General features: G+C 40.2%; 2 protein-coding genes and 1 long non-coding RNA gene across 9 annotated transcripts; 1 reads left to right on the top strand and 2 right to left on the bottom strand.

The window, feature by feature from the left end:
- Positions 1-21,415: 21,415 nt before the first annotated feature.
- LOC120788155 (leucine-rich repeat-containing protein 49) lies at positions 21,416-59,086 on the bottom strand. 7 transcript variants are annotated; one of them, XM_040123822.1, is made up of 19 exons: positions 58,947-59,086; positions 57,969-58,097; positions 57,692-57,757; positions 57,520-57,589; positions 57,109-57,348; positions 56,840-56,942; positions 56,127-56,330; positions 55,131-55,197; positions 50,611-50,754; positions 45,846-45,907; positions 43,273-43,420; positions 40,892-40,975; positions 39,481-39,656; positions 38,091-38,186; positions 31,810-32,044; positions 29,896-30,081; positions 29,094-29,203; positions 24,699-24,852; positions 21,416-22,260 (listed from the first exon to the last, which is right to left on the bottom strand). In XM_040123822.1, exons 2-19 carry the CDS (start codon positions 58,056-58,058, stop codon positions 22,045-22,047), a joined length of 2,451 nt encoding a protein of 816 aa, XP_039979756.1. In that variant the 5' UTR covers positions 58,059-58,097; positions 58,947-59,086; the 3' UTR covers positions 21,416-22,044. The 7 variants fall into 7 exon arrangements, with proteins under 7 accessions (XP_039979756.1, XP_039979677.1, XP_039980022.1 ...); XM_040123743.1 differs by having other exon boundaries at positions 58,959-59,086; XM_040124088.1 differs by having other exon boundaries at positions 39,481-39,653; positions 58,959-59,086.
- Positions 59,087-59,255: 169 nt separating this feature from the next.
- On the bottom strand, positions 59,256-63,606 carry LOC120792315. Its single transcript, XR_005707788.1, has 3 exons — positions 63,501-63,606; positions 61,845-61,884; positions 59,256-60,841 (listed from the first exon to the last, which is right to left on the bottom strand). It is a non-coding gene; the product is annotated as an uncharacterized LOC120792315 (long non-coding RNA).
- A 3-nt stretch (positions 63,607-63,609) lies between these two features.
- larp6a (La ribonucleoprotein 6, translational regulator a) lies at positions 63,610-69,444 on the top strand. The gene is made up of 3 exons (XM_040131409.1): positions 63,610-64,542; positions 66,353-66,551; positions 67,423-69,444. Exons 1-3 carry the CDS (start codon positions 63,722-63,724, stop codon positions 68,518-68,520), a joined length of 2,118 nt encoding a protein of 705 aa, XP_039987343.1. The 5' UTR covers positions 63,610-63,721; the 3' UTR covers positions 68,521-69,444.
- The last annotated feature ends 2,645 nt before the right edge of the window (positions 69,445-72,089 follow it).

Here is a 72,089-nt window from a genome sequence, read left to right as displayed (position 1 = left end):
GTGCCGCCTAAAAAGTATTATATTAGAGTAATTGAAATTTTGATCTGGTGATGGTGCCAGATGAAAAGTTAAGGAATCAACATCTGAGAGGACCATGAAAGTCTGTGGAAAATTTAATGGAAAGCCATCCAATAGGCTAGTTGTTGAAATATTTCAGTCTTAAAGTGGTGGGCCAACTGACCGATCTGCAATGCCATCCCTAAAGCAACAGGATGCTCTTGACTGACCACTACAACCTCCAAGGTGGGGGTCACACGACCATTGGGAGTAGGCAAGCTAGAATGACCACAAGCACACTAATCTGCAAACTGACCACTATTGGCTGTGTGAGCTGTTATTATAATGGAATCTAACAGACCACAGCGTGTGTGACAATGTTGTTTTATGAGTTTTTTATGTGAAGAAATGGTACAGTAAGCCCTTTTCAGTAGGAATTGTTTATTGAAAATTATTTGTTGTCTAATAATTAGTAGCATTAAGCTGAGCTCATCTGGTGTTTCTCTAGACACTGTGAACAGAGCTGGTAGAATGCTTTCAGTGAGCAACAGACCCATACATTAAAGAACCTGAGCTAAAACACTAAAATAAAAATAAAAAGGTAACGCATTTTGCAGGGATCCTAATTTGGTTTTCAAAATCTGATAAACTTGTGGTTACGTTTGCATGATTATTCATAATGGATAAAATGTCATGTTTGGGAGCAAGGTTAGCTTGCTCAAAGTGTTCTTTTTGTTTCTCATGATCATCGTTTTTATATTAATCATAATGATATCAAGTTTGTATTGTTCAGAATACAATTTCTCATAACTAAATAAAAGTGAAAGAAAAAGAAATGTGTCAGATTGATTAACAATCTCTACTGCATTTTCCCTTTGATTTGTTGAGTTTTACTAATTTGTCATGGACTGCGCTATTATGTTCTTCTTCACAGTTTACTTTCTTATGAAAAACAAGTAGACACGCTAACAGGACTTCCAAAATCTAGGCCATTGATGTCTTCAGCTATCCCCGTCAGTCACATGACCCTCACGTTGCAGTTGGAGGTCCTTCAAGAGTCTCCCCTAAAGCCATGCTGCTAGCATGGCTAAAAAAAGCCATACATTTAGAAGAGCTAAAAATCTATGATGTGTAAGTCAAAATCCCCAGACTGATATTACAAGCACTAATTGTAAAGACAGCATTTTTCTTCGGCAATTACACATCATATCTGTTACTGTAAGTCCAATAACTGAAGACAAGCTCTGCTGACCATCCATAACCATCTGCAGTGGGTAATGATGAGGAACACCCTATGAGGCTTTAGCTGGGGCTTGTCGTGAAAGAGATGGGATTGAGGTATCTCCACCAGTCTGTGCCAGGCTGGCTGTATATCGGAGCACTCATCCCCCTTTTAACCAGTCTACCTGTCCACCACACTGGGGAATGCATAAAACAGATGCAGCTGTCAGAGGAGAGACGTGAGGAGTGGCCTAGGCTGTTGTTTGATGAGTTTTGGCCTGAGCCGCGCTCAGGGTGCTGGGAAATATGCCAGTCAGAGAGGAACACTGTGGCTGGGACCTCAACACTGCACTGGGTCAGACATAAAGCCTCATTCTATCTGTCAACAATATGTCAAAACCAATGCTGAAATCCGTCAGGTCAATGTTGCACCGGTTATCAACAAGCATCAATGCTAATAGAATTTAAAAATGTTACAGGCTCATGCAAAATTTGGCACATTTATCGTCCAATTAAATAGAGATTTTAACTTCAGCTTTCATGACTGGATTTCCTGTTATTTCATCATCGTCTCCAACCTAACTGTGCAGAGCAGTAGGAAGTAGTGCAAACCAAGTACTGGGTCTATAATAGTAGGCAGGCAAGACAGATTTTTTACCCTCAGCTGGGCCCACCACCGCCAGCAGAGAAGTGTGTGGTCATTGATCGCCCTTTAAAAATACACACACCCTTCTCAAATGCACTTCCTTGGTATAAAGGGAGAGACGTCGCAGCAGAATGGAATTCCCACCATAAAGGGATCTTTCTTTCACTGTTCATCTGAAAGGAGTAACCACATTCAAGGGAGATTCAGTGCCTCAGAGCTGGCTTTTTCAATATGCTCATGTAAAAATGTGAATCATCAGAGATGTCAAGTGTTTCTACTTTACAAAGACAAAAACGTTATCTTAAAGAAACTGATCAAAGGATACCAATTCGACATAGTCCTATAATTTTACTAAAATGACGTAGAGCTTTACTTCTTAGTTTATATGCAACATATGACTTAATGGAATGAAAAATAATTAAAGAGATAACTGCAAATAACATTATCTACAAAAACATTTACTGTTCAGGGAAAAACTTGTGGAAAAGCTTATGTCATATTATAGTTAGGTGTTGGCACTGCAGTTGTTTGAACTGTAGTATTTACGGCATATCAATCCTTTTAAGTGGCAGATTAGCTATTTTATACAATATGTTTTATATCATACAGTGGACAAAATGATTAGTGCAAAAATCGATTGGTAATGAAGGGAGTTGTCTGGGATTCCATTTAACGTTTCAGTATCTTACCCGAATATTATGCTAATGTACAGAGACAGAGAGCAAGAAAGTAACATACATTTCTAACATGGCTTTGAAGATACTGCAATGGTTCTGTCCAACAGTGAAATCCTTCCTACAGACCCCTGAGAGAAACAATTTTTCTTTTTCTTTCATGTCCAATCCCATTATTTCATCAGCTGTCTGCTGAGCCCCCCAATCAAGAGTGCAGTGCTACTCAGCATTTTCAAAAGCGTTCTCCTTGGAGCCATCTGAAACAGGACAAATCATGAACGAGAGCAAAGCCCCAGCAGCAAATACAAAGAGAGCTGAGTGTCCTTAAGAGTGAGCAACTGCTTGGCTTGCCTAAAATCTCTTACATTCAGGATGTAGACTGTCTGTGAGTAAGCACAAGCACTAAATAGAATGAAAAAACATTGGCAGGCCATTGAAATGTGTGTGGGCACACTGAACACCAACATGGACAAAACAACAGACTAACCATGAAATCTGCCACTAGCTCTTACTGTGATATTCAATTGTTTTGGGCACATTACACATGTTGATGGACTCTGATGGACGTGGGTGTAGGCCACAGGCCAATAAACATGTTATGTTCTGTTCAAACTGCTAACAACCACATCACCAAACCCTTGCTCTATCCAATCTCAAAGTGTTCAGGACAGGCACTAAGGTATCAATATAACAGAAAATTTATGGTAGCCAACAATCCATGCACTGAGAGTGGATATGAGTGTGCAATCACACTAGTGTGTTACTTCAGACAAAAGCTGAAGCACTGCAAACTACCAGGTATGAACCTTAATAGACGTTGCTTCGCCTCATTAGTTTCAGTTGTAAAACTTGATAGACATAAGTCTTTCTAACAGGCGGATCTGTGGGAGTCACTGCATTAGATTCAGAAATATGAGATGGAGGCTTAGAGAGGCACCAGGGGCCAAAGGTCAAATGGACATAGCTAGGTTGTTATTCATGCTGCTTAAAAGGTGTCAGGGAGAAGTATCGGTGACCACACAAACTGTGGGCTGTGAGGTAGAAGATAGTGTTTCCTCTGTAATCAGCAGCCATGGGTCACCACAGCAAGTACATGACCTCTATGGTTTGGTTTGTATGGAAAGTTAAAATAACAGCATAATTGAGCCACATTTCTCACTAACTGAAAAGTACAGTCGAGATGTTTTGAATTCATTTTTCATTATCAAGATCATTATCAGTATCTAAAAATCTGTTCATTGCTGCAACCTTCAGTAGAGAACCGCAAAGGGACCAATACGAAAGCCAAATCTAAAATTACCTCCAGACACTACTGTAAAGTAAAATAACTCATGAAGGAAATACTGAAGAGCTGTGAACTGCTATGTTATGTTAATGTAATGCCAGTTCAAACTCTTGACATTCTCCCTTTCTCTTTCTGACTTTTCCACTCTGTCAGTCTCCAAAAGTGGCTAATACAGAAGTTAAACCATAAAAATAAACAATGGTAATATAGAACACAGCAAAATCTAGTAGTATGCGATGTGAAGGTGGGCACATACATAATATTTATGAGATTAATAAATGTATGTTCCATTTGATTAAGGGTTATGATTGCATCTTCACACTATAAGTTTGCCTGCAGACACACACTCACACACACTCATACAAACAATACACATTGCACAGAGCTGCTCAGTTTATACAAACACAGCACTAGAGGTTTACTTTCTATAGAGTGAGTCTACTTAACAGAAAATAGAGGCAACAATCTCTAATTCTACAGTATAGAACTCGACAAAACAAGGACCTAAAATACTTGTAACACTATTTGGCATGTTGCAATCAAGATTTAAAACTTAAAATATACTCAGTATCTTATTAGGTATATGAGATCCTGTGTATATAATGGCTGTAATTTTGCACAACCAAGTGCATCAATCACTGTCCAAAGAAAAACACACTAAGTTGTCACTTTTGCAAATGATGACTGCTTTGAATGTTTCATTTTGAGGCAGGATATATACAAATACGTATCCATACAAATTGCAGACTTTCAAAATAATGATTTTTTTCCTTCCAGAAAAATGTAAACAGTGACTTGCGTGAGGTTCTTGAAGACATTTCAAGAAGGCTTCTTCTTCAATTCTAAGTCACTGAAGAAGAAGCCTTTCGGATGAGAGGTGAAATGTCCTCAAGAACCTCAAGCAAGTCCAGTTGCCTTCGTATAGCACTTAGAAATGTGCCGCAGGTTCATCTTCTTGCGGCTTTCAGTCTCCCTGCCTTGCCCAGCTCCTTGTTCATCTGCCAGTCAAGCGGGTATTCCTGCTCCCTCCGCCTGCGCCGCAGCACAAACAACTCTGGCTCAAATACCATAAAACTTCACCAAACCATATCCTCAATAAAACTGTTTTTGAGCTGCTGAAATCCTCTCATTGGAGTTCTGCTTTTGGGTCCAAACTACGCCAAACACAACAGGTCGGCTCCTGGGCAGAGCTAGAAGCCACCAAGGCCATATCAAAACAGGCTGCTTATTCCACATGGAGCTTGACTTCTGCAGCAGCACCAAAAACTAAAGCTTAAAGCCACTGAGTCTGAATGTTAATTATACACATTTAAATAGCTGCATTTTTTGGTTTCCTTTGAGTTAAATAATTTTACTGTAGTCAATATTATTATGTCCCACTGTATAGTCTATAGTTATCTTATTGTCTTATTGACAACAAATCCGATTAAAAGACCCCCCCAAAAAATTGATCTTACTAACAAGTACTACAGCCATGCTAGTGGGTCGGTGACATTTGTACTTAGGTACAGCAGTTCTTAAAACTAAGTACTATCATTAGCATGCTAACTTTTGCTAAATAGCAATTAAGACAAAGTACAGCTGAGGGTAATGAAAATGTCAGTAGTCTTTCTGTTATTTTTCATAAACATGCAGCATGAATAACAACCTAGCTCTGTCCATTTTGACCTCATGGTGGCACTGGAGAACAAGTTAGGGGATCACCAAAGTCAGTATGATTGATTCTCTAGCTACCACAAATGTCTGTACAAAATTTAATGCAAATCTATCCTATAGCTGTTAAGATATACTAGTCAAAACCAAAGTGGTGGACCAACAGACCAACAACGCCATCAACAGTGACATGGCGTTTGCATGGCTAAAAATATGTTGCACCTTTTATGAAGTTAGAATGTGAAAATCTAATGTTACTGATTTTATTTAGAATTTAGAATTTATTGAATTCAAAGGTTTTGCTAAATTTTGATCTATCACTTATTATAGTATTTTGACAAGTTATGAAGTATCATGTTAGGTCAAGCAAAGTGCACCAAACCAGCTGACCGTCAGCTGATCCAAACAGGCACCAATGATGACTGACACTTCAAACAATCTGTTTGAGCTGCCAACTTCTCATTCTTCCCTGTGGTTCCTTCCTGCTCCATGCTGCTGCGGTTGCTGCTGATGAATAGCTGTGCTGCTTACTCCCTCTACCACCCCAGCCCCCCTCTGTTATGGTCTTTTTCATCAATATACTAGCAATGACATTTCGTGCCATCTGCATTATGTATATTCCATATGTCATAGCATGTATCTGGTGTGTCCTCTTTCCATCGAAGGGAAGAGCAGAGTCTGCAGCGCAGACCTCAAAAGTTTATCAATTTCCATAATCATGTTTAATTTCAAAGATGATCAGAGCAGTTCTCATTTAAATTAAATTATCCAGATGTTTTTACATTATCTCTTGGCTTTAAGATTGGGTGATCTCCAGTTCAAATGACTCAACCAGCTGAGAAAATCTTAGTTGGGTAAGAGATGAGAAAAAAAACCTCCCTTTCCTGAAAAACTGCTGATGAGTTTGAATCCTAAAATAATCAGTCAGCAAAGTCTAGGGAAGGAAAATAAATTATAAACTTTTTGTGTAACTGCTTGATTTAGATTCATAAATCACATTTTACTTTCCATTATTTGTAATAATTCAACCGTAACCACGTGAAGGATCATCGTGTCAAGTGTGTTAACGGTGGAAATGTGATCAAGGCCAAAATGAGAGATCAGAGGGTTTTCTATCTTGATTAAATCTTAATGTTGCCAAGATTGTTGCTGGATTACAGTGCATGGGAAATACATGAGGTTAACACAGCAAGGTCAGCATGACCAAGAGGAAATCACCTCCTTCTTCAACATATTTCTCTGAGTTAAACCCTGATCAAAAGAATGTTAAAGTGAATCCAGCACACTGGATACATAGCCAGCCATAAGCAGGCCCACACAGCGACTTATGTCTCTCCAATTCTGTGCTCACAGGTGTGTTTTCATGATGTGTATCAAATATGGGGTCAGAAGTACAAATATGTCCTACACTGAGATCCCAGATCTCCTGCTTTGGCCCAAGGGGGGTAAAAACTTCCTCCTGACCTTCACTTCACTCCTCCACATCACACAGGAAGAGCTCTCTCTTATGCTGTGCTGCCCTCTGCTGCACACAGCCATCACTATTTCAGACCTTCTTCCTGATTTGTATAAAATATAGTCAGACTAGAGATGAACTCTCCAATTCTTATAAACCTTTTTTATTAACCAAGTGATCAGTCAGTTAAATGTGTACTGAGTCTGGGTTCAGATTAAACCTTCAGAATGGGTTCTTCTTAGGGTATGGTCTTGGGTTACTTGGTTGATCAGAGATATAGAGACATACCAAATAGAAAAGTGACTCATTGTCAAACACGGAACTTATTACAAGATTGCAGCATGGAATATCCAAATATAATATTTTTACCACCTGCTCATTCATGATGCAAATTTGGTTGAAAGCAATGAGACACGTTTGAGTTGGACATTAAGTCTCTATCCATCCCTCACGTCCTTTTATTAATTGCACTTTGGTCAGTAGATATTAAAATGTGAAGGACAAAGGATTCCAAAAACAATGGCTACTGATAAAACTAATCTTGAGGAAGCTCATGCTAGCATTTTCTGCAAAAACCTGACTACATTATCCTGAGGTATACAGCTTCACAAACATCATGGATCTTACAAATGAGGACAGTCGTAGGATAAAGGAAGCGAAGAAGCTGCCTTGTGACTGACACATTGCTTGATCAAAGATTGTAGATTAAAAGGTCCTTGGCACCTAATAGCCTAAATGAAGCTGTGTAGTGGCCAAAGGTAAAAAAGTATGACTGAGCTAATCAAGTTCTCACTGTAAATACATACAATTGCATTAAGATGAAGCATGATGATAAAGAAAACAAAACCCTTTTCTGGATAATTTTCTTCCTGAAATAAAAAAAGGCCTACCGTACACTTTCCCGCCACACAAAGAGAGGTATCATTCTGTCCACATGGCGTCCCATCAATCACCCTGTCTGACTGCCGCACATAGAACCTGAACCCTATGGCCCGGCAGTTGAGTTCACAATGCTGATCCCCAGGAACTAAGAGGAGATTTATGAGATTGTTATATCCAACCAGACACACTTGGACAACATGTTAGTTTCATTGCACGTAGTGACAAAACATAGAGACAACAATACTGCATAAAAGACAATCAAAGACATATGATGGACAGCACATAATACAAATGAAACATCTTTACATGTAGTGTCTAAATGTCTCCATACATTAATCCTGTGTCTCAATACAGGTTACTTAACAGATTTCAAATTAAAATCCAATATTTAATAGCTATGTAAAATATGAAATAGTTGAATTTGTAAAGCAAAGTGATCACAAATTCAAAGGACTGTAGAACAACCTGTTTGTAGCAGAAAAATATTCATGTACAGGCCCTTAAATACTTTTTTTCCAAAAGATTAGAGGTCATGCAAGCTGCAAAGTGCCACTAAATTACAATGGTGCTAAAACAACTAGTACGAAGGTCTGCTTGCATCATACCCACAAGCTCTATTTTGGCAGATTCAAATTATAAATTTAATTTCAGTCAGTCAAAGCACTAGAACAACATTGGATTTCACTAAAAAGTAACAATATGTTTGGTTGCTTTGTGACTTGACTAAATTTACAGTGAATGGCAACATAGCAATAGTTTAGGTATAATGTGTGTTTAAATGCCCTAAAGTAGTAAATGGAGTTTACAAGTTCACAATCATTTTGAAATTGAATACACTGAATACAATTTCATAATGTCCCATTAGCAAAGCAATAAACACTAGCACAAAAGTTGGATGAGACGAACAATAAGATGTATCCTCAAAATACTAAGATTTGTTTGAGTCCCCGTTTTTTGCAGTGAAAGGATCCTGATCCCTGTTCTTTCCATTTTGTTCAGGTGCTTTATCAATTAAATATAGTGTAATCTCATAAGCTAGCTGTTTCTTAGACAGATGTACAGGAGTATGTTTAAACACTGTTCAAGATGGGTGTCAAATGATGTAGTCTCATACGTTTACCTGGGGTTATTTAATCTGCTTTACCCATCAGTCAAGCTGCAGCACAAAGACAAGATCTCAAAATACACATCTTTTTGACAGGATATTAATTTGGAGACTGTTATTTCCATTAGTGTTCTCAGAGAAATGACATTTCAGGAGGTGTTTTGACTGTTGCCTGGATACTTCAGGTGAGTAAGGTCAGAATTTGTATGAATGAACATTTATCTGTGAGGCTACAGACAGGTGACAAAATACAAGCCTTACATTACAGCACACCTTAGTTCATGTAGGTCATAGGTCAGGGAGCTGAAAATGTAACAGACTGTGAAAATGTTATTAACAAATGTGTACGACCTTTAGAATGACAGACTACTTTTTAGGTTAGCATCCTGACTATCTCAGAAATTTGAGCAGGACCAATCACACTAAACATTTTCTGTCACGTGTTAAAACACATTTTATAGACAGACTGTATGTTTTCAGTTACTTATTTAGACTGTTATTGGGTTCTCTTTCTTTTGACCTTTTAAACTCATCTTTGAGTTGGCTTTGTTTTTTTTCTCCGTTGATGGTAATGCTGGTCTGTTGGTTGGTCGGTGACCCCAACACTCTTTGTTTGGTGTTTATTAGCAAATGTTAGCATGCTAACATGCTAAACTAAGATGGTAAATATTACCTGCTAAGCATTAGCATGTTATCATTTTCATTGTGAACTGAAGAAGCTTTTCGGATGAAATGTCTTCAAGAACTTCAACCAAGGCCAGTTGCCTTCACATAGCACTTACAGAACATTGTGAGTGTGCTAGCTTAAAGTACTGCTCTGCCTAAGTACAGCTTCACACACCACATGGCTGTAGATTCTTAGCCATTTTATTTTTTATGTATACCATTACTGTACCACTATTTACCATAATTTAGAGTTTATAATATAAAATTTTATTTCGTTATTACAACTTATTTCTTTGCTTTGCTTTTGTTCATTTATTTGGATCCCCATTACTGTTAGCTGTCACCAGCACAACAGCTAAATGTAGTTCTCAGGGTTCACAGGAAAAAAAAAAAAAAATTACAGCAATTTACATGTGCGCATACTGTACATTATGTACATACAACCTACCCCCATTGAAAGGTTCCCACTCGTACAGTCTGCCCATGAAAGGTTGGTTATTGTAAGAAGAACAGTGAACAGCCCTGATGTGTCTGCTGGATGGAGGACAGGCCTGAGGATGGATCACACACACACAGACACACACATACACACACACACACACACACACACACACACACACACACACACACATACACACACATACACACACACACACACACACACACACACACACACACACACACACACACACACACACACACACAAACACATTTATTTTCCTTGAAGATATGAAGATAAAGAGTGCAACAGGTAACTCCTTCTGTAAGCTCACATTTCTCATTGTCATGCTCCGCATTGCATGACTGCTGGAGTCAACCTTTTCTTTTAACTGTTTAACCCTCCACTTGCAGCTCATTCTTTCTTGCCAAAGGTAGTTAGAGTCCAGTATTTATGAGGGCTCGCCAGTGAAACCCAATCTCCCTCATGTCTCTTTATATCCCTTTATATCTCCTTTGTCTAAACAAGCCCCTGATCTGCTTTACTTTGCTTGAATATCTGTGTCATCGCACACCAGAGACAATATACAGAACCAGACACTGTTTAAATTTATTTTAAAGCACAGGATGGATTCCATACCGTAAAGCTCATCAGAACACTTGTGCATTACAGCTGGGGTTTAACTGGTAAGTCAATTGCTTTGCCAATATTTTTTTTTTTAACCGAAGCTGCCAGTAGAAAATATTAAGTGTAAGCTTATAGCTTTATATTCTAACAAATATTTAAATCCAAAATCATGTAGAAAATCTTAAGTATTTCCAGTTGAGTTTGATAATGAAGGGACATGTCACTTTGTGCAACAGTGAACCATTGATGTGCTTTGTATAGTTTTTGGATAACAATGGAGCCTTATGCTATTTGGGATTAAACTTTATCTGGCTTTGGCCACACACACACACACACACACACACACACACACACACACACACACACACACACACACACACACACACACACAGACAGTACTTGTTAGTAAGATCAATTTTTTTGGGGGGGGTCTTTTAATTGGATTTATTGTCAATAAGATAACTATAGACTATAAAGCAGAATATAGGAAAATACAATGACCTCACATACCTATAAACTAATATTTTAGCAATGTAGCAAAAGTTATGGATCTTATTCGGTTCATTTATAGTTCTGATTTAAATGAGACCCGATTAAATCACTAATGATGTGTCCCAGGGCACAGAAAATTGAATCTCAAACTCAGTTGATGGAGACGTAGTCACCACATATCATCAGTACATAAGGAATGGGAATCATCACAATTTTAGCCTAGCCAAGCAAAGTTTGAGACTGTAGTCACTTCAAGAAGCTGTAAAATAGATGAGTGACACTTCTCTCTACATGAACCCTTCCTACATGTATGCCACTCTCTTACAATACTTGATAATAAGTGTTCAAACTAGTTTGAAGAGGTGGGGACTCACATTATTGTGTCTATGTTCCCTTACTGGTCTGAATATATCTGATCGATCTGAAATCAATTCTTGAGTTGTCATTTCCAGGTTTAAATCTCGCAGCAAATACTGAATTTGCAAGATGTAGTCTCACTGGGCAAGATCAAGATAACTGTGGCAGGAAGGAATTATCTACAAACTTTTCCTTCTTCTAACACTTCTTACATTGTTGTGTAAGTGTAAAAGTACCTTTTTTTTTCAATACTAGTTCACATTTTCCTCATCAGACCTTAAGCAATAAATCTAAACCACTACTGTATAAAACCTGTATGTGCTTTTTTTTCCCACCAATTGATCAACAAAAAATGATAAAGGAAACAAGACACTGGAGTGATAAACCTAATCAATTATTTGATTGGACTCCATAAAAATCCTGTAAATGCCCATCACTAGCCAACATACTGATGATAAGAAAACGTTGCGTACATTACTGTTGCAGATCCTGTAGTGGACATGCTCCCCTGTACAGAAAGAAGTAGGTAAAGGGTTATAGGGTCTCTCCTGGCTCTTCTGGGGCCTAGAGGTCTGGCTGCCTGATTTTAGCTCCTGCTCCACCAACTGGTTGGCTGAACCAGGCTGGTAGAGGGGGACCCAGACTTGGTTATTTTTGGGCTGCTGTGCCCTGGGCTGCATGTAGGGTCTGCTGTAGCGATGGAGGTTGTAAGAGGGGTCCAGGTTGGGTGACCTCTGGCCACCATGGCCTCTAGCGGTGAGGTGGTGGGCAACAGACGAAAGAGAGCGTCTCTGTCTGTGGGGGCGAGGCGTCCCAGAACCCTGACCTGTGTCCATCTGCAAAGGAGCAACGTAAGGAGCTCTCCCGTAGCCATACCTCCCTGGGATGATGTGACTGACCCTCCTGAAGACACAAATGTGAGGAAATCCATAACTAAACATGTGACAGTGTACTAATTATCACCTCCATATCTTGACCAACACATGTCCTTGCTGACAAGAACAGAACTGAATCCAGTTATCTTTCATCTGTTTGACTATGGAAAATATTGTCTACTTACCCTCTCAAAACCAACCACAAACTGTACAGCGGAAGACATCCAGTATATTTAGATCAGTTTCTTCTTCTGTTAGGGATGTTTTAGCTAAATGTCCTCTTTGACTGAGGAAACTATCAAGAAGCTTCATCCTAACTAGAACTTTTGGGTACCGGGATCCCAGTAGCAGAATTTTGGGAGCTTTTGTCCTTATTTGGCTCCTTAGATTCCAACTCAAACAACCCCCCATTAGTCAGCTGTCAGTACTGTTTGTTTAAAGGCAAGCACAACAGGAAGGAGGTCACAAAGCTGCCAAGCACAAGCCGAGCCTTTGACTCCATCCATAAAAGACAAGCTTTCAACTGGAGGGCAGTCAGATGGCCCACAGTGATGGCTTCAAAATGTCACTTTTAGATCAGGCTGTTCAGCATGCAGCACAGCCATACAGGCTCTTTAGTGACTTATAGATCTAAACAAGAGCTGCAATACTGAAAAAATGCAGAATGTTCTCCACTGAACATCACAATAGTGAAATGAATTCCAATAGACTTTTTCTGGACAATATTTGAAAATAATTCTTCAGTGCTTAAAAATGTAACTCTGAGGTTAAATAAAGTGTTTTTCCCAGATAATAACTACAAATTAGTTTATAGCTATTTGCAGGGCATCTTGTGTAGGGAGCTACAGATGGGCCATAAATTACAAGAGAAATTAACATGAAGTGGCAGTCAAGTGTTGGGCCACCACAAGCTGTCAGAAAATCCCAGGTCAGGATCAGACTACATATTTTTGCCGTTTGAGATGGTGAATGTGTCAGATTAGTCATAAATTCGTGCCGTGACTTGGTCAATAAACATGGCAGACCACATGTTGGACTTTGACCAATCAGAGTTTGCCATCTCTAATGACTTGTGTGATGAACATAGGTGAGCTGGTAAGGTGACAGGGACCAACTTCACTGTACCACCTGAAAGCCCCAACAACAAATGTTTATGTACTGTATGTAATCAAGGTTTTATGAATGAAAGTGAACCTGGAACCATTCAACATAATTCAGAAGTCGGTCTTTTTTATTCTCAGTCAGGAGAAAGAGGATAAGTTTGTCGGTGAGCAGCTTACACAAGGCTGTGTCACAGGTGTGACAACTGTGGTATGATGCTCCTGACCAGAGGGCTAAATGGTTACACTGAAATGAAACAAAATATTTCTCTTCTTTCACTTTGCACCTCCATTCCTTGTTTTTCTCCATTCATTTATTCAGGTTTTTTCTTTTGTTATTAATCTGTTTGGAAAGTTTGGAAAATTAAGTTGTAAGTACAGTGACTTTAACTCGTTTGTTTTGTAGCCAAAACCAAACCCATCACCATGAGTGATACCAGTACCATTCTTTCCAGAGATCACCACTATTGCTTCTGTTGGAAGGCCTGCCTGTGTCGTGGCGCAGAGGAACTGTTGGTTGCAAGACTGAGATGACATGGCCTAGTTGCTGGGGATGACCTCGAAGTCTTCTTGAGGGGTATTGGGATGGAGTGTAAACAGGCAGGCAGGGCCTGCTCTGCTCTTGTACCCCTCTTCCACAGGTCCGGGAGCAGGTTGACCAGGACCCCCAAGCGCCCCAGGAGCCCTGAATTTCTCCATGCTCTGACAGGAACTCCTGTTGGGGCTCTACCCTCTGAGGAACCTGTATGAAGACAAAACAACCACAATTACTGACACCACATGTGCAAAGAAACAGGACAGTGACACAAGATGTGGATGCCAAGGATTGATGGAAAGCCTCCATCAATTGGACTTTAATCTGCCAAGATCATGGCCTTGTATAAAAGCTCAAGTCAGTGACATCCTCTCATCAACATGACTGTCCTGCTCCTCCACCTCCCATGAATATTCATGAAACAGACCTCTGTTCAAGGGTATAAAGCCCTGATTTGGTTGATTAGTGGGTGTCTGGTAGGGACCTATCCCCTATTGGCTACCTGCATTTCTCAATGTTGACTTTATCCCTCTGCTCAACTCTGCCAGGGACGTATTACCAGCGATCACTGCACTCTCTGTTTGAGGAACCAGCCAGCAGGACTCCTGTGGCAAGCCAGCTTTATCCGTGGAGACGCGTGGAAATCCTGCTCTTTAAGGACCACTTTGTCTCTATTCACAGCAACCTCTCTGGGCAAATACATGGCCATAGTAAAAGCTCAGCTGCCTTTGACTTTTAGCGGATGGAAAGAGAATACAGAAGCAGTAGGGAGAGCTGGCAGGAAGCTCTTCTGCTGTCAATCAGCCTGTGCAGCTATTCAGAGACCTCAGATGTCCCTCCACCTCCTATACCCTAACTCAGCCTTTGAAACTTAATGCCACTGTCATCTCCGGTGTCAGCCATAGGTCACACAGCTGGACTCCTGGTGGAAACACATGGAGCCAACTCGCACTGACCCCCTACAAACTGACTAGATAGTTGATCTGTCAGTCAGCTTCATACACTTCGTGCACCAACTAGTGACATCCATGTAGTTCCTGTGCCTCCAGAGTTCAAGAGGTGGTTTGCTGACATCACCCCTCTCTGTTTCGCTGCAATCAACAGAATTCTTTACTCTCTCTCTAACAGCTTAGCACCCTGGTCGTGTTCCCCCTGGGAATACTATAACTGTGTACGCAAACTGGGAAAAAAGAAGGTGGAATGAAAGTCTATAACCCGAGTTGGCATTTTTCTATGCTAACAAGACACGATCATACATGCCATCTTTGGAGACAAGGGTTCCACTCGCCTCTGCCAATCATGCAATTAGATCGATAGATAAAACAAAACGAAATGTTCCTGAAAATGTATGAGGGGGCTCTACTGTCATGAGAGTGAGAGTGTCAAATAGATCACACATGCCTGAACACATTTTTATTTTTTTCCAGTAGCACCACCTGCTTCACAACTGCTGCTCACCTTCCTGTGGTCTGTTGTGTGTTGGCAGTCAAGGGGGTCTGACCAAATCAACAGCAGCACCACAGAAACTCTACAGTCAAAACACAGAAATAATTACTGGTGATATTAGTACTGAAATGAAATTTACTGAAATGACTTCATTGGTATATCATTAAGATTATTCTGATGCTATTAAAATATTGCTGTTGTTGAATTGGTACATTTATAGATAGTCAGAGAATGAGCTAGTCACACAAAAAATAGGAACATAGTCATTCATCTGCATTTAAACACAAATGAATGGACAAACTATTAAAGAAATATTTTATCCATAATTAAAACAATCACACTGACATTACCTGACAATCCAGACACGGGAACCCTGCATAGCTCCTGGATTCTTAGATATGGACACTTAAGTGTAAAGAGAGAACTTTACATTAGCATAGACCTAAGTAGTACTGACATTTTCAACACAACTGCTGTCTGTGTGGCCACATTCCAGAGGGAATAGAGATTAAAAACCAATCTTTACTCTTTCTAATCACTATCCATCTGCAGAATACAGTAGATTCCACTCATCATTTAAGTCTCTTTGGATGACAAATACTGAATAGTGTTAAAAATGTAAATTGCATTACTTAACTTTACGTTTAGATATGCTTATGTGCTACAGATGTCCATGGAATATCAAACTTTTTTCAATTTTCAAAACTTTTTCCAGTGTTTTTCAAACACTATTTTCATTTGCCACTACATCACTCTGCCTGGTAGTCTCTCAAGACGCTGACTCAGACAAAAAAATAAATAAAGGACTTCTACCCCCTTGACCATGTGAGTTGACCTTTCTGACCTCTGGCTCCTAATGAGGGACCCCCACCCCTGAAAAGCTGCCACCCCCGTTACAGCAGGTCTGAAGTCCAGTTAGAGAAGGACTTTCGCCCCTCACCCCAGACCATATATCTCAGCGTTACTTTGCACTTTGTCTACATTAAGTTCATTGAACAAGACAGGATGGTCGTAAAGTGCTGCAGACTTTTCAGTGTCCAAACCAGGAGAAAAAACAATACACACTACACGGTAAACGCAACACTCTCAATAAATTTCATACTCGATAACTTAATGTATAAATGTATTATTATTATTATTAGTAGTAGTAGTACAGGAAAGGAATCAAGAAATAACAGCCCTCATATGATATGCCGACGGACCTTTATGTTACTGTTGCGGGTATGGTGAAGTATTTGCTGTACTTTCTAACCAGTGTATCCTACACTAGAGCGTTCACAGATCCCTTTCCACGCGCAGGTATCCTCATGGTCGAAACATTAGTCCAAATGGAAATGCAGGGTTTCCGTCCAGAGACTAAGCCATGTAAGTCAGTAAATCCGTGGTCAGAGTTGTGAGTTAAATCCTGGGGCAGTAGAAACTCCGGACCCTGGTCATCATAGTGAGTCCAGCGATTCTGCTTTTACGCACAAAGACGCAGAGTGACACAAAGCTGGAAACGGACACGGCAGATAGAAAACAACCTCTTTTGCGCCCCCTGCCGCAACTATTATTGTGTGTGTGTGTGTGTGTGTGTGTGTGTGTGTGTGTGTGTGTGTGTGTGTGTGTACGTGTGTGCGCGCCCCCCTCCTTTCCCCCCTCCATGAGTGCCGCGAAGAGATATTCTTGTGTGTGGAAGACAGAGAGTGAGAGCGCAACAGTTTTTCAAATGCTCAGTCCCGGCTTCTCTCTGATACTCCCCTCTCACAGAGAGGTGTCCAAGTTAGAGCCACTGACAGGTAAATGGTCTCATTTATCAACTGCAGCAAAGCCAAAGCTGAAAGCTCCACCCAACAGCTCTGATGGTGGACACTAAAGGGACATATAAGTAGCTTTTTAGCATTTCACAGCCCAGAAATTTGGTTCAGTCATTCATACATTCAGTGTCGAGGGAGTGCATGTCACCCCCACTCAGCCATGACTTAGCACCACAGAATTGGATAAACTAAAAGCCTTTTAATCTTAAGGTAAAATTGGATACGTTTTTTATAAAATTATCCTAAATTATAAGGTGGTCTTCACATTTTGCACAAATCTGTGTATACAGCCTATTGGAGTGAGGTGTAGTTATATTTTGTTCCAGGGTGAAAGATGACTCCAAGAGTGAGCTGAGACTCATTTTTTTCAGTATTCATAAACTGAAAGACTTGGTGTATTGTTCTCTTTAGCCTCTTTGTTTAATTTGAAAGAACAAAACAGCACTATGCATGGTTCAGTGGTTTACACCATACTATATGACATACAGTATATAGCTCATTACAGCCATTGTTTATAAACCTGCTGTCTTGACAATGGCTTCATTATTTAGCCAACATAATCTGTCAACATTGTGAAATGTATCAGTGTATCAACATGTCTACAAAGGTGTCAATGTATCACTCCATGCACACACACACACACACACACACACACACACACAATATATTTATATATGTATATATATGTATATATATACACACACACACACACACATACACACACACACCTATACACACACACACACATATACACACACACACACACACACACACACACAAGCAAATCCTACCTGGCCTAGTTCTCAGAACGCAACTGCAATAATTCTGTGAATGACTCACTGAATCAGCCTTACTCATCCTCCACTCCATCACCACACACACACACACACACACACACACACACACACACACACACACACACACACACACACACACACACACACACACACACACACACACACATATATACATATACATATACACGCACACATACATATATACACACATATACATATATAGGAGTGCGCCTTTAACCCTAGTGTTTTCAAACCCTTCACAGGCAAATAATCCTCCAATTAAAGCATTGTTAATGAACTACAGTTCCGGATGATCCTTTGAAGGCGGCTCCAGCCAAAATTTGGAGAGGGGAGTCACTGTTGTCTGACACTGTACAAAAATGTCACTTCAGCAGTATAAAATATTCTACATTGTTGTGGCACTTTTACTTTGGCATCTGTAAAAAAATATGAGAATGGGTTAATATAACTTTAATTGTTAGCAGTGAAGGCTTATTTGATTCAAAACATACTTGCACTGCTGTCTAAGATAATGTATCTGAGTCACAATCATTCCTTTATTTGGTTGATTTATTAACAACGACAGTACTTTACTTACTGACGTAATCTAATTTTATTTTATCTTAAAGTAAAAACCAGGTTTTAAACAAAGGGAAACTCCAGTTTCAGATTTTTAATTTTTGCAGTGCATAACTCACAATAAACAATGCATTTGGTTCATTCCAGGAGAAACTAATAGTTGGTCCTGTGAGGTGGAACGAATTGGCAGCCATGTCTCCAGACTACACAAAAGTCTATCAGAGGGTCAAGCACATCAACACGGCAGCCTCCAAACCAGTGTTTAGCTTTATTGCTTGTCATTCCTCCAAACACAAATTGTGAAGATAATATTGTATGGCCACAGAGTCTTGGTTAGTCAGTGTTAGTGCAATAATGCTGCTCTCTCGCTATTACGCTAACCTCCTCTCTGTGGACATAGAGGAGGTTAGCATTACTCTGTTACTTACAGCTGAATGACAAAAGTTCATGTGCCTGCTTCAAATTATAGTTCCTTCACAGTCTTGCAAACATACTACACTATTTTGCTTTTCATTACCTGAGCTTTTCTTAGCTGATCTTTGTGCACTGGGAGCTGAGGCCTACAGTGATGTTGTTATGACAGGATCAAGAACACTGCTTTCATTTATCACATGCGACATCCATCAGCGGCCCAAGAGTTCAGTTACCAACTTAGATAACAGATGTTTTTCACAGAAGATGATAACTGAGAGTCACAAAAAAAAACCTGCCTTGAAAAAAAACAGTTCTGTAGAATGTTATACTTTATGTGACTGAGTTTTTGGAAGTATATATTTAAATATTTAAATATTGATGAATTTAAAGTTGAAATGATCGCTGCAACCCACAAAACGTAAGTTTTGAATGGAACAAACTGTTAATTTGGCTGTCCTTAGAGAGTGAAACCAGTGGTTTATTCAAATCAGAAGCGTTTTGCCCCCTTATTTTGGTCATCAACTCATAAATGGCAATCTCTATTATTGATTTTGCTGTCTCTTGTATGAAAAGCTGACATTTGGCTTGAGGGTAGCACTGGAGGGTAGATCACAGACAGTCAAAATTATGTTGTTCTGGACAATTATGTTGGGTGGATAAATAAATGAGGACACCTGACATTGCCATCATAATCCTTTAACCCCATCTCTAGCAAAACAAAATTGTGCTTTGATAAGCAGGACTGGTTCTCATGTACTTACATTCATCAAGGTCTAGAGCACTGCCTTCACTCTGCCAAAAGTGGGAAAAAATGTTTATCATGAATGCCAGTGTACTGCTGTATAAAAAGACAAAACAAATACTATTCTTAATATGAGCAATAGAGTGATTTGGATTATTACTCACCAAGACATATGGACTTCATGTTAAAGTGTTTAGCCATGTTAACTGTGTGGGCCTCAGTAACTACTACACTGTCTGGACTTTTAAACTGCTTTCCAGCAATGAGACATTGTTCTCACTCTCTTTCTCTGCATCTGCATGCTGTCACTAGTCATGGAGTTCAGTCAGTCCTTTGGGACTAGACCTCTCTCAAAATGATGACAGCCGTAGTGCTACAAAACAACAAAATGTGTTGTTTATCAGAGTTGCTCAAAATAAACTAGCTGTAACTTTTTGATAGCAGACATTTGCACTGAGTGGTTTCATGTCAAAGCAGAATACAAAGCATTCATATTGAATGTTTGTATGAGAATTTCACCCCAAAAAATTTGCCCCAAAAAGTAAAACATTATGCAGTCATCCTTCCCGTACAGCATGTTTAGGTATTAGTCTTTGTCTTCTAATTCAGATTGACCAATCCAATGAAGATATATTGTATTTTTCTATTTAGCAGGAGCAAAAAACCTAAATTGGTGGTAGGAGGATGTGGAAAATCTGGGCCAACACGTTTACAGAAGATTAAATAGTAAGTTCTAATGCAAGCCACTTATGTCACTTTTCAAAGCATGAAAAAATATATAAAGTACTGAACTAAAGAAACCTTTCACATGACCATCCAAAAGTCTGGTTTGGATTAAACACTTGAGACAGTGTACCATCGAGATCATTAAGATAAACATGGACATTCACTGATAAATGGCAGGAAAATCCTTTGAGAGATATTGGTCACTAATGCCATTAAGAACCAGGAGACTATGACGCAAAACTGAGAAGAGACAAACTCATTGAACATACAACCCAATGTTCTTGTCTTCTTCAAATCAAATACCCTTGAGCAAGGCATTGATCTCCAGTGGAGCAGATGAAATTTGACAGCAGTACTTGTCAACTCCTTTTCTGTGTGTAAGTGGAGCCATTTAACACTTGATCCCCCTGCAGTTACTCCTCCAGGTCAGTGCTGTGTTCTCCTCCTGCCATGCATGATTAAATAAGAGTTAAAAAATTCTTTGCAGGATGGTTTGAACGAGGAGAGTAGGACCAGGTGGTGAAGAACTAGTGCAGCCATTACGCCTTCGGGGACATTCCAGTCTGAGCTCACACCACCCAGAGGACCCTTCATGGTTTCTGGACCTCCTAGAACACATGCACACAGCCTCTGCCTCATGAGAGACCAGTGGTCTGTGAAGTGTTGATAATGCTGTCCTTCAAACTGCCTAAGAAAGGAACCACAAGAGATGAATTTGAGTATTAACATATTTAACAATTTAAACATGGACTCAAGTTGGAGAGATAAGGTGATCCTTGGACCTGGAGCAAAACAGCTGATCTGGACTGATTTGATTCCTGATTTCTTCACACCTGTAAAGACATTTCTAAGAAAAAACAACCATGTAAACCTTCTTTTGATACAGAATCTTTTAATACTAACTACAATACAGAAAATAAGTGGTAAACAAAGAAAAGTCATTGTCCTTGTTTGTGCCCTTCCATTTATGTCAGGCAGCAGAAAGTGTGAGATTGATGCATGAAACAAGATTTAAGACACAGAAAAATCATTCTAGTCTCTAGAGAAGAGACAACGGTCATTTTCAGCTGATGACGGTAATGGTGAACAGTGTTCATTCAGAAGGCTTTTTAAGTGCAGAGGATGCTCCGAAGGGAGCACAATGCACTGTGAGTTTATAAGTCCCTTTAACTTTCTTCAAGTATGTTACAGCTCCAAGCACTGAAGAATCAGACAGTGTGTTTACAGTGAAAATCTACATTCAATCAAGACGCCTTTGTCATGACAGTTTCTTGAGACTTTCTATATTGACACTTTCTTTAAAAGTTTACATCCATCTTAGGAAAGAGTTTCCCAGACACTGGGGAAATTCACCCTTAAGTTTCCAAAGATTTTAATAACCGATAAAGTCAATAAGTGATGATGTTTTATAGATGGTGTTTGAGACTGAGCAGTGGAAGCCCCTGGGAAAACTATGTCCACATGTGTACATATGTGGTGGTGGTGGTGGTGGTGGTGGTGGTGGTGGGGGGGTCTAAGAGTGAACCTTTGGTCCTCACTTGTTCTCAGAGAGCTTTGCGAGGCTGGCTTGGCGGAAGGCCGCTCGGTCCCTCATCTCCAACACACAGTCTCTCACCATCTCCGCAAACATTGACGGCCAAAGCTTGTGAAGAGCCTCGCCCTTCAGATTCGTGTCAGATGCCCTTTCAACCAACTCTTGGAGGTACTGCTCTATCATGGCAGCGCGCTCCGACGACTCCACAGTGCCCTCCTGGAGGGAAAAGAAAGGAATATCATTCATGTTGATTTGGTTTGACAGTTATAATTATATTAAGGTGAAGAGCAGTGGTAGGAAAATCACAGAAAGCAAGAATAAAGCTTGCTCAATACATTTTTTGGCTACATTTTCAACCAGTGTGGATCTAGATCATTTGATTTATGGAGAGTGTTGTCAAAGAATGCACTCATCAGATGTATTGTAATTTAAATGTAGCTATCACATTGCACAGTATTAAACATGTTTAATATAGTTGCTGAGAAGGATATTGATTTCTTAGAATGTCAACAAACACATCTGTCAGTGCTGTTAAAGAGAAGATGTACCATTTTTTTCCAAGATCTTTTTATTTGCATTTAAAGTGATACAAAATACAATAAATCACTGATACAGTCGCATACACCCCATATAAAAACTCAGAGTATTGTACCGCAGTGCCTCACCCTTGGTGGATGGAGGTTAGGGAATAAAATCAGATTGCAACTCCATTAGTGCTGCTGATGGCTTTCCATCAAAAACTAGAATAGCACTCAGTTGAGCTCATAGCTCTTCCGAGGCCAAACAATCCTACACGTCTGTCTAGGTCTTACTATTAAAAAATGAACAGAAGTAGTCTAATAACGTAAAAGGAAGTTGTTACATAAGATCAATTATTTATTTGTGATAAAACCTTCCACCAGATCCAGATTCTTATCTGGATCTGCACCAAATTGTACGAAGTCATAGATGTCAACACCATAAATGTGTCTGATTTTTTACATCAATATCCATACACTATTTACTGAGAAATTGAGAAAAAAGTGGGGAAATGCCCTATCTCGCAATGTTAAGGAAAGTAATAAAAAATTCCTGGATCTGTCCCTTTACCCTGATCCACACCGAAATGTAATGGGTTTTACCCTGGCCCATGCCCCATCCCTCCACCAAGTTTGGTGCAAATCAGTTCTGTCCTTTTTGTGTAATCCTGCTGACAAATAAGCAAAAAAGAACCAGCAGATATGGGTGAAAACATAACCTCCTTAGCGAAGGTAAAAAGGCCATGGTAGCTAAAATGCTGCGATACACTCATTTAAATTCTTCGTATGTTTTTTTTTTTTTAAATAGAGTTAAGCTTCACAGCCGCTGAGTCGGCCATTATCCCAAATCCTGTTTATTTATTGTTGCGGAACTGAATAGTGAGTAAAGATTTAAGTAATATTTGTAGCCGGAGTGTAGGTCATGTCAGCTGTATTCGGTTGAAGAAAGTGGTTTTGAGATACAAATGAGATACAGTTTCTGGCAATATTGGGTGTGTGGTTTGTATTTGTAGCTTGATTTTCAGGAAATTCATTGGCTAGTTTTGATGTTCTGTTATTCAATCAGCCAATCATATGGTTGCAGTGCAATGTATAAAATCATGCAGATACAGGTCAGGAGATTCTGTATATGTTCACATCAAACATCAGAATGGGAAAAAATGTGATCTCAGTGACTTTAACTATGGCATGATTGTTGGTGCCAGACAGGCTGGTTTGAGTGTTTCTGAAACTGCTGATCTCCTCGTATTTTCATGCACAACTGTCTTGTAGGGAAGGGTCAGAAATTAGCATCATCAGCATGAATCCATGGACCCAACGTGCCTTGTGTCAACAGTCCAGGCTGCTGCTGGTGGTGTAATGGTGTGGGGAATGTTTTCTTGGCACACTTTTGGCCCCTTAATACCAATCAATCATTGTTTGAATGCCACAGATTGTCTGAGTATTGTTGCTTACAATGTGCATTCCTTTATGGCCACAGTTTACCACCATCTAATGGCTACTTCTAACATGATAATGCACCATGTCACAAAGCAAAAGTTGTCTTAAACTGGTTTCGTGAACATGACAATGAGTTCAGTGTACTTCAGTGGCCTCCCCATTCACCAGATCTGAATCCAATAGAACACCATTTAGATGAGGTAGAATGGTAAATTTGCAGCATAAATGTGCAGCTGACAAATCTGCAGAAATTATGCAATGCAATCACATCAACATGGATCCGATTCTCAGAGGAATGTTTTCAACATCTTGTGGAATCTATGCCATGAAGAACTGAGGCTGTTTAGAGAGCAAAGGGAGGCCCTACCCAGTATGAGTAAGGTGTTCCTAATAAAGTACTCGGTGAGTGTATGGAGTGTTGACATAGTTCATTTTGCAAAACATCTGTGATGAAAAGGTACCCACATGGTAACTCCTGTGAATCAAGTCTTCCTTCCTGCTGTTTTCAAGAAGTCATATAGGTTGAAGTATTGTCGAATTTACTCTACAACTCGGCTAGGCCTTGTTGTCTGTTTGTAGACGAATGGTTTGATGTGGCAGTCAAACTAGTAACTTCAATCTTTTTCAAGAGTTGTTGCAGTTTCTCACACCACTGGGGTGTTGTGAAAAATCTACTGTGAATAAAACAGGACTGACCTCAGGGCTCTCTGCGCTGCAGTCTCTGCTTGGATAGTTGAACAGCGCTCTGCTAAGGCCTTCTCCCAGGAGCTTTCCGTTGTCTCGCAGCTCCTCTGGACTCAGCCCTGCCCGCCGGCCACGCCCCTCCAACAGGAATTGCAGCTGACGCTTCCTTCAGGGTGAAGAGACAGAAGAGAGAAGAGTGAGTCAGACACGGGCTGAAGAGACACACAGAGACCTGTGGAGAAACAATGGCAGCAAGTGAGTGACACCAAGATTATAAAGGTGTGTTTTTGTGTCCATTAAATAAATTTCCATAAATGTTAGTGTTTTAATTGCATTCTTATCACTCAGCAGCAGGATGTGTACACTTATAAAAGCAGTAGAGGACTATAAAAGTGATGTTGGCTACATCAAATGTTGCTGTTTATCAGTATGAAATCTCATGTGATACACTACTGCACCAACATGTTCCACAGGCCAGTGCCAGGATGCTGAAATATTCTTTCCAGAGGAGGCTGCAGGCAAAAACTTTCCATATAGGATAAGATAGTTTGTAAAGTGTGTGTGTGCATGTGTGTGTGTTAATCACACTGACAAGGTGAAACACGCTTAAGGAAGGTAGACCTGTGCGTGTGTGTGTGGGCGTGTGTGTGTGTTTTGTGTAGATACAATTTATGTTTGTGCATGTTTTATACTGTCAGGGAGAAAAAGTGAATAGTTGTGTATCCACCAAACAAATTCTCTTTGTTAAACTTAATTGAGCATGAGAACCCCTTGAGAGAACAATAGTTACAGCCGCATGGAAAAGCCTGGGCACCTCTGGTCAAAATTTCTGTTACTGTGAATAGTTAAGTGAGTAAAAGATGAACTGATTCTCAAAAGGCATAACGTTAAAGATAACCCATTCTTTTCAACATTTTAAGCCATATTAGTTTATTAGTTTTGTTTTGTACAAGTTTAGAGTAAAAAAAAAAGGAAAGTAGCACCATACAAACATCTGACTTGGTAAAAGTCAGATAACTTTTGCGAAAGTCTCAAACCTTAAGTAGCTTGTTAGGGCTATGGCTTGTTCACAGTCATTGTTAGGTACAGGTCAGTTGATGCGTATTCAAAGCTTTATAAATACTGTGACTCCTTAAACCTTCCCCAACATTCTGCTTTGTGTCCCCACAAAGCAGGAGAAAGCTACAAGAAGATAGCAAAGTGTTTTCAGGTCCGGCAATTAACAGGAACGGTGGAGGTCAAGTATAGGTCTGGAGGACAACTTTCAGAGAGAACTGCTCGTAGCATTGCTGGAAAGGCAAATCAAAACCCCCATTTGACTGCAAGAGGCCTTTGGGCATATTTAGGAGACCCTGGAGTGGTGGTGCACTGTTCTACTGTGCAAGGATGCTTGCACGAGTATGACCTTCCTGTAAGAGTAACCAGAAGAAAACCTTTGCTGTGTCCTCACAACAAAATTCAGCGTCAGAAGTTTTCAAAGGAACATCAAAAAAAGCCTGATGCATTTTGGAAACAAGTCCTATGGACTGATGAAGTTCAAATAGAATTTTTTGGCCACAATAAGTAAAGGTATGTTTGGAGAAAAAAGGCTGGAATTTCATGAAAAGCACACCTCTTCAACTGTTAAGCACAGCGGTGGATGGAAATTGCTTGGGGCTTGTGTTGCAGCCAGTGGCATGGGGAACATTTCACTGGTAGTGGGAAGAATGGATTCAATTAAATACCAGCAAATTCTAGGAGCAAATATCTGTAAAAAAGCTGAAGCTGAAAAGTGGATTGCTTATACAACAGGATAATGATCATAAACACATCGCAAAATCCACAATGAACCATCTCAAGAATCAGAATCTCACAGAACTTGAAGCCTTTTGCAAAGAAGAACGGTTGAAAATCAGCCAAACAAAAACTGAAATACTCTTAGCTGCTACAAAAAGTGTTTACAAGCTGTGATACTTGCCAAAGGGGGTGTTACTAAGTATTGACCATGCAGGGTGACCAAACTTTTGGGCCCTTTTCCTTTTTTTGTTATTTTGAAACTGTAAAAAATGGAACTAAAAAAGTAATATTGTTTATAGTTTTAAAGAAATGTGTCATCTTCAACTTTATGCCTTTTGGAAATCAATTAATCTTTTACTTGCTTAGCTATTCACAGTAACAGAAATTTTGACCAGGGGTGCCCACACTTTTTCATGCAACTGTATGATCAGATTGTTACATAGTCAAACTCAGTCAAATGGTTCTTGTGCAAACAATATGCAATGTCTGATGAAAACCATGTAACATTACTTGTAGAACTTATTCGTCCCCTTTGGATTTGAGCCAAAAGTTACCATGATATTTTAGTTGCTGACTGAGCTTTAAAAAAAACAAAGTGCCAATGAAGTCTATATTAAACAATGAATGAAAGAAGAAGATTTACAAACTACAGCACCCAATCAGTGCAACCTTATCTTGTGATGTATTCTAGGATATGCTTCATGCTGGTAGCAAGTACTGTATACCTTTGCTATAGAGGGGAGACAGGGCAAACAAGGGTATGAGGGAGAATATTACTGTGCTTCATAAAATTTAAAACCAAATTTGTATTTGTTTGGTGGTAACATTTTTGTCACCTAGCCATTTTGGGGACTACCACATTGATTAAAAGGAAGACAACATCCAGAAGCAAAAGTTTTGCACTGACACATTAACGAGATAGCATTAACTCAGCAATATTATTAAGGAAGTGATGACTAAAAATAAACCTGGTAAGCAGAAAAAAGCAGTGGGACCATAAGACTTGCCCTTCAAACATTTGTTCTGGAAAACCTGACCAAATTATCAATTTTTACAGAAGCATGTGTCCATAGCAATCTGTAATAAAAATCCTACAGCTAAGGATTACATGCAACATAAACAGTATCATATCTGGGTCAAATAGAATTTTTTTTATCAACATTTTATCCTACTTTGATTGCCAATGTGTGAGATTTATAGCATCAGGGCAATTCAATTAGTGTTCTTTAAGCTGCAAGACAAAAAGTAGTCTACTATATTGATATTTCAAAGAATTTGGTGTAATGAGACCATGAATTCCAAAAAGAAATAGTTAAAGGTTAAATTGATTTTTGACAAGTATGCACATTTAAATAAGCAAATGTAAAGGCATACTGTAACATGCAGTTGTAGGTTCCCAGTGAAAATAGATCCTCAATGTTATGCCCTTCCTCTACACACTGACCTGACTGATGTTGCAACAATGTTGCATGCCATACCCACAATCAACTGAGCAACACAAGAGCATACAATGAACATGCATGAACTTTTTCTGAACATGGAACATGTTATTGTTATCATTTGTGCAGATAAATTGAAACCAGAAAATACACTTTACAGTATAGATAAAAAAGTATACAGCAGGAATGTTTTGAGAAATAAGATTTTAAATCTAATAGTTTTTAGTTTAACAAATGGATATAATTGAATTTAGGGGTAGTGATTCTGCATGCAGATAACAGTGATTAAGATTTTAGCACTAATATGAAAATAATCTTCAGCCTCGGGCATTTGTGTATTATCTAGCCATAACAGGGTACGTATGAAGCAGCGTGAGATGCAGCCAAGAGCCAGTTGTCCTATAGTTTACTAGTTCATTCTCAACATGATTCTGAGAAGGTAACTGAGGACACTGAGGCAGCTTAAATTCATTACTAGGATCACACACTGCTGTACTGTTCAGCAGTAAGTTATTAGATGGTTTTATGAATTTTGTTTATATTTAATGGAACATGCATTTCCTTTTTTCAGCACCAGTGAAATCCACACTTACACCTGCACACTACTGTCATTATGTCCATCAAAATGTAAAGTATCTAGGGTGCTGCATGTAATACAGTTCTCTTAACCAGTCAGATGATTCAGTCTGAAAATTTTCTAGTCTTTATAGGCAAACTTATGAGGAGCAGTAAAATGTATGCAGCTTCAAAAGTATGTCTTTGTCTAAAAATTTTTCTTGTGCGTGACAAATTCAGCAGATTTTTGCTTTGCAGGGATGTTTTTCATTGACCCAGAGTGACAGACCTCAAGAGATTTTGGCTGGGGAGAGAGAGGAATGTTTGTGTGTAAGTGCCAACTACCCACCCTTAGCTTGAGACACATAGTCTAATTCTCCTGGCTCGTCTGTGCCAGGCTCTGTCTCGCTGTCTCACACATACACAAACACACAATGTATACAAGCTAAACGCTACATACAGGCATGCGCATACATGTACAGTAACACACACACTCACAAGCTTTAACTCACACACACACATTTAAGAATCTACACATTATTGACATTTTTAGAGCAAACATACACAGTCCAGGACACACTCATTAAAATGTACTTAATGTTATGTTGTGGTTCAGTGTCAGAGATCAACTTCTCACCTCGACTCCTCCAGCAGCAGCAGGAGCCGGCAACGTGGAGTTTCGGTGGCTGCTATATGACCCAAAGTTCCAAACACACGCACTGCAGCGATCACATCATTCATGGTCACCTGAGATTGACACACAAACATGGACTTACATACACGCAGCAAAAGATACCTGATTGATTGGCTTCTTCATTTGTATCTCTACACCCTGAAAACACAAAACTAAGAGTTACACCTTTGTCAAAAGTTACAGCCTCAGCAAAAAAGTACAACTCTGTGCTCTGCCATATTTTATCTGAGTACATTTAACAGATTCTGATTGGGATAAGACTTAAAATCTACAGAAGTGTAGAAATGACAATTTTCCATTTTATGGAGAGTTTTGTAGCTTACCCTTGCCTTAATTTTATATGTGTGTGTGTGTGTGTGTGTGTGTGTGTGTGTGTGTGTGTGTGTGTGTGTGTGTGTGTGTGTGTTTGTGCATATATATATACACACACACACACACACACACACACACACACACACACACACATATATATTTTTTTTTTGACATTTATTTAATTTTTTTAAATTTAACTGTCTGCCAGAAAACAAATGAGCATATTTCTCAAAAAGTCAAACTACTCCTTTAACTTTGAAATTTGCTCATTTACAATATTTTGCTTCTAAAGTGGCATATTACTTCCTTGTACATAAGACATAATATATTTAACCCCCTTATAATTAAGAGGGAAATTTTTTATTGGTTACTACATTTGATTCTTAAAAGAGCAAGAGGACATAACTGCATTAAAAATTGATTTGGTCCTCACCTCCTGGCCATTGATTCTCTGCAGGTTGAAGTGGTGTAGGCGATAGATGGCAAAGGAACGCCACAGAGCCAGACTGACCACCGGGTTGCCCTCTGGGTGGATGGTTAGCTGGTCCAGGCGCCTCACCTGAGCCAGAGCTGCCAGCTGCGGCAGACGGCTAATGTTGGTTTCCATGAAGATCAAGTGCTGTAGAAAAAGTAATGAGTCAATTTCAGAGAGGTAGAACAACAGTACATAGCTATATTTCTTTTTTATGCCTGTAGCTTCTTGGGTTGATCATGGTAAAGACTGCCAGAGTCAATCATGTATGCTGCTGAAAAACTGTCAGGTGCTTTGGATATATACATACATGTCCAAAGTTATTCATTCATGAAATTTAAATAAAGAATATGAAGAATTTATTTTTAACTTGCCTTACACAATAAAAGCCAGACCAGTAAAAAAAAAAAACTTTAGGTTAAATTCAGAGACAATCTATGAATTTCTAAACCTTTCTGTCTTTCTTTTTCTTTGTGCAGAAGTAACAAGAGTACCCTCGTAGCATACATACACCGATCAGCCACAATGGCACTTGTCAAGGAGTGGAATATATTAGGCAAAAAGTGAACAGTCAGTTCTTAAACTTGATGTGTTAGTAGCAGGAAAAATGGGCGAACATAAGGATCTCAACGACTTTGGGCCAAACTGTGATGGGTAGACTACTGGGTCAGAGCATCTCCAAAGTGGAAAGTCTTGTGGGGTGTTCCCAGTATGCAGAGGTCAGTACCTACCAAAAGTGTTCCAAGGTAGGACAACCGCTGAACCGATGACAGGGTCACGGGTGCCCAAGGTTCATTGATGCGCGTAGGGAACAAAGGCTGGCACGTACTTTGACACGTACCACCTACCTAAACATTGTCGCAGACCAAGTACAACCCTTCATGGCAATGGTAGTCTCTGATGGCAGTGGCCTCTTTGAGCAGGTTAATACACCCTGCCGCACTGCAAAAATTGTTCAGGAATGGTTTGAGGAACATGACAAAGAGTTCAAGGTGTTGTCTCGGCATCCAAATTCCCCAGATCTCAATCCGATTGAGCATCTGTGGGATGTGATGGAAAAACAAGTCAAATCCATGGAGGCCCAACCATGCAACTTACAGGACTAAAGGATCTGATGCTAAAATCTTGGTGCCTGGAGTCCATGCCTCGATAGTTCAGAGCTATTTTGGGGACACGAGGGAGACCTACACAATATTAGGCAGGTGGTTTTAATGTTGTGGCTGATTGGTGTATATCTTTTATGATTAGGTACACCTGTGAAGTAGTTGTAAGTAGGGTTGAAGTAGAACAAATACATATGTCAGGCGTTGTAGGCCTTAGCTTTATTCCTCCTCACCAGGATCAGTGACTGCTACATCAAATCTTTTCTTTTCCCTAAAATCAGTGTTCCCTTTACCACAGCATTCTAACAATTTTGCAATGATGACAAATTAGGTTGGAAGTGGGTCTGCCACAGAAATTTTTGATCAGGAGGTTGAGAAATACCCCTACTGGCTATCCAGCACCTTTAACTATCTGTTGATGTCAGATGATGTTAGATTAGCTTGGAAAAAAAAATACATTGGGTTAATGTGGTGCTCTAATCCTACAAGATCCATTACTTAATAAAGGAAATGGTTCAGTTGATAAAGGCAAAAGTTGACGCCAACAAGGACTATTTGGCTGTGAGAGGGCAGGTATCCAACAGCCAACACCAACAAGTTCCTCATTGTTTGTGTCATGACACAGCAGTTTGGTGTTAGATGACATTCGGCATTTACCACGACCATTTGTGTAGCTAAAATGAAAAAATATTCATTCTATTTTTTTTCTTCTTGAGGTATTTATTTCAACATCATGTCATTGCTTATTATGGTAGGTTGCTAGTGCCCTCACCGAAAGATTTGGGAACTTGACCCTTATTCGTGGCAGTGTCGGTACAATGGCATCAAAGCTGATATAGCGGAAGGTTATTACAGTGACGGCACCAGCCGTCTGAACTCCCCAACCCCTCTCCAGGGCCTCCAGGGCTCCGAGTCCAAATAAACGCAAGGTGTCTCCATCCAGCTCCGCCAGGTGACTGTCAGACAGGGACAAGCTCTGAACACTGCCACTCCCTGCCTCCGCAAGCCTGCAAAGCACACACACACACACACACTCTTGGCTTGATATGCTGAACGCACAGAATTTGTTGCCTAGAGCAAAAAAGAATATCTCTGAGCCAAAAGTGCTTTGCTTACATTTGTTTGAAAAAGCAGGCATTGTGCTAAGAAAAGGAAAAAACATCAGTACAGAACATTCAGTGTTCTAGTCAATGTCCTATTTGTGTTGCCTATTGCTTTCTCTTCTCCTATATGACACCCCATGCTCTTCCCTGATAAGAGAGTCGTGAGAGTGGAGAATCTTGGTGAGTCTCAAGGAGACATAATCTCTCTGCCCGAGCCCATGCGCTCAGCCTTGTGGGTCTGCTGACATTCAGTGGACTTTTCAGCATAGCAGGGCATCAGATGGCTACTGGCTGCACGCTACTTGACACTGATCATTTTGGGTTCAGCCTGCCAACAAACTAATCACCCCTTTTCATATTTCATGCCCTCCCAATCTCGCCACAACAGAAAGCTATAGTGGGTAGAAGACTAATCCCTTGATTGCAGCACTCTAATCAAAGATTCTTGTTGAGACCAATCTTTATAAAGTGATTGTTTGAGTAGTGAGGTGAGAGACAGAATTGGTCAGAGTCAGGGACAGACGAAGCAAAAGAAAAGAAAACAAAAAAGGACAGCAGACATACTGTAGATAGAGAGATACATACTGTAAATGGGGAGACAAAATGAGCTGTACTGTAACTAAAGCTTCTTTGAAAAGACCACCTTTGTTGCAGGCACAATAAGACTGATCCCCCAGAGATGACTCGTCTCTGTACTGGATAGTAGGAACAGTTTCCTCTCCGAACTGAGCGGCAAAAAGGGGATCAAAGACGTGGAGAATTAGAAAAAATAATTCAACTGGATTATTAAAGGCAATCTTTAAAATTATAAATCTGCAAGAGTAGATTGGAGTCTACCAAACAAATAAAGAGGTCAAGGTAAAGGAAAAACAACAGTAAGAGAAGCGGAGAGGGGAGTGATCGAGACAGAAGTGTACTTTTCAGTATAAACAAAAACTAACTCTGTAAAAAATGTATAATGTCTTAAACATGATGTCTTGGAAGATAAAAATATCATGTTATCGCTTTTGGTTTAATACATGCAGGTTCAAAAAGTCAAGCCAATCATTTTGAAATTGGTTGGTGCATCATAGTAATATACTGTTGATTAGGGCTGCAACTAACAATTATTTGCGTTATCATAATCTGCAGATTATTTCCTCAGTTAAATTGGTAACTTTTGTTCTAAAAAAATGTCAAGGTCAAATTGCTTTTGTCCCACCAACAGTTCAAAACCCAAAGACATTTGATGTATTATCACATAAGACAAAAGAGAAACATGAGCATGGAGTGCTTTGGATTCAAGCGATTGTCTTGAAAAGTGAGAACAGTAAGGATGCCTGATACGTGATCACTAACCCGTAATCATAGTGGAATATTACACCGGTATATGTTTAAGCAGTTGAAAGAGGAACATGACACGAGATTAACATCAGTTTCTTGGTGGGTGACACTTTAGCCTTGAGTCGATTTAACTGATTAATCTGCATGTATGGTCTGCTTGTATGTGTCTATATTATATTAAGTAAACTGTGTGTGTGTGTGTGTGTGTGTGTGTGTGTGTGTGTGTGTGTGTGTGTGTGTGTGTGTGTGTGTGTGTGTGTGTGTGTGTGTGTGTGTGTGTGTGTGTGTGTGTTGTAGTAGGCGAAAGTCAATTGTCTTCTTTAAGGTTATAGTTTGCCTCCGAGTTCAGTCAGTTTTCATTTGTTCAGTTAGTTTTGAATAACATTCAAGAAAACTACAGCTCAACGAAACAAGCCACAAATTAAACTTGCCAGTAAACACAACAACCAGATTAATCATGTAATATAGCCTGAATCTCCAAATAAACCAGTGACTGATAGGGAATGTCCTACTCAATCATCATATTTGTATTTAGACATATTACCCTTGCATGTTACCTAAAGTCATCCACCATGCACAATTTATGAAAGTATTTCTTAATCAAATGAAAGAGAAGGTGTAATATTTAGAGTATTAGCACCAAACCTGGTAGTGAAAAAATTTTAAAATTGTGAAGTCAGTGTGTGTCCTGTTGCAAGCACATACATGGACAGAAACGTAGGACTTGGCTAGCACTAGATGGGGAGGCACCGGACACTGAGAGGCAATTTAATCGTCAGGATATGCCACACCTCTGAGATGTGGGATTGCCAAAGGCAGTAAATCGGAAGGAGTTGGAGAGTGGTGCAGGAGATGGAGCGTAACATGTAGATAAGTCACATAAAGAATGGGAGTAACGTCTGTTCGCCTGGAGGTGTGCCATCATCACATTCTACACTGTGTCGCATATTGTTCCCCCGTAATCAGAGCTGAAAGGCTGCCAGGTGGCCCTGAATCCCCTTCTGACATGAACCCAGCAACAAATGCTAAGAGTAGTGAACAAGGCGGGGAAGACAGAGTGAAGAATCTTTCACAATTACATGGATCCTGCTCTAGCCTATTAGTCTCAGAATCTAATTCAATTAGGGCTACCTCACTTAATCCTACAGGAGTTTTTAAATAAGGATATCTGTCATCTCTCAACAATTTAATACCCCAAAAGACATGGCTTGTAGCATACCCATGTCTCCAATAGCTTAAATACTTGTCACAGTGTCACGTATGAAACATTACTCTCTCAGCTGTCATTATAAAATAGTATTTCATAATTTCACTCTGTTAGAAAGAAAAAACAAATGGTTGAGCTGGTGCAGTGCAGATGTAATATATAACAATAAGAACCAATTTGTAGAGCATTTTTCAAAACTCATGTTACAAAGTGTTTCACACAGGGCAGCAAATTAAAAACAAGATCAAGTTACAGCGTGCTACAACAGGATAGCATAATAAACCAGAATCATAAGACAAAAGATAAAAGATAGAAACAATTCAGAGATGTAATATAAAATAAATTATAAAACAAGGACTCAAATTAAATACTAAGACAAATAAAATAAAGTAAATCTCAAAGTGGCAGGTCGCTCCAGAGCCTTGGGGCCCTGACAGCAAACACTCTGTCCCCTTTAGTTACACAGTTACTTGGACTTCTGAGTTGTAACTCTTCCACTCAGGGGAAATAATGTCAAATAAAACTTAAAGCCTCCACAAAGGACTAAGCTTGGGCCTGCATCACTGTCAAACTTTAGCAACGACACAATCTATTGTCCCATAACTTTCTGCAGGATGACAGTGACACTGCCAATATAAATGTGGTGTCAAAATTCACTTCAACCTCGTTTAATTTGTCACCAAACTGGGGCTGCTAATGGTGAGCAGAGATGACATAATGTGTTTTCCTTAATACACAGCCAGCCAATTTATCCCTCTGAAGATACATTTGAACACAGGAGCAGATTCATCTTTGTCTCTATTCTTCATCATTTATAACAAATTGTGAGGCAGTGTAGTTGAGCCATTGTGTACAAAGTTGTCAGCTTTGCTATAACTATTTTATAATCCTTTGCAACACACTAAAGATTTTGTTAAACCATATTGATCCAACAAAAATACTTGTTTGAAAAATACGTGGAAATAAAAGGTTTTATGCAGTATGTGCAACTTTTTCTTTGTCTGCATCACTTTCTCTTTCCATGCCTCTGAACACTAGTCAGTTTTTAAAGGAAACATTTCCAAAACAGTCAGATCAACAATGCAAACATTGTACATTTAGAAATTGTTGAGATTTAAATTTTCTTTTAGAAATACTAAGTGGAAGATATAATAGCAGCAGCAAGAGGTTTTCCATCATAAGAAAGGTCAATGTTTGTCAAATGCAATTGGTATATGCAGTTTTTCCTCATGTCTCTTGATATTTTTCAGATTCGTGAACTAATTTTTCTAAAAATTCCATTATTCCATACTTCATTATGTCTTCCAACAAAACTTGTGTGAAACACCAAACACAACTATTGAAATTTCCATATTTTTCAAAATTTATGAATAATCATATATAGTGTACTGTCTTTTGTGTTTTACTCTTAAGTTGTTACTCTTAAGAAATAGATGGCAGTCCCGAGTTTGCTACTCAGAGAGAAACACACAGGCATACATACACACAATTATCAAGAGGTTGCCCTGTTCCCCTGACTCCCACTGAGCAGATCCAGATGTGTGGATGGGCCAGGTATAGCCCCTGACCTATCTGAGAAACCAGGAATCTCTTTAGATTCTGAAGTAGCAGGATTATGGATGACCTGTAACAAACCATACTCTGTCTCTTCAGGGTGCAAAAGAACAAACCTCCTCCTGCTGTTAGTACTTCCTAGGAATTCACACCCCCAACAACCTGACGTGATATCATGTAATAGAGAGCCAAGAGTGTTGATACACAGGCTTCAAACACAGAGACAAGTTCATCCATCATCTGTCCATTCAATGCTCTACATGGGGGAGGATGGTGTAATTTTCTTCAGCGTTTAGCACTTCAACAGCTATATGAGTTCATCTGGGCTACACTGTGTAGGCATTACAACCCTTCTATAAACCCACACACTATTGAACGAAACAACATTTAAATTTCCCACCTACTATACGTAGTCCCAGGCAATTTACCCTTTGACCTTTCAGTCACAGATCCTGCTTCTCTTTCAAGTTACTGGTGGCACCAGAATTTGTTAAGCTCCTTTTTTATTTTGTCAAACAATATAAGCTAAAATAATACAACTACAAACTCAGAAGAGTTTGGTATTCTCAATCGCATGAGTCCTCTTCATCACCATAACCTGTTAAGCGACATGACTGAAGTTATAATAGACCCTGTGAAGCAAAGCCATTGCCATGGAGGGATTTTACGCTTCGGGGCCATTTTCATATCCTGGTGCAGGAAGGAAGAGCCAACTTTGAAACATGTAATAACAGTCCTTGAAACAACCCCCTCTTTCATCTTAGCCCTCCCCCTCATAACTCATCCAGACCTGGATCATATTCTCTGTAGGAGAGTATACCAGAGCCCTACGCTCACATTAGACTCAGCATCGACTGTTGATCTAGAGTACTTCCAACTTCATGTTAGAAGTTGGAAGTCTTCAGACATCTTAGACATGCATGCACTGTCAATATCCACACCCCTGGTGTAAGTAAAGGCATCACTGTGTTGCTCAAGAATTTTTAAAGATTGGTTTGATCCACCAGCTGCTGCAGGGATCAAATCTATAACTGGGATGATCTCTCTACATGTCCTATCTAGGCCAACTAATAAATAAAGAAGAAAGGGTAGTGCAGCTGCTAGAAACATTGCATAATCAAAAAAAAAAAAAAACACAAGGACAAGAAGAATGTCTTGAGTGAATGTTTTTTCAAGTAGGTGGGGGTGGAACCATGTGCATTGTGAGTTTACTGAATGAGAAATAGAGTACAATACACAAAATGACACTGGTAAGCAGACCAACAGTCATTTGGGATAAGTGTGTATGCCACTATTTCAACATGTTTGAAAGTGAGAAGCTGTGATCTAATGGACATATATGGATGATCTTTTAGGAAAATGAAAGTGAATCTACATAATGCACAAGACAGTATTAGATAGGCTCAGCTGAAACCAATTGTTTCTTAAGAAAGGTTTCAAAATGATAGAGGGCCAGGTGGCATACCTCATGTGTCAATGACAGCACTGTAACACTGTAACAATACATTTTTGCAGATTCTACTATTTGAAGTGGTGGCTAGTCAACACAACTCAGCAACCTTCTCCCATGATGAACAAATACAGCTATATTCAATGGTTTGCATGAAATTTCATCCTACTGATATCAAGAGGTGTCACAATGGATATCTCGAAATCTTGGCAAATTAAAACAAAAGGGAAGGGTACAGATATGGTTTTTGCAATTTGTGTGAACTGATCCTTTACTAAATTCTACATGGATCTATCCAGATGTAGTGCAGAGCTTTCAGCAGAACCCATCAAATATGCTTCATTAGTTTATGTCTCATAAGTTACTACGAACAGTGTAGATGGGTGGGTGTACACACACATTCATTTTTGTCTTACTTGGGATCTCGTGGGCTGTTTGGACGGCTGTTGGTGCGGATTCTGCTCTCCGTTCCCCCTGATGGTCGCTCTGGTCCTGAACCCGGGCTTACCCGTCTGATGAAAAATTTTAAAAAACCCTCAGCAACAGAGCAAACCACTCTTTTCAAAACTATCTCAGATGAAAGGAAAAACAAGCCAGTAAAGACCTGAATAACACACATAATGATAAATTTTATAGGCTCTCTGTTTTCTAATTACAAAGATAGAGGATTAGAAATAACTGCTATCAAACACTTGTCTCACCCTCACACATGCTTCTCTGTCTCTCTCCCACTTACATACACATTTAATATGTCACTTTCTCTCCATCAATCAAACTAATAGGCTACATTATTCTGATGTCTCATCATGGTTGTCAAATTAAATGTTAACTCCTTTCCTCCAATTTGTTGATTTTGTCTCTCATTGGCTATTGTACATCCATTCAGAAAGCACTGCTATTTTTGTAAAGGTTTTTGCAAATATAAAATCATCAGAATGCCCCAAATGAAAATGCCAACGTGGGATGTTTCAGATTAATCTGAGAATCGCTTCTTTTCAACAGATACTCCATGACCAATATCTGATCAGATTTATCCTCCAACTGTCAGGAGGGGACAGAAGGAGATCAAATAAAAACTGCTATAATCTGAACACAAGATACATTCTTCTGTCAGGTTCTCAGATTCCCATCTCAGCTACATCAAACCAAGTCTAAATAATTATACTTTCATAGTGTTAGCAGTGTTGACTTGCTGTATAAATACAGTATGTATGATAGAATTAACAGATTTTAAAATGTCAAATAATATCAGAAAATATATACTGATTCCTCCACAGTTTTATTCCCTCCAGTATGAAATCTCAAATGACATTTGGTATATCATAGGTCAGTAAAACCCATCCACTGAAACCCTTAATATCATCTTTACTAAGTGAACACCCTTAACATCTGATAATGCCTAACTAAGCACTAAACACTAAACACACTAAACTAAACAAAGACTTAATTAAACATTGGCTTGAAAAATGAAATTGAGCAATTTTCATTCTTGATGTGACTGGCTAATAGCAAATATTTAATAATAAGAGTCTACAGCCATGCTAGAGGCTCTGTAAGGCTGTATATAGGTACAGCTGTGCTTTGAGCTAATTGCTAACTGCTAAATGTCGATGTTAAGCAGGTATAATGTTTACCATGACTGACTGACCATCCCTAGAGGCATGCTGCTTGTATGGGTAAAAAAGGACAATAGTCCGGCAAAGTTATCTGAGCCTTACAAATGCCTGGCATCATACTAGCCAGTGATGCTTTTAGCTAAAGAAATGTCACTTAAGTGACTTAATTTTCTGGTGATGTGCTGTGTACCTTGGCTCATCTGGAGAAGGCTCCTGTGTGAGGCCATTGGTCTGGGCAGGGCTATGGGCAGGGCTGTTATCTGGACTGATTTCTTCTTTTGCACCATTTGTTGGTGGCAGCTCCAGGCAGGCCCTGACACCCTCCCACTGCTGCGCTGCGTTACGGATGGCCAGACGCCGCTTCTCCTTGATGAACACGACACAGAAACACACACACACACACACACACACACACACACACACACACACACACACACACACACACACAGGACAGAGACAGTTTCAAATGACAATTCTCCTGAGCGAACACAGAGCACATATACTAAGCTAATGGCACCTGCCTCTTTTGACTTGGTCACAGGTAAACCTATTCCTCCTGCCTTGCTTGTCTCTCTCAGTTAGATCTGATATTGTGTATGCATGTTTGGTCAAATGTATTTGCTTCTGTTACCACAGAATTTTACGATAACTGTGGTTTGCCCTTATGATGGGAAAGGTGATACCCACCCTGCAAGAAAGAAGATTTCTGTTCCTGTAGTTTCAATATGCTCAGTTATGGAATGTGCCACTCCCCGATGTAGGGGTGAGTCAGTATAAATTCATAGTGAATCCTTCACCCTCATGAACCCTTGGCTTCAGCATTCAATATAACATTTTTTCAACACCAGGGATTAGCAGGAGTTAGGTTACTGAGAGACAATGCATTCTGTACAGAGACCATCTCTCAGCAAAAGACACCACTGCAGCGCAGACACAACAGAAGCATATCAATATGTACTTTCGCACACATACACAAACACATCCCCACAAAACAGATGCCTGTAAATATCTTACACCTTTTAAAGAAATAGAGCATAATTCACAGACCCATTTACAGATATATTACCACAGTGGACAGCCTACTCCTCCCCATACATTAACATTGTTTTGTGGGTTAAACATCAGCTAAATGTTTAAGAGCTTTCTCATCAACTATGTTATCATGGGCAAGCTGATCAAAAAGAAAAAAATGAGGCAGATTATTGTAAAAAGTACAATTAAGAGTCGTAGTAATATTGTAAAAGTACAATTAAGAGTCCACTGAGGTACGTTATTTTCCAAATATACACTTAAGCTTATTTCCACGTGGATTCAATAATTATAATGGCTTAGTGCTGTAATATGCTTTGGATTTAAACTATAATGTATATAACATTCAGCTGAGGAGTAAAACACTGTTAAACACATCTGATCACTATATTATCTTGTTCCTACCAGGAATAACTACTCAAACAACACAGAGTTTATGAAAAAAGGCACTTTGGAGGATACTTGTTAATCTAGTGTCTGACATGTAAACCATCATTGCGTCTGCGCTATATATTTAAACTATGAATCCAGGCAGATAAAGACATCAAGAACAGATGAGATCAGAGTGGTACCTTATGAATGGTCTGCTTGTGACTCTCCCTTTTCTTCTCCTCCTCTTTTCGTGCTTGTACACCAGCCATGCGCCGATCCTCGTCCTGAAAAAGATAGCTGGTGCAATCAGAGTGTCGCTCCATTCATGAGTTCTGAATTATTCAGGAGAGAGGGGAGCCACAAAAGACACAGCCAGAAAATCTGTTCTCTACACCAGAACTGGACCACTGTGGAGGCTAGGAGATATTCTCACACCAGCCGGCTGCATCACAGGATTATCTGTCTGATTTTCAGTCCCGGATCAACTGAGCCCAGCTGTTGGGGAAAGCCAAAACTCCCAGAATGCAATGCTGCCAACAGAGTCTGAGTGTGCCAGCTGAGAGCTGGGGGATATTCAGCTGTCTGTGATGAGCTAGCAGAGACGATGCTTCAGTCTGATCAATAGAAGCAAAATGCTAGCCTCATTGGAGTAAAGGCACTAATGTCAGCTAATGGACAAAGATTAAGAGGCTAAACCTGTATGTCACCGCTTTAGAATAATTTTGCGAGGAGGACAGTTTCTAATGGAAAAAATGACCAAAGTCTATATGCTATTCTGTCAAATTTTTCAGCAATAACAATGTCTTTGGGTAGCTGCCACACAGTCTATTTGGTTGATTATTTGGCTGTTAAGGATTCAGCCAACTACAATATTTCCAGTTGAATAATAAAATTAAAACATGTTAAACATAATCTATTTATTTCCTATAAAATCTATGTATCTATGAAACTATAGATTTCTCAACAAACGTGATAGTTGTCTTTGATAAAAAAGCTCTGTTTGCTATATTAAATGTATCCGCAGGTAAATAATACAATCAGAGTGGGATTGTATATTTAACTGGTCAATAAAATATAATTACTATAAACCAACTGATAATATGTAGAGTCAGAGACAGTTCCAGTCTACAGTATGTGTGTTGTTGTAACTTCCTTTATTTAGTTTTTGAAACAATCCAAACACTTATATCCCTAGATGAGAGGAACAGCATTCAGTAATATACCCCAAAGCAGAACAGTACCACTGCATCTCCTAATTTGCACTATTAACTCTAATTTAATAAATAAAAGCCAATCTCCCAGCAGTCAGACATAGATTTTTATCTCAGATGATCTGATCTCCATTCTACTGACAGTATAGTGCACTGAGGGCAAATTTTTCCAAATCAGCTGGAGAGAAAAATCAAGATCTTCAGTGACTACTATGAAGCTTCCCCCGGAGCAATATCATGACACAGTTTGAAGAGATGGAAACTCCAGTTCTGGGCTGACGTTTTCAGTGTCAAATCAAAACTTTGCATTTCCCAAAAGTAAACTTTCTGGAAATAAAACAACAGCTACAGACAGTAGTTTTTTGGTGGGATTTAATGGACCATAGGGTTTTCAAACTTGCTAAACCTGTTGAGGACCACATGTACCTTAAAATTCAAGTAAAAACATGAAAATTGTTGAAATTGGATTTATGAGTTTTTTTCACCTTATCCACAGTATGTTCTGAGGGCAAGGTGTGTGGTACTTTCAGATTCCTTTAAAGTACAAGCTCAGACCTGGGTGCTCCCTGCTTGACAGCCTGTAAAAGCATGCTGATATTTCACTGTAGCACTTTGCTGGCACAGTGACCTCATGTTTATGCTTGAAAATAATCGTTGTTTTGTTGGATCAGACATGAATTATGTGTAATGTAAATGCTTAGGTCATAATCACAGTTTAGTGATTGAGGCATTTTTGCCTCTAATATACAACCGAGAAAATGATGAATCCTGCACCAATGTCAGAGAACAAAGACTAAAGAGTATGGCATCATCAAGATGTACAGGAGCTTGGAGATGCCCCACTGAGAGTGAAATGGAGACTGCCTATGTGGCTTCATCTATAGTTTGTTTTGATCTGTGAAATCATAATAAAGTTTGTGCCAACACAGAGTCACTCTCAAGAATTAATGTGTACAGTACCTTCAGGAACATATGCTCAGACAGTGACTTATAGGTTTGGACCATTAGTTGAATGTGAATGTCTGATCAAAATATGATAGTAAATATGATGATTTTTTAGGCAAACAATATACAGGGCCAGCCAACTGTCAACATTCTAATGTGTGATAAAATTTCCTTCGATTCTTTGCTTCCTTCGATATTTCTGTATCTATCTTTCTTACGTTTGATAATGGCAATGTAGCATGATGAAATTGATGGTCTCCCATTGTAATTCACTGTACTTAAAGTGGAGAAATATAGCAAAGATATCTGAAAGGTCAATAAACTAAATTTAAAAAACTAAAACAGCTATAATTAGCAGCATTTGGCCAGTTGCCAGTTTTCCCCTTGTAAACAAACACAGACATAGTTAATCAGTTCAGTCTTACTGTGATGCGCTTCATGTCCAGCTGTCTCAGATGAAGCACACAGCGCAGGACAGCCTGCTTGTACCATGTCTCCAGGGCTACAGGATTCCCATCCAGGGTGAGCTCAGACAGGGAGCGTGACTCTCCAAGGCAGGCTAGCTGATCAAAACTAGATTCAAAGAAAAAACATTTTGAATGATAGTGAAAGCGGCACATTTTTTTTTTTTTTTTTTTAAATACAAAGATTGAAAAAACTGAACGCTTTACGCTTTATGATACTGAGGCATGATGACCTAAATGAGTATTGGGAAGCTTGAGTCATCCACAGGGTAAGTCAAAGAGGACAACTTCCCAATTACGTTTATGTTCTAGAACCTTTAATCTAGGCTTATATTGACGGAAAGGACCCAAGCTAAAACAAAACGTGAAAAACTGGTAATTTCACAAGCACACTGGCAGCTTGACATTACTCAGGGCAATGAAAGAGAGAAAAAAATCTGCTACACTGTTGATATAAGCCTTCAGCAAAAGGAGACATGAAAAAGCACAGTCATGCAATGTAAGGCAGTGGTGATTCTATCATTGCTAATTTGTGTTAATTACCTTGATGAATTATTTGCCTGAAACTACTTATGGACCTACCACACTGCACTGTCTAGTCCTAGCCAGAGGTTTCTGTGGATGCCAATGGGGGTTGGATAATAACCTTTGATAAACTATAAAAGCAAGTACAAACATTGGGGAGCACTGTTTGAGCTCTAACAATCCCAAAGCAAAATCTAATCAGTCAAATATCAATTGGGGTAGTCGGGAAAGGGCATTAATTTGAAAAATGTGAAGAAAGTAATTTTTTCTTGTTATCTTAGAATGACAGTGGGTACAGCCAGACCTCTCCTCTACACTGGAATATAGTATGGAAATACTTTGGGTGTGACACTATTATCAGACCCAAACATATAATCAGTGTATTTGTTATTAATTCCCATGCATGTACAATACATCATGTCATTACATATTACATTCTGGCAAAAATGATGAGGGTGTTTTTCACAACGATTACGAGAGACTACTTGAGAGATCCTAATAGTACTTAACTACATCTCATACATATTGCATAATTGTTGCATTTATAGTAACAGTCACCAATGCCCTCTTGGGTATTGGTACTACGTGTAGCTGCTAAATAATAGTCGCAGTAATGAATAGTTTCTATGCACTAATTCCTGGATGCTATAAGAGGTCTAATAAGAAGTTAATATCAAAATATATATATGTTCTGTGTGTGCAGAGTGGGGTATGATTGAAAACTGTGTAGCTTCCAACTTGATCTATAGTAGCACTACAATCCCTGCACCATCTTTACTGACTACTTGTTATTAGTACTGCTTTGCTTGTATTTCACAAGGTGTTTAACTTAAGTCAGGCAGTTTAAGTGAAAAATGCAATATTACGGTAAATAAAATAATAATTGCAAACATTCATGAGGGGTTTTTTACTCCAACAATTCTCTACTGAGCAAACTGACTGCACCAAGTAGATGAGTGTGGTCAGTCCCTCTACCTAGCAACAGAGCACAACTGTTCTCCTATCAGCATTGAACAGTTTCAAAAGGTACATGCACCCAGTTTCTATACTGCCATTATGACCATATTTTCAAAAGAGTAGCTTTCATTAAAATACCTCTACCAAAAGTAGAATACTAAATAGAAAAAGGAGAATTATACATGTCCATATTCTGAAAATTAATTAAATACATATAGTGCCTGGAATACGTTGTCACTCTGTAAAGACCTGAGGAATTTATGAATAGAAACTGATTATTTGTTGCCTATTTCTTTGTCATGATTCTCTCTGTAACAGCATGTCAGATGCTGAATCATACAGACACTAGAACAGCAGGGCTGGCTTGAAACGTCAGGTCAGATCTATCACAGCACAAGGTGACTATGGTCAAGGAGGATAATGAACACTGTCCCACCCTGAGTCCTACATATGGGCCCCTCCTCCACACAAACAAAAAGCAATTTTAAAGCAGCTTTTTTTAGTGAGAAGACTATGAGGCTTTAACAAGTTAGCTCTCTGATATCTTCAATGGTGGGCTAAGAGAGAGAGAGAAGCAAAGAGAAAAAAAAGGACTAATGATATTGGAAAAAGTGTGTAAAGCAGGTTGATGTTTTCGATAGGAAACAAATCACACCTCTCATTCATCCTACACTCCCTTACCTAGCAATGCTGCTCCTGAATTCACTCAACCCTCAAATCTGTCATCAATCCTCTGTGGAAGTGAGCTACCTTCTTTCAGCCTGCTTCTCTTTTGTCTGCATAACTTTAAAGAATTGTGACACCCGTTTCTTAGGTAACAGCATGCTAATTACTAACAATAAAGAACATATCCGGGTTGTTGTTTTCCAGGTCACAGAAACTACCCACTACAGCAAACCTGTGAGTGTGGCTGTGCATGTTTCTGTGTGTTCTGCCTGCAGCTTGTTGGCCAGGCCCTGCCAAGAGCCAAGGCAGGGGATGTGGCAATGCCGAGCAATTATCCCTGTCCCTGCCCCGCGGGCAGGAGAGAGTTAAGCGGTGCAAGCTCTTACCTGGTGATGTTGTTGCAACTGAGAAAGAGGCGCTGCAAGCAGGGCAGGCGGTCCACCTCAGTCTAGAAGAAGAAAGAGAAAAAGGGAGAGGGAAGAGAGAGAGGTGGAGGGATGTGAAGAGGAGAAGGCAGTCGAGAATAGGGCACAGCATCGTCACTGTCGTCAGAGCTCTGTATCCCTCTCCATTTCCTTAGTCACCTTGCAGCTCTCAGTTCTAGCATACAGCATCCCCATCCACCCTGCGCATGCACACACACAAACACATACAGCACACTGGCTTGTCTGCACATGGAGAGGAGGGGAAGGAGAGAGAGAGTGTGTTTGAGAGAGAAAGCATGGGGAGGAAAGGGGGAGGGGAGGGAGAGCAGAGTGTGTGCTGCGCTAATGCAGAGGTCCCCTGCTGCAGGAGGCTGACTCGAAATGTCCACTGGAACACATATACATCCAGACCTACACACACTGACCAGCTAGCTACTGTACCGCTACTGTCACGCAACAACAATAGCTAGGACAAAATGGAAACTGAAAAGGATGGGGGTTTTTTCCTTCGTCGGGCAGGCACAGCATCAAAATCAATGTAGAATTTAGTGAGGGGGTGGGGTACAGAGCAGCAGCTGGCCAGCTGAAGAGGACACACATGGGTGTACGACTTCAGTTAATCAGATGGCAGCGTGGGGGAAACCATGTTCAGTTGTGTCAAGGTCTGCGCTAAGTGTGTGTCTGTGTGTATGGCCAGTGTTGCACATGCTGGAAGCCAAGAGGACACGCCCAGCAGCAGTCTAAATGGGCTGCGTCAGCGTCCGCCTATATTGCAGCCACCGCCTCACAGGCTCATTCAGCACTGTTGCCAGTCTCCATTCAAATGAGATATTAGCCTAGCATTTAGGCTATGCTAGCTCCTCTGCAGAGAAGAGTAGCACACTGCAGCACAGTCTCATTATTTAGGAGAGTCCCACAGCCCCCATCCACACAACCATATAAATAAAGAGCACAGTTACTCATCCATGTTTCATCAAGTCCAACAGCCAACATGCTGACTATAGTGCAATATGTGACATCAGGAGCAATGCTGGAAAGAGCCATTGTCTGTTGTGTTTTGTGTGTGGCAGTTGTGTTACACTGTTTGACGCTTGATCTATGGAAATAATGCAATGAAATAATTTTACCAGTGAAAAATATATAGATCAGTTTCATCTAATGTAAACAAGAGTAATGCGTCACTTTTCACTGTATATTTCGGTCTCACTGCAACCAGTGCATTTAACCTTACATAACTAGTGTGACACTTCGGGAAATATGCATATTGACGTTCTCTCTGAGAGTTAGCTGAGAAGACTGATACCACTCTCATGTTTGCACGGTAATTATGAAGCTATTGCCAGTAGCCAGTTAGCTTAGCTTAGCACAAAGAGTGGAAACAGATGGCATGGCTTTTTCCAAATCAAAATCTGCTCATTAATCAACACATTAATCAACATTAATCAGCACATTTCAGTTGAAATGTCAAATAACCACTAACAAAGGAAACATGTCTTTAGATTAGCGATAAGCCTTGGGGGGAATTGTGAACTTCTAGCATTCCAAGAGCGCTCACTCTCACAAAAAGCCAGAGCTCATTGCTACTATGGCAAATAAATTAAGATTAAAATAAGGGTAACTTTTAGTGATGTAGCTCAAAGTCGTTAACAAGATGGATATTTGCCAACTTCATTGTAAGACACAGAGCACACCCTAATTAGCATTTTTTGACCTCCAAAACGCTTCCTCGTGCATTGTTTGAAAACCGTTCTGCTGAAAGCAACATATATTTTATTATTACAGTATATATTTACCCTACAGGAAAATAAGAGAATGAGAGCCATGAGCACTTGTAACACTGTTTACTGTATTACTGTTTGTAATACTGGCTCTGTTGTTGTGGTTTGGGGGTCTTTTTGCTCCCTAGTGGTAGAACAAAAACAATTGGATGTCAAATATTTATTGAATAAAATACAACATATTAAACATACTGGATAAAGATAGTATTTGCATTGAGGCTAGGATTGTGTGGGGATTTTTTTCTTATATTGGCTTTGTAATGCTGTTCTGTGTACATCAGCAAAACAGTGCCATGTTCATTCCTTCTTTTAAAAACTGCAAGTCACGCCAGCGCTAGCTAATACTGGCCCTCCGCTACACTTCCAGAGTTTCTGTCTCTGCTAGTCCCTCTATGGATGCTGGTGAAGCAGCAGCCACTGCACACTGTCTGATACTAAATATAGCAACCCTGTCTCAGACAGAATGATGTCATCACTGAGCTGATGTGCTGCCTAACAATCGCCCACCAATGTGGTCTCTTTCTTTTTTAAAACCTGATTGATCAGGACCAATCAGTGGACAGAATGTAATGTGTGATTGGGTAAGGCTTTGTTGCTGTGTGTCTGTGTACCTGTTTGCCTGCAGGGGTGTATTTATGTGCCTGTGTGCCCGTGCCTTCACCTTTTTTTTTCAACTCCGCCCTCTTCTCACTGACAGCTTGCGTGTCTTTATTTTTCACACTCATACTGAACTTTGGCAGGGGCATTAATCCACAAAAACATGACTTTTAAGGTTCTCTGCCCTTAAAAGTCATATTTTGGCAACCTGGGCATTACTTACTATTGCTGTTACTGGATAGTGACACACTTTTTGAAGTTTCAGACGTAATTCAATTATTTCCCAAAAAACTTTGAGGCAGCATGTTCGTTCATCGCCATAGATCCTCTCAGATGCAAATTGTGACACCATAGAAAAAGTAGAACAGACTTACAACACACATACAAACATACTGTGAGCTAATTAATCTACAGTTGAACTACCAAAGAGCATTACACATTTGTTTTACATTTTCCACTTTGATGTTGCTTGACTCAATGCTGGCGCACATAAAAACAAGTCCATTGGAAAAAACTGCTGCTAATCCATAGTGCCAGTCTCCATCTAAGTGATGCCTCTGTTTTATCACTGCTTGTGAAAACTACTCAGCTCTTCCAAACAAGTCACTGTTCCTATTGCCAAAAAGGAAAATGCATCACTTACTGCCTGCCGTGGGATTTCTTAATTGGAAGACCCACCTGAGAGCATGAAAGTGTAAACAGCAAAACTTTTCAGAAATGGATATAGGATAAATCACCACTGTGTTATCAGTTCTTGTGTTGTAAGCATTAGAGTGTAACAAAACTGTCATTTTTATGAAAATGCAATTTAAGGTAAAATCAGTTACATCTATGAAAAAATATTGAGTACAACATTTAGAGAGCATGCAAAACAGATGCTGTCGAACTTTCTTGAACAAAACAGTGTCATGAAATAGGTTAACAAAAAAAACTGATGACACCTACCCTTCTAAAAATGTTCCCTTAAACATGTGATATGTATCATATAAAGCATATGACACATATCTTTATATGTCATATAAACATATAAAGCCTTTATGTATTTCGTTGTGGCTCCACTTTTCATCTGCCTTCCCTTTCATAAAAGTGAAAAACCTGGACACCTGGAGGATGGTTAGTTACTTATTGCTTGATATAAGCACTTGGCAGTAAACATCACTAATGACAGAGACTAGAGAATGTGCTGAAGGATAGAATTTTTCCTCTCGTGTATCAAATAAAACATTACATCCGATAATTAGGACTGGATGAGGCTCTTGATCAGAACTTGCAGGCAGAAGACAGGGTGAGTGATGGGAAGAGGTTTCATACGACACAATGTTGGATTCAGTTTGTATTTTCAACCCTAAAATGCAGGAAAGGGCTTAGGGGATTTGCATACAAATTAAGGGGCCTGTTTTGGCATGCACTGTTCTGTTTATCAGATTAAAACTATAGAAACCAAGGGGAGTGAATTTCCGTGTTTAGAATATCCAGTTTCTTTTCATCTGCGCCAGAAAGTCTGTGGGAGGTTGTGGGTAATGAGCTACATCTCTCTAGGTAATGGCAATAAGATATATTTCAACATAGACCCTCTAACAAAGATTCTATTGATGTAATGTCTGTGTTTTTCTTATTTTGTGACAGTAAAAACTGCTACATGTGATCCCATAACAGAGGAAAAAGTAACCATCAAAAGGAGCTGGTACAAAGGAATAGCATGAAGATGAAAGCTGAAGCACACCACCGGTATTTTTATCCTGTGAAGAACATTTTCCTAAAGAACAGTTGTCAGGGTACGTGTGTGTGTTCGTTTGTTCATGAAAATGCAAAATAATGCTGTAAATTTATCACAGGCAGCTGGAGGAACTTCACCGGCACAGGAGATATTACACACATGAGACAAGCACTGGATCAGCTCTTAAAAACCCAAGGGCAGCTGTAGTGTTTACAATCTGAGACCACTGAATTATTACAACACTCAGCAAATACATGTGTGTGATGCATGCATGAAGTATTAGGTGTACAGATCAGACAAAGCACAGCTGCCTTAGTACACATTATCAGACCTTTGCAAAAAACTAGTGAAATCCTGCTACAGTAGCAGTCAACACAAAAGTTTCTAAGTCTGTATCTACTGTATTCTGCAAATATCTTAGTCGCTATTACTACTGACTGAGGTATTTTTAACTCCTGCTTGCACTTTCAAATGGGAGAAAGAAGAAGTCCCAAAAAGGGAAAGGTCAGAAACTTCAGCCTTGGTTGAAAATGAGATTCTGTTCACTGAACACCTGGTGTCCATTTTTTTTGATTGTGTAGTATACCAAGCACACAGTGAATAACATGCTTTAATTGGGAAAGAGGCCCCTCACCACAAAAGAGATGAAGTTGTGCCTAAGGTTGAGTTCAGTCAAACAGTCCAGGGTCTGCAGATTTTCTATTCTGGAGATGCTGTTTCCCGCCAGGTTCAACACTCGCAGCTCACTCAGGTGAGAAATGTTTTCTATCTCGCAGATCTGCACAAAAGCAGAGTGAGACAAAGACAGAGCATAACATAGAATTATGTCAAGCAGCAATCTAGATAATCATATTCTACATATAGAGCAACAGAGAGAGAGGCCAAGCACAACACACCTGAATTGTATGCATTCAGTGTTCACTCTCACATTCAAGTCATGTATTGCAAGGTCATCGGATGAAATCTATTTAGGATTCTTTAGCCTGTGCACAGCCTAATGTTATGGGGTGAAAGAAACCCGAAAGATAGTGTGCTCCATTTTCTTTGCAATGCCTGAGGCTGATCCTTCTGCTAACTGACACTAAAACAGAAATTACACCATTCCTGTCACATACCTCAAGTGAACTGTTTCAAGGCAACTATCTGCTTCACTTGTGAAAAATATGGAATGACTGATATTCAGTGAGTTACACCAAAGCCCTGACTCCTGTTTGATTACTCATATCATAATAACAAACAAGTAGCTAGGGGTCAGTCAGTGGTGAAATCTTACCCTGCCTTCTCTCCCTCTCTCTCTGGGAGAGATTAGTAGGGGGCCTCTGTCATAATGACACTTAAAATACTTCAGAAGAATTCCCAGTGGCTGTTACTCTGAGAATGATGTGTTTGCCCCCTAAAGTGCACACTGTACATGTGAGGCTAAGGTCAAAAGGGCATCCAGGGTTCAAGGAGTCTTTCAAAATACAATAATCAAGGATTGCTGCTGCTCAATTATTAAATAGGTCAAATAGAATAGAAATTTTACTAAGAATAAAATAATGAAATTTAGTTGAAATTAGAAACGATAAAGATAACAAGCAACATGGGTATTAGGGTACATAGACACATACATTTGTGTACCATCGGTAAATATATTCATGTCTCCTCCCTGCCTGGTAGAATCACGTCTTTCAAACTTGACACCCTTAGTAGTTTGTAATGCAGGCTTTCTGTTAATTAATATTTGCAGCCACTAAATCAAAGGTAAGACTTCTCAAATAAGTCTTCTCACACTTTTCAAAGTTCCCCCTCAGCCCCAGAAGTCTTTATACAACTATAGTACTCAGTGTGACTGGCAAATTGACTTTCACATTTAAAATCAGTGGAGCGCCGCAATAACCTTCCTCATGTTGTCAGCATCTGCAGCGGCGAGAAGTCTACACCAAGAACGCAAGCTATATGTGATTCTGGGTTGATGCATGAAAATACAAACATGGTTTACACAGGACCACATTCACCCCCACCACCAGTTCTTCCAGCTACTGCCATCACTATAAGGTACCACTTGTCAAGAGGAAGACCTTTAAAATGTCCTTCATCCTCTCAGCTGTTAATGCCCTAAACAAATCACACTACGCACATACAGATATTCACACCTATAAACCTTTCTTTCAATTGATTGAGCCTTGTCAGTTTTTGAATCTGGAAATTTGTTGTTCCGCAGTGTGAGCTCTGGTTTAAACAGACTTGTTGGGACTGTTAACAAGAAAAGTGCAATCAATATTAATCAAAAGCACAATATGACTCCTGTAAATTCAAGTTCACTTCAAAGACCATAATAAAACAGTCTCATCTGATTCTGGATACAACAGAGTGAGATCATAACGCTGCATTCAAAGGCTTCACAATAGTTGTGTTATGGTGTCACTGGAGTAAATACCCTCAGTCAACACACAATCATGAAACATTAAGAGGACAATAGTATCTCAAAAGTAAGAGACGCAGACTTGTGACGGGAATATTTTTGGTTCAAACATCAGAACATGTAAAGCAGCCAGTCGATGGAAATGAGCTACATGCCCTGTGAACCTACCATCAATATATTAAGATGCGTGAAAAACACTCACTGCCCTAACGGGGGGAAACATTCACAAAGTAAACATTATCTCAGGCCCAGACTTGGGCATCCTTGACCTACACAGGGCAGGCATCTGTATATCAAACTTCTGTCAAGACACAGTATCTCTAGACAAACTAAAGTAGATTTTGGATAATCTCATTTGAAAATATTTGAGGATCTTGTGTTACACATGATGAATTAGATCTTTTCTAATAGTGTAGGTCAGGCATCCAGAATATGGTAAGGTGGTTCAAATGTTTGACCTGTGCAAGTAAGATTTCATTTCAATTAACACTTGAAATATGTAAGTAGGAATTACATATGATTTTGAGGATTTTTGTTGTGTGTACAATATTTGTTGAACATTAGTAGAAAACTCTTTACATTGTGAATACATTTGTTTTTTTAAAAATGGTTATCCAACAATGTCGGGTCTCATTGTGACCGCACCACTTGGTCACTGAGACCGGGTGTGAGTTGGATTCACAGAGAATATCTCCTCTTGAATTGACTGGGGGGAAAAAAGAATGGGAGTGATGTACAACTTTTGGTTAAAGCATGCACACAAAAGGAAAGAGGTCAAGCAGCTGGTGTTCTATGGCCAGTAGTGACTAAACAACAACCTAACTGGGTAGAAGAACCATGACTTCAACATTATTTCAATTCATTCATCCATTATTTTCCTCGCTGAATTCACTCACATCATCATCTTGTTTTATCATTGTGCAGTGATTCACATTACACTTGGGTGGTCAGGTCTGGTGAGTTTGGAAAACGTTGAATAAAAGGTGACTGAACAGTTATTTAAGTGCACAAAACAGGAGGTTTTGAGGTCAGTGATTGGAAAGTAACCTGTCCTTGTTGGAGTAATAGCTTTATCATGTGCTCCTCAACGTAGGCACCGGCCAACAAATGGCTACCTGCAAATGCAATGTGCTTTCATTACCAGCAAGGACATTATGAAGTCCCTCCTTTAATTGTCACATTATCAGAATTGTTTAAATTAACTGTATAGATGTACTGCAGTTGTAGGGAAGTAGGAAACACAGCCAATGGACAGATATTAACGCAAGAACACTTCCTCTGTCAGGAAAAATAACATAACAAGGTAGTAGCCATTGAATAGTAATAGGGACACTTGCTCATGTAAAGAGCAGCCAACATTAGAGAGAGAGGGAGCCTTACCAGGGTTCAGGAGTAGCTCTCTGAGGAAGGGCGTAGGCGGCATGCTGGCAAAACACTAATTTGACCAAGGGGAGTTTTTCTATTTTTCCTTTTATCTTCCTTTTCCAAGAGCTGCTAAAGTCGTCATCTGACATCAGTGTTACTTACATTATTAGATTTCTCTGGCTTTTAATATCAGTTAGCCATGCTCTACTGTGGAGGCTGAGCAAATAGCCCCTAATAATAGATTTAGACACAAACTAATTGCAGAACTGTATAATGTGCTACACCTCAAAACCATTACCAATTCTGAAGACATACACTCAGTTGACAGTTTATTAGGTACACCTAGCTAAAACTAATGCAGTCTTATACAGCAGTCCTGCAATAAACCCTACCTTCGTGAAGGTTATAATGTTCAGTTTTTATTGAAACTGATTTAAAGAGTTGCTGATTCAACTCTATTATCATTTTGGAGGATGTAGTTTTTGATGCTGTTGAGCTGTAGTCCATTATACAGAGAGGTGTTTCTGTTACTTAGCCAACCCTCATTGGTATAAATGGAATGGACAAGAAACACCTGTCCGTATAACGTAATACAATTCATCAGCACTACAAACTACAGCCTCCAAAATGACCATAAAGTTTCAACACAAACTGAACATTATTTCTTTCATGAAGGTAAGATTTATTGCAGGACTGCTGTACTAGACTGTAAACTGCCAACTGAGTGTAGAAAGAGTTGTGCCTGTTGAATAAATCAAGGTGGGGTCACTGAGGAAATGGATGTGGGATCAGACCCTTGACTAGAGCTTGTGGGTTCTGATGGTTTACAGTCCTTTGTTCTCTAACAGTGCTGTGAGCTAAATCAAATGCTGAAGATAAGTTCCTAAAAACTCAGGTGGGCAAAAGGATGGTCATAATACCCATCAGATTTCTGGCTTTAGTAACACATTGCAAAATCAAAAGGAGGAGTCCTAGACATGACCTATTTGTTCCTAATAGTGTTTGGGACACTCAATCTACAAAAAAAGTGCTGCACTATTTAAAGTATTATTTGACAGTAACAAGTGGGCAATTTGGCTATAGTGAATGCCCTGAATAGGCATCATTTTATAGGTCAGTGAACTCAGATAAAGGGTTTCGAATGAGCGTGACTACATAAATTCTCACGCCCGCTTGGTCTCTTGCTGTAATGTCCGTATGGCTCTAGCATTTAGAGAGCTGCATCTCACATAGCAAACCACTAGTTATCAGCAGTGTGGAGGAGGTGGAAGAGACAATCCACTTCTACGGAGTTTTGCATCTGAATATCGTTAAGTATGGACCACTAAGCGAACAAAACTAAACACACACATGCTGTAGGTGGGAGTACAGTAGAGGAGCAGTACCTGATTGTCGTGCAAATCCAGGATATTCAGTTTGGACATGCTTTCCAGGCAGCATATCTTCTGGATTCTGAAAAGTATCAGGAAGAAGTGACATAAAACGGAAAATATTACATAAAATTTACATGAAATACAATTTGTCACAAAGTATGTGAACAATCAATAACTAATTTTAGCCTACTTGACTGTACCAGGTGCAGCCACCTGGCGGGGTGTGGGGATATCTTTTGAAGGGGTACCAAGCAGAGGACAGCCAACAGGCCAACAAGCATATTAACAGATTACATTCCCCAAGGAATCTGAATATTCAGTAGTGTACAGTGACTTAATGTTCAGGAATGTCCATATTGATTCAGATCAAATTACAAACCAGTATGAAAGGCCATAGTCTCTTGAAAAATGCCATGGAGTATGAAGAGTATTCTTTACTCTTCAGGAACTACACATTGCCTTGGAAGCAGGTGTTAAGTCTCATGTTTTACAGAAAGTGAAACAAATGCCAGAGTCCAACTACAAGATCTTGATGTCATTCACTGTGATTTGTGTTTTAATCTTCTTCCTTCCGACCATTTGGAACAAAAAAGACTAACACTGAAATAAATGCTTTTCGAAATTAAACTGGGCACCTGCTGGGAATCATTCATCTCCGAGGCCTACTATTTAGCAACAGCTAGTTTATACAATGTTTAAAAGACTAAAGGAAAACAACAAGATGGCTTGAATACCCTACAAGCAAAAGTTTCACTACATCAGTTTGTAGCTTGACCACCTTGTAAAATTTAAGAAATGCTGCATAACACATTAAACCACAGATCTCCTTTAAAGGTGTAAGATTAAAGAACAGTGGAGCATTTATGTCTATACACTGTCACCTACTCTGCAGCTTATGCTGTGCTACCACAAATATGAACTGCACAGTACTAGCTACATGATGCAATTCCGACAAATCTGACACATTCTTGTATTATAGTGCTTGTTACTCCTGTGAGGACAACTAACCTGTTCTTCCCCAGCAAAAGGATCCTAAGAGAGCTTAGAGTTTCAATGCCAGTCATCTCAGAGATGTGATTGTCATACAAGTTCAGGAAAACAAGCTGTCGCAGATGTGACAAATGCTGGATCCTTGTGATTAGATTGTGCTGGAGGTTAAGAAGTTGCAGTTCTTCCATAATGCCCAGCTGGGGACATACCTCCAAAAAGCGCCTGGAAAAGAACATTTAGCACGATTTAGGCTTCATATGGATGACTACATAATTTTCATGGCATAAGAACTGTATGTCACTTTAAACCATGCCATTTAGTGATGTATTTCACTGTACATACTGACTGACTTATTTCTGAACTGTCACCAGTAAAGCAATTCCTTGTCAGCATACACTGATCATTGAAGACAAGGGGTGCATATTTTAAGGGATTTTGCTGCTCCCTTGTGGCAAACTGAAGTATTTGCCATTTTAGTTGAAAGTCTTATAATTTCTTCTGCAAATACTGTTATTGACCAGACTTAGTTCATAAATCTAAAAAAAACTTAATGAAATCGGAATGACATGAGAATACAAAAACACTGCAAGTAAGGATACACAGAACTGCCATGACACATGGCATGCTAATCATATGTCCAGTTTACAGCGACTTTCAGCTGAAACAATATGTTCTACACTACAACACCTAAAATTTATTCAGTTAGAAAATAAATAACAGGCCAGAGGTACCTGTCCAAGTCAATTCGTTGAAAATCGGATGCAAAACTATCACAAGGCAACCGAGAGAAGGGAAAGCCAGGAACAGCGTTGTACTTATATCCTCCAGAACCACCTGACATAGATAATACACACTGAATTCACAGTACATATAATAGCATAGTGCATTGCATAAGAATCCGTGCTATATATTTGAATAGTATACACTGTAAATATTAAAATCAGCAATAAAGCATTTTCCCGATTCCATAATATTTGTTAAGTAATATTGCCATATTTACCTGCTGGCTTGAGAAGGTTTAAGACATTATGGTAGTAAGCGGCCCCTGCACTTTGTGTTGGTCTCTTAGATTTGTCTCTTGCTTCTTGTGCAGCATGTGAAACTGCAGCCAAACCACTCTCAGCACCGCCCACTAGTGGTACTAGATTGTGTGCAGGACAATCTGGAGAGTCACTGGCAAATGATGGCAGTGGAGGTGTCTGGCCAAATCTTCTTTGGCTACATGCATGCACCTTGTTTTCTACAGAGGCAAAATTATAGTGAAACAAAGAGTGCAAATATTCCACGAGATTGTTTACATACCTTGGCCATTCACGAATATACAATATAATGCTTAATCACACAAAAACCTCTTGGGCGGAAGGTGGATGGGTGAGTGAGTGTGCGAATGCTTGGACTGGGCCAAGCTTACCTGGGTTAGAATTACTCATTGTTTGGGCGGAATTCATGTTTGTTTCTTTTACAATATCTTGAGAGACAGACTGAAAAATGGTAAACATGACAAACAGTGAATCACAAGTTGGAAACCGTAAGCAAATAACCACATGGTCTTGGTCTTCAATGTATTCTTTTTCGTGACTCACCATCCTCTGGGATCTTTCTGGTACTAGTGATTTGACAGTTGTAAGGTGCAACTTGCAGCTGTTGACCTGCAGAAATATTTTACTAAAGGTTTAACTGTTTTGCATTAAATAAGACACAGATACTCTGTTCAAACATGAACATACAGCTAGTCTACTAACTTCAACTAACGATAACTGATCACTTTCCCTGCTGAGCCTGAGGTTAACCTTTAATAGTTAGCCGACATAGAATAATATTGTGAAACAACGGTAATAGTCTGTCAAAGGTGATATTTACCATGGGGGTGAGATACACCCATCTATGATTGACGCTGGTGTTGTGTTGACGAGAGCGCATCGTTTTGCCCAGGGTTCGTTCCGGCTCCATTTAGCTAACGTTCGCTAGGGGTAAGAGTTAGGAACCAACCTTAAACGCAGGGGAAAAAAAAAAAAAAAAAAGCTCTATTTCAGTTTCGGTACCGACTTCATGAATAATTAAAAAAAAATGCAAACTCATTTACAACTGTATTGCCAGAGCTTATATTTGTTGCTCCAAAATCGATGTTCGTCTTTACTTCAGGCACTACAAACTTCTTTGGAGATAAGCACTGTTACCAAGGTAACGACGGCGTTGCTGGGTTACGCCCACTTCCCGTGTCACTAAAAAGCAATCCGTCGGGAAACAAGTCCTAAAATTGTTCCTTTAGCTAAAGTTGGGCTTATTCTAGTTTGCAATTGAAATAGGTAACAGTTATTATTACTTAATACTGTAGCGCTGCCTTGTAGAAGAGCCACGTGTCAAAATATACTGTTAAAGGCCTGTTAAAGGTTTACACTGTGTTTACATCGTGTATATTCTGGAATTAATTTCTCTTCAATCAAATTACCATGAAATAATCATAATAATAATGATAATAATAATAATAAATTATTATAACTGTTAGTAACTAATAGTTTAACTGGTTGTTTTTTTTACTCACTATGTGGCTATATGAAGTCTGCTGTATAGACTGTACTTGACTGGGTACATACACAATGTACACAGAGTGGGCAGAACATTGGTCATTGGGGGCCCACAGGTCATATGAACACCATAGCCCCCTGTCGGGTTAAGCTGACCATGACTGTAAAGCCTTAAGCCTTGCTGTCATTTTACATTACACTAAAGCTCACTCTGGGTTAAACAGATCAAGTGCAAATTACACATATTGTAGTATTTTTCCATCATTATTCTAAACATGGTTAAAACAAAACATTTCAAAAAGCAAATTATTACTTGTTTCTGCACCTGTGAACATTTTACTTGGACTTGTTCTCCTATTTCGTATTCCGTATTAAACTGATGTGATACTGAGGAAAGAGACTGCTAGGATAATAACCACCAGAACATTGATAACAGACCCTTCTCACAGTGGACATCTGGTAATTGCACAAAAAGGCACAGGTGCAACAACTATCACTAATGAGGGCTCTGTTCTAGTTAGGTGTGTCAGTAATCCATTGTGCTGAGTCACTTGTAGTATCAGATATCTTGGAATTATTTTATGCTGACTCATCCCTGCCATTAGCCTCCTCTTCACTATATCCCCAAAATGTACCCTTACTGAGCCTCTCGGTGAATTTAAATGTAGGTTAATTCAAAGTTTTTTAGAGATGTTAGATTGCAGACCAAGAATTTTCAGTGTGGTCATCATTGATTACACACACGTATATTGTACCGAAAGGGAAAAACGAATGACTTCACATTAAAAGAAATAGACCTTTTCTCACACAGATCATTAAGTTTAATTGATTATACCTATTTGACAAGTCAAAATGGCTACTGTGAGGAAGTAACATTTTAAAGTGACCAGGAAGTTAAAATAGGCTTTGTTATGTGGAATTTCTTAGAATTTATTAATTCCTTGTCATGTCTAAATGGATAAAACTTTGGACCCCATCTTTATCCGGTTTGGTGCTCTTTCTTTGCTCTATTTACGATATAACCCAGGTGAGATTTAATCTCAGACAGTAACACCACAGAACATCAAATGTGATCAAATAGATTGTGTAGTATATTTTAAGCCTTTTTACTCCAGCAGTAATAAGCAGTTGCTCAGCGAACACAAGTCCATATCCATCAAAGGGACATCCTACACACTGACTGTCACAATCTATTCATGAAGCACAGATTGAAACATGTTATGGGAGGTGATCATCAACAGTTTGAGTGACAGGCCAAAGTGAAAAAGTACAATGTAAATTCCAGCTGTGTATAGATCTGTAGATCCATGTAGCTTTGGTTTATATAGCTAAGATGCTTTCCAGAAGGAACACAGGCACAGAGCCAATAAAAGCTGTTATTCCTGGATTTTTCACATATTGTCTGTATCTCATGTGTGATGGCCTGGTCTGTGCTTTGTATTTCTTCATTATTTTAACACATATTTGGTCTGCATCTGACATACAGCATCAAAACAATGATATATACTGTTGGTTGCTGAAAGAACAACCAACAAAATTGAGGTTTTAATAAAAAAACACAAAAATAAACATGGTGTAATTATACCAGCAGTGCTGATTTGCTGGCAGCAGCACAGCCCGACCCTGCTTTGACTAACAGAGTTCTGGAGATGTAGAAACAGGGACATTTTTGGTAAACACATTATCACCTTAAAACTTATGAAAGTGAAATTACAATAATAGGTGATGTACATACTCTAAATGTACTGCCTTCTGCAGTACATTTGTGTGTGCATGTGTGTGAGAGAGCGCACTCTGATTTCTCTAAGTGTAGCATTCAGTATATTCACACATGAAGAGTAACAGGTTCAGGTTCATAGTTTGGTTGTAGCAGTCATACAGACAGATAATAACCAGGTCAGAGGATGTATTATAAGCGTACAGAAAACAGATAATCGACAGCACAAAATAAAAGAAAGAAATATTCTTTACTTTATAACATTAATCCTAGATTTGTCTTTAGTTGAAATCCATGCTAATTAAAAATTCACATCCCCAAGCGACACTATTTGCTTTGTCGGCTGCAGGAGATGGGGGTTGCAAAGGTTTTCTCACAGGGTTACAACCAACCATCCCCCATATCTGCCGTATTCCCCAAACGTGGAAGTAAGAAATCGAAAGGGGGACAGCAGATTGGTTGCCAAGGGTCCCTTCATCTGCCATGTCACACTGTACCAAAATTTGAAAGACAAAGAGAAGAAGACTTAAGTGAATAAAAAAAGCAAATATAGTTTTCAGTGACCGTCAGTATTCAAAAACTCTTTGTTAAAAGTGTTGTGGAAATTTCACACTGTGGGCCTCATGTCAGCAAATTACCCCGTTGTTAACCCACAACCACTGTGACTCATGTTACAACAACAATTACAGCAACTACGCAAGTGGCTAGACAGGTTTTAACAATGCATCTCTTGCTATCTTTACATCTTGACTGCAACCCCAAAGGGAGCTGGATGTGCTGTTCATCCAAGAGGCTTCATTGGTTCTGTGGTTCTCCTAAACCTGAGTTGATCACATAATTACTGTTTTCATACTAAACTAGTGCTTTTTGGAGTGAGACACAAAACTAGTCAGTTGCCATGCTACCAATTTAAAGCCATGCTAGCAGCTCTGTGAGGCTGTACTTAGGCAAAGCAATGCTTTGAGTTAAATGCTAACCTCAGTACGCTAACATCCTCACAATAAAAATGCTAACATGCTGATGTAAACTTCATGGCAAAGCCCGACTGTTGTTGAGACATTTCCCCCAGAACCACAAATGTCAACCTCATGATGGCGCTACAGGAAAAGTAAGTGGACCACCAAAGCCATTACAATTCATCCTCTAGGGACCACGCATATCTGTACAGTTTCATGACAATCCATCTAGTAGCTGTTGAGATATTTCGGTCTGGAGTTGTGAACTGAACAACCGACTCACCAACTGCCCGACATCGACATAGCATGATTGGTCACAGCTTTGAGGTTATAATTAATTTACCTTTTGTATTACCAGTAGATGTGAATATGTTAATTTAATGTGACTTTTTTTGTCTTCTGCAAATAAGAGTCCCCAGACATCAATAGAAGGTAGATGATACAGATTACAGATACAATTTATATGAAGACTCTCAGCCTTCCAGGTCATAGGATCACATGAGAGTCATCACAGTCTCATGCGAAGTCAAGTTTATACCTTTCGATGTGATGTAAAGGTCTACATCTGCAGTCCAACCCTGCCGGCACATTGAGAAGAAAAAATTCTTGAAAAGCATAAAAGGGACAGAAAAAGGCGGTTGTGGTGGTGGTGGTGGTGGGGGGGGTTTAAGAAATATCGTTAGGAGAGGCAATTCAAAGAGGGATTCTCCTTGGAGGATTGTTGGTGTAATAGGAGCCAGAGGTTGGAAAATGGTAATTATGAAAAAAGAAAAAACGGTGTTAAGGTGCGAATTAGAAGAAAATGCCCAGAAAAAGATTTCAGGATGGTAGTACAAAGGCTGATATACGTACATGGAATTTTCCAGCTTTAGGTACACCTAGTTAAATCTAATCCCATTCAATCAACCCGCCTTGTAATACAACCTATCTTCATGAAGAATGCGTCAGAGAGGTGTTGATTAGAGGGGAGTTTGTGGTGTTGTTGAATCGTATTGTACAGAAAATTTCTGTTTGCTGCTGTTTTCTACATGCTGTGAACATGGAAAACAAACAGTTGAAAGAGGACTGAAGGAGGCCATTTATGTCAAACTGGGACAACGATTTTTCTGAAAAGAGGAAGTGGCTCTGAACACCACATACAGGCGCTTACAATGCCATCCTGTAATCACTTCCTGAGCAGTTTCACACCAGTTTTCATTTCAATTCTGTTGGTTGTGGGATTTTCTAGAAATACTAGTAAATTTAATTAAAAAAGGCCGAATAAGGCGTGAGGTGCTTATTTACACTCGAAACAGCTGAAATGACACCGCTAGCAGACTCTTGTCACTTGATCTAAGAGAATACGTTCTCAGTAAGAAACTAAATGCCTGCAGTTTATTTGTTGGCAGTCTCTTCCTCACCCCCAACTCCCCGTGTTGCATTGTACACAAACTGGAGCACTGTATGGCATGTGGTGCAGAGAATGAGTCAGACTGCCCACCAGCTGTGAGCCTGGCTTGCCAGTAGGGAGGAGTAAAGATATTTCATGCAGGGCTGGCAACAGCCAACAACACTGGTGTGGGTGATTTACAAAGTTATTAGGAAGGAGGCCAAAAAGCTAAAAATGGACTTGATGTATAACCTACAGACAAGTATTCAGATGACTGTAATTGTAATGCTCCCAGATGGATACCTACATATGCTGGTGTGCTACAAATCAACATTTATGAAACCAGTGATTCTGGAAATGAACCCATACCCTGCCTCAGTATTTTTTCTACGCCTTTGAGTCTCTAAGGCTCAGTAACACCCTCATGCTAACTCCTACCGACCGCAGGAGTTTACCTCGGTCCGTTTGGAGGCTGATTTTGATTTTTTTTTTTTTTTTTGGAAGTAAGTTTGAAAAACATTTAGGACAATAGCGGAGTCACTTGAGGAATATGGTTTCATGACCTCAGTATTTTTACAACTCTTGGCCATAGCCCTGGCCAAGAGTTGTGCACCAAATCTCCAAACAAAAATCCTCTGCTCTGCATCCTTTCCGCTCAATCTGCGGCTTTGATGAACTACTTGTCATGCTACTACTTCTACTTGCCTTCCCTGACATCTACTATAAATGAACCTGCTTCCTGCTCCCTGCTCCCTGCTTACTGCTTCCTGCTTCCTGCTTCCTCCTGCCTCCTTCCTCCTTCCTCCTTCCGCGAGGCACACGCACCACGTTCCTCCTGCGTGCAACCGGGAGCTGAAGGCCAATTATCCAATTAGCGGCGTCAGAGAAGGGGGTCGTCCTCGGCGCGGCAATTTCCCAATTAGAGGAACACGTGAATCTGCTCCCCTACTTAGAGACATGTAAACGGCGCATTCGTGCCCTCACGGAAAAAGACCACACGGTGTGCGTGCGCGCGTGTGTGTGTTTGAAAAGAGAGAAACACGACTATGCACGCCTTGGTAAACGCCTTCATGCGTTGCCTCTCCCTCCTCCTGTCTCCCTCTTGGCTTTGTGTCGGCTTTTGCTTGTGGGTTGGGAATGAGTATGAAGAGACGCTGTCGCGGCCCAATCCCAGAGCTCGTTTCAAAAGCAAAAAGCCTCTTACATATGAGGAAGTAGCGGCAGTAGCGGCGGCAGCGGCAGCAGCAGGAGGAGGAGGAGGAGGAGGCGGAGGAGGAGTAGAAGAAGCAGCAGCACAACGAGGCTCCAGCCCGTCGGTCTCACCAGGTCCAGGCTGCGTCTCGCTGGCTGCTACAAACCCCGTTGCTCTTCAGGGCCCTCCACCGGGCGGGATCTGGATCGGGGGTCTCTGGCGAGCCGTGGAGCGCGTCTTCGGAGCCCCGTGGGTCCTTCTCCGCCATCACTGGTGCCCGAAGAGGCGTCGAGCGGCTTTACGCACCCCGTATCCTGTCTGTGCCTTCGAGTCGAGCAAGATTAAGACCTTCCAGGGAGGCGCTGCTGCTGCTGCTGCTACAACCGAGGAAGGGAGGGGAGCGGGTGGGAGCACCTTGGCTTATTCGCGGAACATGAGTGGGTCTGTGGGGATCCCCAACCCGAACCCAGCGGAGTGCGCCTCAGCCGCTTCAGCGGAGCGGGGCATCGATGAAGTGATCACCGTGGATCAGCACACGCAGGAGATGGGCACGGTGACGATAACGGTGGCCATTCAAGCGGCGGAGGACGAGGAACCCGAGGAAGTGTCATCCAACATCGACTTCCTCGGAGGCAGCTGCAGTGAGGACGAAATCGGAAGATATGACAGATCCAGGTTTGAGTTGCTTGCTACTTGGAGTTAATGGTCTTAATAGCCAGTGATGTTTTAGTAACAGCAAGGTTAGTAAACCATACGTTTAAGTCAATTATGTTGCAACTAGCTGAATGAAAAGCTGGGTCCCTGGCATTAAAAGATTTATACCTTCAAATTTGTTTGGTTCAATGAATGTGAAGAAAGTGTATTCCCCAAATACCGGGGTACAGGCCGGGGTAAGAAACCGGTTCCTCTTGATGTCAAGGTTACCGGAGCCGTACCAGTCTATTTCTGTGTCGGATTTTATACTGTATTGGCCCGTACCTTCAGTTGGTGAGCTGCCAGCAAATGAGCAGCGTGGGTAGAGTTGGGACTCTTTTTAGTTTCACTGAAAGGATGCCAGTTGTGTAGAAAGATAGAAATAGAACTGTAATCCAGACAGGTGGATCACAGGGACCCAGCGGAAGACAGGAACATCACAATGTGCGAGGGGGACAATGGATGCTCACAACTGGCAGTGTAAATCCTCTCAGACACACTTGAGGGAGGCTATTATCTCCTGGGTGGGATGCCAGGGAAAGTGTCTAACCACCTGTAGGCAACATCAGTGCTGTGAAACTGACACCTGAGACAGATAAAGGATCGCACCTTCACTTTAATCTAATTCCCCTGCGTCATGGCCTGCTATTTTTATCCTCTGGCCTGTAAGTTCCCTTCTTGGACTACGTTTGCAAAGAGTGAGTCAGTGTTCGAAAGGCCAAAGGGTACAATAAATTGCTCTCCCCCATACCAAGCTTTTCAGTTCGCCTGTAGGTCACACCTCAGTAGGTTTCTGGCAGAAAGAGCTTCTGTAACACCTGTGCACACTTTTCACACGGGATATATTTCAGGATCACTAAACATCTGATAGGATGCCTGGTACTTATAGAGCAAAGCACAGATTGTAAGCTGTCCGGACATGTGGCTGTTTCACCTAAAATTCCTGCAGCATTCCTACAGAGACTTGCAGCGCACTACTTAATAGTGACAGGCTGATGAAGCTCACTTTCCAATTTAGAAATTTTGCACGATCTCTAACATCTCTGCCATGTTTTCTTTTAATTCACACGGGTAGATTCTCTTGCGTATGTGGTGCTGGTGACAGTATTCTGTCGTAAATGCCGGTGGTCGTTGCTATCTGGAGCCCTGGGGAAGCTGTCGGCTCGTGCCAGCTGTGCGGTCAGCCGGCTGGAAAGCTGTTGACTGTGGGTGTGCTAGGGAGGAGGCTAGAGGAGGTGATGAGTCATCCACAAAATTTCATTCAGACTTTCACTCTAATCCGCAGAGCTACCTGACTGCACTGCATCATGGCTTCAGATAGGTATCTGAGCTCAAACCCCAGCTCTGCAGTGTTACCAGTTTTTGTAAATGGTGTGAAGTTGATGTGGAGAGCCACCATACTCTGTGTGGGAGGGAGAGCCTATGACTCTGCACCCCTTCAGATGGAAAGGTCTTGGCAGATTCAGGACTGGTGGGACACTGTGGGTCGAGGTCTGGCACTGAGGCATGGTGACTATGGCTGGAGACGCAGCTTGTCAACTGCTGCAAGGAAAATCTGACAGGAGGGAAGCAAACAGTCCATCCCTTTTCACTCCAGCATGTTGCAGAGAGAAATGGCAGGATGAGGATGTATTTCTGCCAACAACTTCTGGCTTATTGTATTAATGAGGGTGAAATGTATAACAGTTGTAATGTTAGCTGTTGAGGATATGAACCATTCTGCTTGCTCAGTGACGCATTAGAGAAGAGTCTCTTGCTGTCCACGATTTATGTTGTCTTCCCACACACACAGCGGGGCAGGCACCAGTGGAGGGGAGCTGGAGGAGGAGAGCTGGCAGCCCCCAGATCCAGAGCTCATCCAGAAGTTGGTGGCTCAGATCGAGTACTACCTGTCCGATGAGAACCTGGAGCACGATGCCTTCCTGCTCAAACATGTCAGACGTAACAAACTTGGGTTTGTCAGCGTCAAGTTGCTCACCTCATTTAAAAAGGTAACCACGGCCGAGAAGTATAGTCTGGAAACATGATAGGAAATCATTTGAATTCTTTCTTGATGAGGCTGGAATTTGCACCAAGTCTTTGTTATTATGGGCTAACGTACTGCATACACACGACATGCTAAATTGTCCCCTGGTGGCTCATTATGGGCTCCTATTGATATTTCTGAGCTGATGGTCAGCTGTGTATAGTGTCCAACCACAATCCGTATACATAATATTTTGGACACTGACCAGAATGTACAAATGTGAAGTAGAGGCAAGGCAGAGGAAAAAGAAGTTTTTAAAATTGGGACCTGGACACAGCTCCAAGTTTGCCATTTTCAATTCCCATTGACGCGAACGCTCGTGAGAATTGAATGGCAATGACTGGTTGTTGTGGATGCAATGCTATTATCGCACTGATTCACAACGACTGGTGCGACTTTAGGCTCATGCACGCAGATTTGTCAGCTTGTGTGTGTGTGTGGTTTCTTTTTTCTTTGTTTTTGTTTTTATCTGTTTATTCTACAGTCCCCACACACATTTATTTTGGTTACATTTGTAACATAAATAAGGTTTCAGATGTGAGCTCAGCAACACTGAGGTGAATCATTTTTCAACATCAACAAATTATGCAGTGATGAATTGAGAAATGCACTGAAGCCAGGATTTTTGGGTCTGTTGAATGGGATATAATACCATCGGTTCAGTTACTGATTCAGGAAGTATGACTGAAAAGATTATTACCAACCTTTTTTAAGTTTTAAAAACTCAAAAGGAGACGCTGTTGCAAGGATCAAATGTGCGACCTAGTGGTTACGAGGTTGCACTTCTAAACCACTTGGTATCTCACCCATGTAACGCAAGCATTGTCTCTTTGCAGGTGAAACACTTGACTCGTGACTGGAGAACAACTGCTTATGCTCTGAGACACTCAAAGATACTTGAGCTGAACGATGAGGGGCGTAAGGTGCGGCGTAAATCCGCAGTGCCCGTCTTTGCCAGCGAGTCGTTGCCTAGCCGCATGCTGCTGCTGAGTGATTTGCAGAGGTGGCCGGAGCTGGCTGCCCTCACCAAGGATAACGGAGGGAGCGAGGGAGGAGCTACTCAGCAGGAGCAGCTGATGAAGCTGCTGCTGAAAGCTTTCGGTACATATGGCGCCATTGCCTCTGTCAGAGTCCTGAAGCCTGGGAAGGACCTGCCGGCTGACCTGAAGAGGCTGAGCGGCCGCTACACTCAGCTAGGCACTGAGGAATGTGGCATTGTGGAGTTTGAGGAGGTGGAGGCTGCTATTAAAGCCAATGAAGCTGTGGGGAGCGAGGATGGAGGGCCCAGTTTGCTAGGGTTGAAAGTTGTGCTGATTGGCACTAAGCCGCCCAAGAAGAAGGTACCCAAAGAACGACCACGTGAGGAGGGAGGGATGCGCAAGAGTCGCTCGCTCAACAGCAGAGTCCGAGAGCTTCAGTACCACGGGGAGGACTCTGCCTGCAGCTCCTCAGAGACTGAGAGCAACCCTACATCCCCTAGGCTGGCCAGAAAGTCCCAATCCTGCAACAAGCTCAGTCCCACCACTGCAGGCATCAGCTTCCAGAACAATCACCTGAGTCCTGCTATGTCCCCACGTAACAGTCCCTGGTCTAGCCCCCGTGGCAGCCCCTGTCCTCAGCGCAAATCTCCTCATTCCCACAAGTCTCCCTTAGCCAGTGAGGGCAGACTGAGCCCCGAGCCTGGACGTCGCTGGGCAGACTACTCCTCAGACAGTAGCCTCACCCCTTCAGGGAGTCCATGGGTTCAGCGGCGCAAGCAGGTGGCGTCTCAGGAGAGCAGTCCGGTCGGCAGCCCGATGCTGGGGAGAAAGATCCAGAACGCCGACGGCCTGCCGCCAGGCGTAACGAGGCTGCCAAGGGGCCCCGATGGAACGCGCGGCTTTCACTGTGTCACTGTTGGTGAAAGGGGAAAGACTGCTGCTACTCAGACTTGATGTGTGGAGCCTCCTTATGCATTCCTTATCCCCCAGAAACAAAATGATATATTGGAATTTCGAGCAGTTCTTAGCCATGTCGCTCAGCCCCAACCTCACATTTGAGACTGTGTAGATAGATTTTTTTTTTTTTTTTTTTTTTTTAGTGCATCAGTTTTCAGTCTTTGTTATATTTTTATACGACATTTTGAGTTACCATGGTAACATTAGTGATTACCCAATGGAAATGTGAGGGACTGTAAATTGATATTGCTTTGAGAGAGAACTTTACATACACCATGTCACCTCCATTGCTGTCTAAACTTGTTCTACATGGGGCAAGTTGCAGAAGGATTTTTTTTATTTATTTTTTTTTTTAATTGAAAGGTGTCCTCTGTCTTGTGTGTAAAAGCTCACAACATTGTCTGTGGATGGTGTAACATGTGTAAGTGGTGTAAGTGGTATAGGCACATGGACTTGATAGCGATATCACCATATGCCTTTTCTGTATTTGTCTACTGTGAGTTCCATTTTTACATGCTGTTTAAACTGAGGCCATAATTGCCCCACTGCCATAAAGGTTGGACAGTTTAACTTGGACATGTTTTTGTTTTTGTTTTTTTGTCTTTTGTTTTTATTTAGCCTTTTTTAATTTCAGTGTTTTCAGTATCCTTTGGCACTTAGTTGGGAGGAGTCTCTTCTAGCCCTGTAAATGTAAATCTGTTCAGCGGGTAGCTACTTTATTAATTTATTTTATTTTTTTTATTTTAGATTTGTATTTTTATTTTTTTCTGGGCATATGTTTCCATGAGTCTAAGCTCACGTTGAGGTTTAAGGGATGTTCAGGTCAGGCAGAATAGAAACTCTTATGTTCTTGCCCATACATCTGAGCTTGGGGATTTGTACAGTGCAATTCCTATTGTACAAATAAATCACTAAAATTGCCATTGGCTTGACTTCTTTTTTTGTTTGACACATTTTGAGGTGGTCATGATGGTCTGAAATAACCATGATCCAGTCTTACTTTTTTTTATTCCAATATGTAGGCAAGATTAAGTGAGTTATTGTTGCCTTGCCAAGGCTGTAGAAGTGATTTCAGACTTGGAAAGCAGAATTGGCACACTGGTGTTTTTAAAATGGACTGCACAGATGGGAGGATAAGTGAGTTGATTTAGATTATAAGATCTATCAACCCTGAATTAGAAACAGAAAATTTACAAAATGGTAGAACAGACCAGTTTTGTGTCTTGATATGTGCGATGCCAGGAAATGGTATTCCCGTCTTTTATTTGAAAAAGCTGAATGTGGTGGATGTAATTAGGCTTTTTTGACACAGATCATCAGGAAAACATGTCAAATATCTAGAAATTATCCAGATTAACTTTTAAAAATGTAACGCACAACGTAAGCGGTTGCATAAGTACTCATCACTTCAGGTCAAACCAACACCTTTGAGAGCCCAGTCTATGTGAATAGGTCTGTCAGGTTTGCATATCTAGACATCCCCATCATACACTGTCCAAACCCTATCAAGTTGCTAAGACACTGTGAGTGAACAGCAATTGTTAAGTCTCACCTCAGTTTCTTGATTGGATTGGCCACTGGACAATATCATTGTCTAGAAGACGTTTCTGTCTTGCTCTGGCCTTTATGTTAACCTGTCCTTTCACAGGACTTCAAGGGACTGCTGCAGAAAAGCATCCCCACAATGTGATGCTGCCCCCACCAAACTTCATGCCGCTGGGGACCATTGTATTTCCGCTTGTGTGCAGTGTTGGAGTTTCGTCCAACATTGAGCTTAGTGGGTTGGACAAAAAGCTCACTTTCAGAAGGCCATCTCAGTTTTTGTGTCAGTCTCCCACATGCCTCTTCTGGTAAACATTTTTTTTGGAGATTAAAATGACTGAGCTGTAGAACATTTCTCACAGAAGTCTATGTATCTTGATTACACACAGGTAAGCTCCATTCAAGTAATTGTGTGCCTGTTAAACAACTGGCTACAGCAATGATTTATGTCAGCAAATGTGGTGAACTTTTGTGCAATCAATTATTTTGTGTTTTATGAGCTTTGTTTCATATTGTCATATTTTTTTATTTCATATTCCTATCATATTGTTTTCACTTTGTAATTAAATGATCCTCTCTGTTGAGTGGTGTCAAAATGACAAAATTGTGATTCACTGTCAACAAAATGAAAAAGTCCCGAGGGTGGTGAATACTATTTTTTTTTTTAATGTCCTCAAGTGGTATCAGATGCTCCTCAGTAACCATCCAAGTGTGATAGAAAGGAACAGAAAGTTGGATGCTCAGTCGTAAAACGTTTCAATTCATGTGGTCGCAGCATTCTGTTTGTCCACTTTATGTTAAGAGATGCTGTCTCCTGTAGGAGTGGGCATAATGAGAGAACAAAATAGGCAGTGTGGGACACGGGGGGTCAAAACTGATGCTCCAAAATTCAGAGCTGCGATGGGAATGAGTGGGATTGTGTAAGAGCATGATGAATAAACTTTTGTTCTCCTCTTCTGGGCTCTTTGCATGATTAGCAATTCAAAACCAGGAAGTCGTGATACCTTTTGTCTTTGACAATATTTTTGACTCACTTCCCAACAGTGTGAATAGAGACTATTTGCGATAATTGTAACGAAATTAAACTATTATTCTCATAAGATGAAGTTCTATATGATTACCATTAGTCACAGCAAATGGGCATATCATTAAGAGAGATAAAAGCAAAACCAAATATCACCAATTATTCATAATTGGGCAGCACCCATTGATGTATGAATGAAAAGTTATTTAGCGCAGTAATTTAACTATTTACTCCACTCTTGATTTTTCCCAGACATAAATAGTACGACGCTGTGATCAAGTTACATCTGCTGTGGAGTAAAACTTTCCAGCTTCGTTTGTCTGCTCAATATTGTAGTGGTTAATGTCGGCTTATTTATCATAGACATCATAGATAGTAAATGCATTTACCATAAAAACATTCACTCATTTACTCGAATATAAATGCACCCATTCAGTATGCTTTAAATGTTATACCTACTGACATATAATACGCAGTATGATCACATCGTAAGTCAATCTACTCATGCCTGAACATAACCACACAGTGTGATTCATATCGAGCATATTGGTCATGCTGGGACAGTCAGTGGCAACAATCATAACAGTATCCTGTGGCTGCAGGATTACAGAGCCACATAAAACACAGGTTTCCAAAAGGTGAAAAAAATAACATTTCTTCCTGCAGAATATACTGTGGGTCAGCATTTCAAGTCTGCTCCTCAACTCCGACTGTACCGCATGATAAACACTTGCATCAGTCTTTTGGAGGGAGCTGTAGTGACTGTGAGAGGGCGTTGTCGAATTTGAGGAACTAGAACTAGGGTGGAGTGAATTTACAACTGCATCAGAAAAGCAGCCAATTAGAAAAGTCGACACAAAAACTAAGAACTTAGTAGAAAGGAAGTGATTTTTTTTCTCCCTGTAACTTCTTTCTCTTTTTTTACACTCACATTATGTAACATGAGCGCAGAGATACCTATATGATCGGTGGAAATAAATGATGCTGTTGTAAAAACTGC

The sequence above is a fragment of the Xiphias gladius genome, chromosome 1 (genome assembly GCF_016859285.1).
Source record: "Xiphias gladius isolate SHS-SW01 ecotype Sanya breed wild chromosome 1, ASM1685928v1, whole genome shotgun sequence".
Taxonomy (NCBI): Eukaryota; Metazoa; Chordata; class Actinopteri; order Istiophoriformes; family Xiphiidae; genus Xiphias; species Xiphias gladius.
Note: the sequence above shows the minus strand (reverse complement) of the source record. Positions and strands in the feature narration are given on the sequence as shown.

Coding starts and splice junctions, on each gene's coding strand:
- LOC120788155 (XM_040123822.1), bottom strand. CDS start 58,058: ATGGAGCCGGAACGAACCCTGGGCAAAACGATGCGCTCTCGTCAACAC. Junction 56,331..56,839: donor CAACGAATTGACTTGGACAG/GTACCTCTGGCC, acceptor GTTCTTTTCCAG/GCGCTTTTTGGAGGTATGTC. Junction 40,976..43,272: donor TGGACATGAAGCGCATCACA/GTAAGACTGAAC, acceptor TATCTTTTTCAG/GACGAGGATCGGCGCATGGC.
- larp6a (XM_040131409.1), top strand. CDS start 63,722: ATGCACGCCTTGGTAAACGCCTTCATGCGTTGCCTCTCCCTCCTCCTG. Junction 64,543..66,352: donor GGAAGATATGACAGATCCAG/GTTTGAGTTGCT, acceptor CCACACACACAG/CGGGGCAGGCACCAGTGGAG. Junction 66,552..67,422: donor TGCTCACCTCATTTAAAAAG/GTAACCACGGCC, acceptor GTCTCTTTGCAG/GTGAAACACTTGACTCGTGA.